General features: G+C 43.1%; 1 protein-coding gene across 1 annotated transcript; it reads left to right on the forward strand.

The window, feature by feature from the left end:
* Positions 1-235: 235 nt before the first annotated feature.
* piwil2 (piwi-like RNA-mediated gene silencing 2) lies at positions 236-40,021 on the forward strand (the record flags this gene model as incomplete). The annotated part of the gene is made up of 21 exons (XM_084438910.1): positions 236-583; positions 947-1,048; positions 2,324-2,523; positions 2,692-2,802; positions 2,922-3,039; positions 10,160-10,284; positions 10,630-10,710; positions 10,807-10,920; positions 13,669-13,857; positions 14,002-14,086; positions 15,006-15,098; positions 15,239-15,379; positions 24,445-24,558; positions 25,096-25,284; positions 25,848-25,949; positions 26,066-26,182; positions 38,042-38,130; positions 38,374-38,479; positions 38,657-38,910; positions 39,239-39,346; positions 39,865-40,021. 21 exons carry the CDS (start codon positions 236-238, stop codon positions 40,019-40,021), a joined length of 2,943 nt encoding a protein of 980 aa, XP_084295036.1.
* Between the last annotated feature and the right edge of the window lie 32,068 nt (positions 40,022-72,089).

Raw genomic sequence — 72,089 nt, forward strand, 5'->3', positions numbered from 1 at the left:
TGAGCAGTTTGGAGTGGAATAGTATTGTTACATGGAGAATATCCTACACCATTTAATTCTCAATCATGGAGCGGGACCATGGTTAACTTGATTAGTTACTGTGTTTACCCTGCTTTGTCAAAATGGCTGCTGTGAAAAGGGCCTAATGGCCTATCTAGCTTGCCTTTAAAAACTACTAATTTAACAACGCCATTCATTTGCATTCCACAGACATTGCATATAAGAATTTTCTGTTATGGATCCAAACAAGCCTCGATTCCCAGGCCTTACCGGTATGACCGGCTTGCCTGGGCTGCTGGCACGGGGGCGTGCACTGCTGCCAGACGAACCAGCAGTAGGACGAGGTCGAGGCCTGCTGTTTGAGTCAGAGAGACCTGGAGTAGGACGAGCCAGAGGCCTGCTGTTCCAGTCAGAGAGACCTGGAGTAGGACGAGCCAGGGGTCTCACCGCCCCTGGTGATGTGCCAAAAATGCAGTACGGGAGGGGAGCTTCTTTGCTTGCTAGTGAGCACCCCCCTGGCTTAGCCACACCGCTGCCTGAGGAAATGCCAGGTCTGCAGGCTGAAGAGCAGGAACGCAAACAGGTGAGTGGGAGCATCATCCATTCGTTTACTAATTTCTCAATGCTCTTGATGGGGTGGCTGTGGCCTAGGAGGCGGTAGAGCGGGTCATCCAATGAACGCAGCAGGGTTTGGTGATTCGAATCCCGGCTCCTCCTGTCCACATGTCGAGGTGTCCTTGGGCAAGACACTGAACCCCAAATTGCTCCCAGTGAACAAACTAGCACCTTGCATGGCAGCTTGCCGCCACTGGTCTATAAATGCGTGTGTGAATGGGTGAATGAGAGGCCATTGTAAAGCACTTTTTATCCGTTAAGGTAGAAAGACGCTATATAGGTGCAGTCCATTTACCATTCACACTACATTGTATTTGTATGGAATTGACAGGTGGAAATGCCAACCCAAGGCCAAGGATCAACTCTGGTGTCCATGTTCAGAGGCCTGGGCATAGAGCCCCTGAAGACGTCATGGGGCAGGGGAACACCACAAGTAGGCAAGTATTTGAAAGTTGTGAAGTGGTCACTTTGATTTTCACTCAGAGTGAAAGTTCAAAGAAATACTGGTGAATGATCTGGATTTGGCTAATACTGCACACTGGATAAACAAAGAAAATGTAGTGTTGTACATTTTTGATGCACCAAATTGGCCCGGGAGTCGTAATGCAATTGATTTGCCAGTACAACTTAGATACTTATATTTATACTTGTTAGAATATACATATCTACATTCTGTAAATTTATTTTAAATATACATATTGCAATATATTCTATAGATAGATATATACCTAGCATATACTTATATATATATATATATATATATATATACTTTCCAATTCCTTTTGTGTGTGTGTGTGTGTATATATATATATATATATATAGCTATACATTAACTTATCTTTTTACCTTTCTACATTTCTTAGTGTGTGTACTATCTACAAGCTAACAGAAACACATTTCACTGCTCGTTGTACATGTGACAAACAAACTTGACTCCTGAGTATCCCATCAAAATTTAAAGACGGAATCAAATAGTTATTGACTATAATTCAAGGAAGTGGTGGCTTTGCTTGGAGCACTATGCTCCAAGACCGTAAGATGTAACCTGCACTGAATCCCAGTGGTCTTGTTCCTGTGGGGTGTCTGTACAGGACGAGGTGCAGGTGACCTTGGAGCAGAGTTCAAACCACAGACGGCCCCTGAGACTGTTGTCCCAGGCCCGGTGGGCAATGTGCCACCTGAAGAGATGATGAGAGGCAGCAGGTAGGAACTCACTGAGACCTAGGAGATGGGACGCTCAGATTCTGCTTCAGGTCAAAGCAGGCCAGCTGCTCTGGTTCACGGAGGCCTGTCAGTAATGCAGATCAGTGCATGGCTCATGAAGAGAACTCCCATGTATCCCTTGCATAATTTGTTGCCCATGAGGAGCTTCGTTATAATCTCATGATCTCAGGCCAGAGGGGCATCAAATCATACTTTCATTATTTCTATTTCATTTCTATTTCATTTTCATGAAATGTCTTAGGCCTTGCAGTATCTCTAAAACATTAATAGTATTACCTTCTGGGAAACATAAGCAAATTAATTGATTGCTACTCCACATATTCATAGATTATAATTATCTGCATGTTGTCATCCAGTAAGAGATGCATTGGTAAAAATTGAACCAAACCAAACTATTCCTACAGCTAGTTAAAGGATTTGAAGACTTGACGCACTGTATAATGTGTCTGCATGTAGCTTCCTTGGCCGTGGTGTACCATCTCAGATGGTGGGCATTGGAAGAGCAGCAGTGCCACCGATGGGTGCAGGGAGAGGACCCACTGTGCCGTCTGCTCTACCCCCCGGCCCCATCCTGCCTCCCATCTCTCCTGCCACATCTGTAGCCCCTCCATCCACTCTTAAAGAAGCCTCACAGCTTCCTGGTAGCCCACCAACCAAGGGAGAATTAAAGATGGAGGCAACTCGGTAAGTAACATTTCACAATGTATTTCACTACAGAGAAAAGCATTCTTATAAATATGACCTATATTGCGATCAGTATTGCAAAAGAAGGCTTACAAATACAATAAAACACTCCTCAGTTGTTCGCTAACATGATGGAATGTGAACTGTTTTTGTATTCTATCGTTGAAGCGAGCCTCTGCTGAAGGCTGGCACAAAAGGAACTCCATTACCTGTAGGGTCCAACTATATCACTATTGGATGCAGGAATGAGGCAGTCTATCAATACCATGTCACTTTCACGTAAGTATTACTAAATTGATTTTTTTATAAAATTTGTACACAACTGTCAACCACGTTTCACTGTAATATTTCATTATAATATGTGTCTAGAAATGCCGTTACCTATCACTTAATTTCAGTCCTAACGTGGAGTCAATGGGGATGCGTTTTGGCATGATGAAAGACCATCGCTCAACCACTGGGGAGGTCGTAGCTTTTGATGGCTCCATCCTCTACCTTCCTGTGCGGTTGGATGAGGTGGGTACCATTTACTCTTTGATATGTTTTGACTGACTAGACGAGATGCAAATGTCAAAAGCCTGACGTGTTTTCTGCTTTTGTGGGTTAAAGTGCTTCTAATTGTCATGAGAGGAGAATTGTGTAAACCCATTTGCATCGTTAACTGGGCAGTAGCTACATTAGTCTCGCGATACATTCGGGATCTCCGCCTTCCAAACGTTTGGGGTTTTCCATGTTGAATAGAATGTAGAGGTCGACCGATTAATAATTTTTGCCAATTAAGCGGCACCTATAGGACCTTTGTAAAAATATTGTTATTGGCTGAACTGGGCTCCGATAGTGGCCGATGGCTGTGCAGCCTCCGCCCATTGTAAATAGACCATATTCAAACGATGTAGACCTAATCCACCAAATCACACTTAATAATGTTCCATTACATTTTTTATATACTTTTTCTATATAAAAAAGAAGCTAGATTAAATTAATTAACAAGGATCTGGACTGCAGCCAGCCAGCAACTGGCAAAAAGAAGGCTACTTCATTTTAACTTTATTGAAGAAAAAAATAAAAGGGGGATTTAAAAAAAATTCCTGGATAGAGCTTATTCTTGGGTGTGAGGAAAACATTCTTAGAGATTCTTCTCAGCGAAACAATCATTCATAGAGGAAATGAATAATGAAGGAAATTTGACAGATATGTAGGCGGGTATCCCCCTCTTTCTCTATCCCTCTCACTCTATCCCTCTCTCTCGCTCTCACTATCCCTCTATCTCTCAGATATGAGTTTTCATTACTCTTTGCTTTTTATTCTACTTTGAGTTTCATGATCCAGATGTAATTATTTAGGTATTTAATTTATTTGACAGTGGTAATTTTTTTATTTTACCTCCACGACAGCGCAGGGTGAGAGGTTATGTTTTCGGTGGCATGCGTGCGTGTTTGTGTGCACGTTGGTAAGCAGAATTATGCAAAAACCACTGGACTGAATTTTCACAACACTTGGTGGAGGGGTGTAGCATGGTCCAACTTAGAACCCATAAAATTTTGGAGCGGATCTTAAGCACAGGTCGGGCCACTCAAACACAGCCAACCATTCACCTCCATTCATTTTTTGAACCAGGATTACACAGGAAGCTTTTCTCGCTCTTTCTCACGCCAGACGATGGATCCCATGCTGCCTTTTTTCGGAATCAATTAGCCAAACCACTGCCAGCCGTCTTCCCTCGGGCGAGAGTAGTGATGAGTCGGTCATGAACGATACGGCATAGCCGGCTCTCATTTTCAGGAAAGTGTAAGGACTGAGGGCTGCTCAGTTGGTTACTCTAGACCAGGGGTCTCAAACTCAAATTGGCTTGGGGCCACTGCTGGTATTGTTAACTCATAGGAGGGACATTTCAATGTCAACTTCAACTACTACTAACTATAAGAAAGTGCAATATTTCGGAATGTCATTTTTCATTTCCATAACTAGACTCACAACTCAGTTTCTAAATGTGGCAAGACTATTCCATAACTAACATTTTCATTATACTAATTCAAACCGGTTTCCATTCATTTTAATATATTTTAACAGTTAGTGCTGCAAATCTTTTTTCCTTACTTTTATTTTATCTTTAATAGCCTAAATTTGTACTCAATTCTGTTTCAGCTGCAAGATGCATCACTACTGTAAGCCTACCCTGGACCTGTAGCTACTGGCATTTATTAAAGTTCAAGACAGACACTTGAATACATTTGTAGGCTACTACTCTATTTCTTGCTAGACACTTATGTTGAAAGACATTAGCCCTTTAAGCTGTGTGGCTCGTTTTTTCCTCTCTCCCTATGACACTGTTCTCCATGTTTAGTAATGAATAGCTCTTGACATTCCTTTAGAACGGCGACTTTGTTATTGCATATCAGGCAGGTAGCATTTCCATTGAACTCCACAAAAAATACTGCAATGTCCATATTTCTTGAAACATGTCTGTGTTCCTAACGTTAGTTAACCATGAAAACAGCCTCGGTGGCTAGCTGCATTCCGTTCATAGTTCATAGTCGCGTGCGGATTGATTGCACCTGTGACTATGCAGCATTCACCTCGTGCGCGCACAATAACAGAATTTCGCCCCACGTTTGAGAGACTTGAATTTTGCATTGTAGGCCTGCCTGCCGGCGCCGTTTACAAGAAATTATTTTACGGGCCGGATTACATTACATTTCTGACATCATGTTGCGGGCCGGATGGAGTGGTGTGGCAGACCGCAAATGGCCCGCAGTTTGAGACCCCTGCTCTAGACGGTGGCAGAGGATTTCCAAAAGCAAAAGCGCCCATTCGGTAATATTTCGGATTTAAACCCAATGCTAATAGCTGGGGAACCTCATAACATCAATGAGTCAATCTGTAAACTCTGGAGCTCGTCATGCTGTTGGCTTTTGGCGTTTTTCTTCTTTTGTTGCTCTGCGTTGTGTATTTTTTTGTAAGCCTTGATGAGAGTTGCAGCACCATCTAATTATGAACCACGATGTTAATAGCCTTCTTGTTGTGATAGTCATTGATGAAATCACCCAACACGGGATTGAAGGCGGTGACAGATGATAGATTTATTGTACAAAGATACAATCACATGGAACACTGGGATGTTTCCCTCGTCTCTCTCTCTCCCTGCTTCTCTGCTGGCTGCGGCTGTGGCGCGAAGTCAAGGCCTTAGACTTCCCTCCCCGCATGGTGTTATCAGCGGGCCTGCCTGCTGGGAGTAGCGAATCTGTCCGTCCGAGTTGCCTACCGTTTCCAAATCAAAGTCTCAAGGTTTGGTTGAGATGTTAAATAGTGCTCTCTCGGCCCACCCCCCACGCCTAAGCCTGCCCGTTTAGGTGAAGCTAGATTGGTGGAGGAGTGACCATACAGATGTGTCGCCTGTCACCCTAACATGATATCTTAATCACCATTGGTTGTCAGTCTAGGTTGTCTGTTTATAGTGTCCCATAGAGATGTGTCATTAATACCCCAGAGGAGAAGCCCCCCCTGTGGCCTAAGTGTGACCTCTTGACACCCACTACCCTGAACGGCCACAGCAGCATCAGCTGTCTCCTTCTATCCCTTCCACTGCACATTCCAGACTGTTTACATGAGCACAAAAACACACAAACAAGCATTACATTGACTTTAAGACTCTGTGGACTTTTACCTATATTCTTCAATGCCGTAACGTGAACACCGTTGCTCTGTGCTGCGAGGCTGTGACCCACTCTGCTGCGTGCGGACAGAGTGAAGGAGAGGATCAGTAGCCTGGCTCCCGCCCCTGAATCTGAATGGCAATTCAATCTGAGTGTCAGACTAGTGGAGCAGAGCACACACTTTCAGCTTATAATTGTAGCATCCCAAGATTATTTTACAAAGTAGAGATTTTTTTTAATTTAATGAATAAAATAATTAAATAAAATATATGTTTTGAAATGTTGTGGTGACCAGGAAAATGTGAACTTTGTTTTGAAATGTCAGAGTTTGTTGAATGCACCTTTTACGTTTGATCTTGAGTTCTACAAGTATCTGTGTGTGCCCGCCACCAGTTCCCCTTTCGGAAAGGGTATTTGGTACCAGTGGGAATATAGTTACATGCCACCGAGCATCTCTCAAACCAGACATCGTTGATAAGCTTGTGTTTTTGGCAAGGAACCTAGTCTGAACAAAATGGTACAAAAATGGTCACTTTAATTTAGTTAGTGTTGTTTTCAAATGTCATCTTGGTGACATCATGCACAGAGACGTGCACTTATTGGGCCTTTTTCAATACCCAAGTACGCCCAAGTTCGGACTTGCGTCCTTGCTAGTCCGGACTTGGGAAGTTCGCATCAGAGTATGAACTTCCAAGGATGGGATGACGCAAGTTGTCATTCAGCAATTGGAACAGCAGTGTCCTTGTTGACGTCACCTTCTCAGCTTGTTTTGTGGATTTTGAAAAGCGTTTTAAACTGTTTTTAAGTAAATATCTTTAAGTTTTCATTGCTTTTCATGTGGATAATTACCACAATTGAAACCAATTATGTAGCCATTTTATCCAAATAACGTCTGTTTTTACTAGTTTAGATGGATAGATTATTTAGATAGGCATTTACCTAACAACCGTTACGGGGCAAACCTCAGGCAACAATGACATCGCAGGGAATCCTCCGTAGTAGGCTAGACCTCCCATTATAGCCTATAATAATTCACCACTAATAATAAAACAAAATCTAAGAAACAAAACCTTTTCCTTGTCACTTTAAAAATATGAGCTTGTTAAAATATGAATAAAAATAATAGCCTGTGTCAGAGGTGTTTTGTCTGTCTGCGTGTGTTTGTCGTTGTTAGGTCGTTACAAGTCTCAAGTCCATACGAGTCTGCTCGATAAAATGGGCGGAGCAAGAACACATCCTGGCATTTGATGCAGACTTGGGACTTGCGTACTTTGGAATTGGAACAGTACTTGGGCTCCGACTGATGACGTTTCACAAGGACGCAAGTACGGACAAGTACGCATATTGGAAAAGGGCCATTGTTTTGACATGTTGTGGTGACCAGGAAAATTTGAACTTTGTTTTCTCAGCGTTTGTTGAATGCACTTTTTACATTTGATCTTGAGCTCTATAGAGCTAGGCTACAGTATGTGGCATTATTTATTTTCATTTAAAGGTATAATATGTTATATGTGGATAAAAATAAACATTTTTTCAAAAATAATACATCCATAGGGCTTTGCGAAGGATGCAGAGTAAAAGTATTGCTTTTCCATAAAAAATGATATTTTGTCTGAAATTATTACCTTATGAAATTTTGACGGCACGACAATGACACTGTTGATATCCTACCGGCCAATAGTATTAGTGTTGGTACTGCGCGCTGGGTTGCCAGGTACTATTCTAGCTTCACCACTGTGAGATTAGCAGTAGCCAGCAAACGTTATACTTCCATGAATTAGCAGCGTTATAGATGTTGGTTAGCATCAAGTGTGTGCACGGCTATAAAACGGCAGATTTTCCGTCCACTTCTGCTCACTCTTTTCAGCTAAACGTTTGTTAAATGGTCGAGTTTTGTCGTCCTGCTTCTCCGCCTGAGCCCCGGCAAACCGTGCGATACGAATCTCAAAAGCTCAGTGACCGAAGGAGCAAAAGTCGGATAAATATCGGGCCAGCCTTTGCTCGTTGGACGGAGTTTATGGAGTTTCATGGGATAAAGTCACATGGTGACATGGCTACTTCTCTACTAGACCGGTAAGCTAGCTAACTAGCTATCGTTATCTTTCTTGGAATCTGCATAGCCAGACCTAACATTATCTCCACACTACAGCATCTAACGTAACTTATTACATGGCACTCTGAAATACTTGATTGTGATTACTGATTAGTGTAACGTAATGTTCCTCTCTGAGTGAATATCTTATCACAGTATGACTGAAACGGTGCATTCTCTGGCATTTTGGCAACCAATACGTTGTGTTGTTGCAGTTCTTATCTTTAGACACTAGATGGGGGGAAATAATCCACATACTACATATTATACCTTTAACAGCTACTGAAAAGTCTGTGCAGTGCAATAGCTTAATAAATAACCATTAATTTTACTTGGTTTTGATTTCTCCCTTTTTTCATGAAAGTTTAAAATTAGCATGTGAATGCAGTATGAACAAGAATAATGCAGACATGTTACAGGGACTAGAATAATCATACTGGTGTGATTGTATGCATCAAAGGGTTAATTCAAGGCTTAGGCAAAATATTGAGATATATATTGTGTATGTGACATAACCTAAAAATATCAAGATATTTTTGGGCCATATTGCCCAGCCTTAGGGTGTAGCATGGGCCAACTTACAACCCTTTAAATTTGTGAGCGGATCCGAATCACGGGTTGGGTCCACGGGCCGCCAAAACACAGACGAACTGGCGAACTGGCCATTCGTCTCCATTCATGTTTTGGACGATGATTATGCAAAAACTACCAAACCGATTTTCATTAAACTCGGTGGAGGGGTGCATCATGGGCCATCTTAAAACCCCTTAAATTTTTGAGCAGATCCGAGTCACGGGCCAACGGGATAAATTAATGAAAACAAAAATTTGAACGAAGCCAGCTCCCTGTTTGGGGGTGATAGAGACAGGGTTTGGACTGGGGTGTGCTGGGGGAGAGCCCGGAGTGCACCGCACTGCCTCCCACCGGCTGTGAACTGAGGCAGGTGCCACAGAGCTGGCCAAATACAGCCACCCATTCACCTCCAGTCAATTTTACATCCGCCCCAGCGAATCACAGGGTGGTCCACAAGCTGCCCAAACACGGCCCGGACGGCCATTCACCTCCATTCATTTTTTGGACTGTTGTGTGTCTTGAGTAAGGCATGTGATTTTACCCCAACACAGCTCATAATTGTAAGTCGCTTTAGATGAATCAATCAATCAATCAAAGCTTTATTTGTATAGCGCATTTCATACCCAGAGGCAACACAATGCGCTTTACAGAGAACAAGGGAGGTGGGCAGATGTCCCACCCCTACATATTCCAGAGGGAAGCAAAAAAACAGTATCACCCGGGGGCCAGATAAGTGAGCTGTAAAAAAAATTCTTCCCTGACCCTTCTCAACAAGGCGATCGAGCAAGTTCCTGGAGTATGTTTGTCTACCGGCTAAGAACATTTATAAAGCAATAAATAACATTAAATTACATTTTCAGAGTAAGAGAGGCTAATAACATCATAGGAGAGACATGGCAAACACTGGTGTATGTCTGTGTGTGCGTGAATGTGCCTGGGTCCAGATAGAGGCAGGTGTCAGGGGTAGGGTAGGGGTAGGAAAAGGATACGGACCCGGGTTAGGGTGAGGGGAAGGGGATCTGAGCCCAGGACTGGTGTATGTCTGTGTGTGTGTGAGTGTGCCTGGGTCCAGGTAGAGGCAGGGGTCAGGGGTAGGGTGGGGGTAGGAAAAGGATACAGACCCGGGTTAGGGTGAGGGGGAGGGGATCCGAGCCCAGGACTGGTGTATGTCTGTGTGTGTGAGCGTGAGTGTAGTGAATCGTCTGCTAAATGACTAAAATGTAAATTCAGTAATATTTCCATTCAACTAGATTCATAATTTGAACATCGGCAGAAGCCCTGCACTCATGGTGAAATTTTGCATTTGTTCCCTTCACAGGTGGTACACCTGAAGAGTGAGAGGCGGACCGACAACCAGGAGATTGACATCAAGGTCCAGATGACCAAGATCCTGCCACCTAACTCAGACCTCTGCATCCCCTTCTATAATGTAGTGCTGAGGAGGTACAGATAAATGTACAAATACTGCTGCATGATTCACTTATTGGTCAATGCCTGACCACACCCACAGTTAAAGAACTTCAGCTGACCTTTTGTTTGAGAAATAAGAGAACTCCTCAGTTCTTTTCTCTGCAGGAGAGCAGGCTTGAGAGCAACAATGTCTTGAATTGGCTAATCTCTGCTCTCCACAAGGAATCATGCATTATGTCTGCTTAGTAGATTCAAGCAAAGACTAACAATCCTTATCCTCAAATGTATAATCTTTAAAAAAAGAAAAAGAAAAAAAGGTGAAGTCTGTTGCAAATATTCGAACGCCGGTACATTTTTCCCCTTCCCATGTGTGTCAAGGGTAATGAAGATCTTGGGACTGAAGCTAGTGGGCCACAATCATTATGATCCGAAAAGCGCAGTCATTCTAGGAAAACATCGGTAAGTGCTTGATTTGATTTGACCACTGTAGTATTCCTCAGACTTGGCAGCTCACTAAAGCTTCTGGTCTTCGTCTCTGCTCTCTATACCTTGCAGGCTGCAGGTGTGGCCAGGATACTACACATGCATCAAGCGCACAGACGGAGGCCTGTACCTGTCTGTGGATGTGTCCCACAAAGTGCTGCGAAACGACTCTGTCCTTGATGTCATGTGAGTGCAGTGCTGCACCCATACTGGCCTTGCCAGATACAGGAATATTGACTCTGACGTACCTCTCTTACAAGATTCTGCACTGTAAATCATAAGTATGACAGAACTTATCTCTGGAATGATATTTATTGAAGCAAAGCCTTTTTTGGCTACAGTATATCATCTATGCACAAATGACACATCACCACAGTTCAAATGTAAGATGTTCATGCAAATTTAAACGAACTATATCTGTACCCCATCACACAGATTGTAGTGTCATTCACCGTTATTTTCATCAATAATTAAACATGCAGGCAACGTGCTCATGCAGATATGGAAACACACACATAAATATATATGTGTGTTTACATATCTGTATGAGCAGATTCTGTGAGTGATGATACCTGCATGTTTAATTATGGATGAACATCATCAGTGAATGACACTTTACAATCTATGTGATCTGGTACAGGCATAGTTCTTGTTATATATATATATATATATATATATCAATCAATCAATCAAAGCTTTATTTGTATAGCGCATTTCATACCCAGAGGTAACACAATGCGCTTTACAGAGTGCGCTTTACACAATGCGCTTTACAATGCGCTTTACTATATATATATTAGGGCTGTCAAATTATTATTTTTTTAATTAATTGCATGATCTGTAATTAATTAAACGTGATTAATCACACAATTTTTTTGCTGGCAAAAGCCTCCAAGTGAAGATATTTCAATTCAAAGAAATTACATTATTGTGGCTTTGAGATTGTGATTACTGACTGACGTCCAGTGATCCCAGGTCAGAGCAACATATTCGGCCCGCGCCAGTAATTCCATTCTTGTCGTCTTTTCCATGTCATATAGCCTAGCTGGTGGATTTTTGTAACTACAGTGCCTCTTGAAGGTGGCTTGTAAGTTGGATCAGAGAAAGTAATTTGACACGCCTCCATTAAGCCCTTGCCCCCTACCATTGAAATTGGTCTGTAGTCCACAGCAATCCACTTTGCGATGGAGTTTTGTCAATTTTTCAGAGGTAGACTTGCTCATTGGAGCCTGCTCTCAGTGAATAGGGACTTTAAGCAACGACCGCTACAACGGGCCGCTACGGTGACCGGAAATGGATCAGTGCTCGATAGATAAACCTGCCTGCCGTAGCAGCTGATTCTACGACGGCAAAACCCCGTTTCGTGTAGTGGCTACAACGTCTCGGAGACGCTTCGCCGTAGGGACCGGTCGGCTGTTTGCTTAACGATTTTGACCTCTACGGCGATAGCGTCATAGCAGATCTATTTCCGGCCACCGTAGCAGTCCTGAAAACCGTCGTTGCTTAAAGTCCCTAATGTGGGTGGGCAAAGCCCGCTGTTGACAAGTGTTAACATGTTTAGCATTGAAATGATGTTAGGCCAACTTGCACACGGCCACGCTCTTATTAACTCTCCCATCTGGAGTTTATTTTTTTTAAAGTAAATTTTCCGTTTAAAAGGCAAAGCAAAGTCTGATTATCCGCCTCCTCGAGTTTGTTTGAAGGCAGTGATGCTTTTGCCTGACATGACGTAGCCTACGGGGTCATTCAGGTCCAATTTAAGTTTGTCGCTTCAATCAAATCCCCAAAATTATATATATATATATATATATATATATATATATATATATATAGGACTGTCAATTGAATGTGTTAATTAGATAAATATACACACCACAACCACTTTGAAACCACAATTAGGGAATTGTAGCCAGAGTGAGGGCATTAGAGGTGACTTGGAGGGAGTTAAAGGGGCACAGTCATGCTTGTTTCAGTTGATATTATTTGGATCGAAAGCTTAAAGAGGTGATCCAGTCAAAATCGGATTTTCTGGGGTTTTGCATGGTATTTGTACCTGGAGGCATTGTGTGAACAGTCTGGAAGTGTTGAATTTGTTTTACAACGCCAAAGAACTGTAATTCTGCGAAACATTCTGAAAGCTGTGTAAGCCTAATCATCACTGCAGTGGCATCTGCTCCACATAATGTTGATCATCCCAGCACCTCGATCCGACCCAACTGCAGGAAGCATTGCGCATTTTGGGATTAAACTGCTCCAGTAGCGATATTCTATTATAACCAGAGGGCATTACAATAACATTCCAAACAAGATCTATTGACTGCATGACCTGGCGTCTCCGGACTCCGGAGTAGGCTACCCCTTGTCCGCGGTGCGCTCATGGAGTCTTGGTGCACGGCCCTCTATCTCTCCAAACTCATCGATTATACTGAATCGCTGCGCTACGCGTGCAGTCTCGCACATAATTCGGGGTAGGATAAGTAGGCTACATCCTCTCCCCCTTTCTGTAAAGTGCACATTGTGTTGCCTTCGTATATGAAACAAGCTATAATGATTTAATTGATCTGACTAATAATCAGTTATTGCAGTGGTATTCCGCTCGATTGCTTTATATCACCACACCTGACAGATGTTCCCACAACTTTATCAGATGTCATTTTGTCCTGCACCAGCATGGTGGATGTGCTTGGCATACATTTTATTGTATTTCATATTCTGTTCTATGTCACCTTAAGATAACTGGCATGTGTCACATTCAACCACTTTATTCCACCTTTAAATTCTGTGTAGGCCTTTTTAAAATCATCGTCAGTGTAGCTGTTTTTCTACACGGAGGACTTGAAAGGGAAAACACTTCAAGTGACGACAGAAATGAGTATGACTGTGCCCCTTTAAGGAATGACCCCTGCTGCACTAATGACACCTGTGGCTCTGTAGGAATGACATCTACCAGCAGAGTAGAGAGAACTTCCAGGACGAGTGCACCAAGGAGCTGATAGGCAGCATCGTCATCACCCGCTACAACAACCGCACATACCGCATTGATGACATCGAGTGGACTAAGTCACCCAAAGATACTTTCACCATGGCTGACGGGTCCCAGACCACATTTGTGGAATACTACAGGTAAACTAGGCCTGTTTCTTAGCAAGGACAAGCAGGGAAACTAATGGTTGAGTGCTTGTCATGTTTTTAAACCAATAGGCTTTTGTTTTTAATGTAGAGCCTATTAGTGTGATTATGTTAAACCTGTTTTGCCTCTGTGAACAGCAAAAACTATGGGATCACTATAAAGGAGATGGACCAACCCATGCTTGTCCATCGGCCAAAAGAAAGATCCAAGCCGGGAGGGAAGGTAATGTCATTATTCAAGATATTTTAAGCGTAAAACAGGCTGGGTTTGAGGATCTTCCAGATTCTGTATAGAAATTGTGTAGTCTTGACACAGAATAGTGGCATGTGTCAGTATTGAAATGGTCTCTGCATGTGATGCAATGGGCTGCGTTTCCCGAATCGCGTACTTCCATACTATATAGTATGCCAAAAACGGATGTTATGTTATGTTATTTTTATTTATAATGCGCCCCCCAACCAACTGTTACATCAGCCTGGGGCGCAGCCCGGGTACAAAAAGAAACAAACAAAAACAGAGGACTGCAGAGACACAAAATAATCTAGAAACTACATTTAAGACACGACAAGGACATGAATTAGAGATCATCTGCGGCAAAGACGAGTTTTAAGCTGTGCTCTAAAAGAGTCTAGGGTGGTGGCGGACTTGATGTTCAGAGGAAGCTTGTTCCATAGCCCAGGTGCCATCACTGAAAATGCACGGTTTCCCTTTGTATGGATGGATCTAGTATGTCCCAATACATAGTATAGCACATACAGTATGGCAAAAATACATCCGGTAATATTTTGCAGTATGCAAGCCAGCAGATTCAGACCCACAGTCCTGTGTGCAGTGGAAATTATGTCACATGTGCGAGTAGCGACAGCTGTGGTCGAATGTTGCTTTATGGACTGCGGCAGATGTAATCAAATTTGTCCCAAATTTCGGTATGTTCCAATTGTATGCATACTATGTGCAAAGTACGTACTTTCTAGGGGCAGCCGTAGTACGTACTGGTAGTAAAAAGTAGAGGTATGCTGTTGGAACTCAGCCCTGGTGTCTAAGCTCAAAAGCCATTTTGTTTTTTTTAGATTGGCTTTTATGTTCATTTGAGTAGATTTTTTTTAAATGAAAAAGAGGCCCTTTTTTTCTCCCCTCACAGCAAGTGATAACGGGCGAGATCCTTCTCCTGCCTGAGCTCTCCTTCATGACTGGAATCCCTGACAAAATGAGAAAGGACTTCCGCGCCATGAAGGTAAAGTAGCTGTGTCAGCAGCAGAGGACACTGCCCTGGTGGTTAGTCCTTGACATCCACAGTCCCTGAGGCACAGCTATTTGTGGTACAGTACAATAACTGCATAGTCATTTAGAGGATGGTTTTGATTTGTGCTGTAGGACCTGACGATGCACATCAATGTGAGTGCGGAGCAGCACACCAACTCTCTGAAGCAGCTTCTGAAGAACATCAACAGCAGCCCTGAGGCCATGACAGAGCTGGGTCACTGGGGGCTGGACATGAGCGCCAACATCCTGGTGGTGAGACCCCACTCTGCCACACACACACACACGATTTCATGAGAATGTCACCCTATACTCATCCTACACTCTCACCTCACTATCTATCTATCTATCTATCTATCTATTTATCTATCTGTTTAGCTAGACATGGCATGGGTAACGTTAACTAGATTGTACAAAGACAGTGGAGGGGATTTTAGAAGGTAACGTTAGGCCATTGCAGTTGGGCTTGTGTACGTTTTGTATGGGTCTGTAACAACACACAGCAAACTTACTTTCACTTTCAAATAGTTGCTCTACATTCCTCTATTTTGTACCACAATAAATTAGGGCTTATAGTAGCCTACCAAAATCAATCAAAAACTCGAAATGGCTTAAAGGATAAACATGGTGGTTCAATGTAACACTTTCCAGATATCTTTAGGCAACAAAGTGGAGGAGTAATGTTATTTGGAGATTGAGTGCATAGTCTGATTTTCCCCTTGCCAGTGCAGTGTTGTCATTTATATAGCATGCTGTCATTCGGGAATTGAGATTGTACTGCTGACTGTCCATGTTAAAACATGATTACATTGTCTTTATTGTCCACAAGGTAAATAATTTTGCCTCAGTCAGACAAAAAAAACCTGTCACAGTACATCACAATAAAAATCACAAAAAAGGCAAGTGGTAGGGTCTCTAAAAATAATTTTGAAATGATTGTTTGTTCAGGAGCCTTAGCACAGAAGGGATGAAGTTGGCCTTGCCCGTTTGTTTTAAATACAGGGGCGGCATACCTCCTACCAGAGGGCAGGATCTGTAAGCTGGTGCTGAGGTTGCGATCTTACTTGCTTTCTTCACCGCCCTCTGGTCGTAGAGCTGCTGGAGGGTTGAGCACTGCACTCAGCAGAGCTCGGATCCCAGGGTGATCACTCTCCGCAGTTTGGCCTTGTTGGTCTCTGAGAGACCCTCATACCAAACATCACAAGAGGGGTCAACAATTAGGCCTATTATCTAACATGGATTGGCTATAAAAGGAAAAAAGGCAATATGCATTCTCTCAATGTATTACATTTTTCCTTAACAAGGGAGAGGAGGGGGGGGTGGCAGGGGACCAAAGAGCAGCCACAGCAGGCAGGTTTAGTGGAAAAGCCTACGTATGGGCTTAATTGGAGGCAGGCGATGGTCGGGCTACAACAGGGCAGTCAGACGGATAAGGTTTGGCAGGAGTAAGGATCTCAGACTAACGAGGGTCACAGCGGGATCAGTCAGACAGGACAAAGCAGGGATGTGAGACTCAGGTGAATTTTCCAGTGGGTTCAGGTTGGTGTTGAGACAAGCGGGTGTCAAGCAGTTGAATGAGGTAGTCCAGGCAGGTCAGACTAGGATGAAGGAAAAACAAATGGTAAGGCAGGGTAAAAAATATAGACAGGCTTATTTGAGAGAGCTAGAGATGTGTGCCCACTAGGTTGGTCAACGATCTGGCATTGACTTGAGCAGACCGACTTCTTATTCTGTCAGAGATGGGTTGACCATGTTGATTGACTTATGCTGCACGCTATGGGATGTGCCAGGTGTCTCTGAATCAGAATCTAAGGGAGCGGGCTGGCGAGGGCAGGGCTGGCGAGGCTGACTGAAGCGTGACACAGCCAGCTATAGCATCAGCCTTCATGGGTTTGTCGTACTGTGCGTTCAGGTTGTCTGGTACAGGCATCTGGATCATCTCGGCTCGGTACAGCTCAGGCATTTAAAATACCTTGTCGAAGAGCATGGTCATTTCTACAGTAAGTGTTGGAAATGTATGCTGCAAAAGGAGAAAAATATACTGTATATTAGTAAAAGCTTAGCTCTTTTGCATGAAATACATGTAACGGTATTACAACAGTACCAGACTGCCAGGTAGATCTAACCTCACTAGCACCAACATGACCCCACACACAGGTCAAACAGACCCTTTTCCAAGCAGCCTTGTTGAGGTGTCATAGCAGGGTAAACACAGGTTCAATTAATAACAAGACTCATCTATACCGATTTTCAAAAATTGTAATTAATTGACAGCAGTCACATTGCATTTTCTTGCTTTTTTATTTAAAATTATGCAATCCCAGGATAGTACAGATGAAAGTAACTGAATATGACTGTGTATAGGACTGTTAACACTGTTGATTGTATGACTGTGTATAGGACTGTTAGTGCCTCATTTTACTCACTTGAACTGTTTTACAAACTTTAACTAAAAACTAGGGCTGTGAGCAGCAGTGAGCGGGCCCTCGCACCCCACGCGTGTCGGTGTGGCGCCGTTAAAGGGTGTGCAATTTCGGTGTGCAGTACTGAGAAACTTCCTGTCACCAGTAGGTGGCGCTCTAAGCGTGACTCAATACCGACGCATAGATGTGTTCAGGATAGGGATGTGCACGGTTAACCGAGTACTCGAGTACCCGAGTAGGCGATCTGCTAGTCGGAAAATAAACACTACTCGGTTAATCTAAAGGCTTTACAATATGGCATGTTTGGCCGTGAAAGCGCGCATTTCTGAGCGCCTGTGCCCTTTTTCAATTGCAGGCTGCCTGGAGAAAAGCGCTGTATACAGAGTCTTTTTCGAGCGCTCCGGCTTTTTGAAAACATTGCCGTCTCAACTTTTCAGAAAGGCGCTGCCAAAGTCACTGCGGCTCTTTCAGGCAACCAATGATCAGATATTAGATAGGGCATGACTCGTCAGCTGTCTGGGGATCCCGGGGGACCCCCCTGCCTGGCTAAACGGAATATCTGAAAGTGCACCAATTGTAAAAAAAATAAAATAAATGCAGCCAGCTGTCAGGGGCAGTGATGACTGATTACTAGTTGACTACTGTCTACCCAGCTAACTGGTTACGTTTTAAAAGCTATATTTATTTACATGGACACAGTTCTTTGGTGCAAAGTTACGTGGTCACAAAAACTAGCTAGCCCATGGGCTTGCTAATGCTAGCTGACCATGGTTGCATAGTGTTAAACCATTTTATGGATCGAGCCTCGGACTTTCAAACCTTACAGCGTAGGTAGCCTATGAGAGAACCAGTGAGTATAGCCTATATGCCACTTATTTGTTTTGTTTTGACAATTAAACGCTGGTACCGGGTCTCTGATTTTGCCCGGGTCTCTGGTTTTGTTTATCTGCATACTGTGCATAGTAGTCAGTGGTGTGAGCGGACTTTGTACTCTGGCTCCAGGCAGCACTCCCATCATTTTGCGGTAGGCTAATCAGTGTTAATTTTGACAGCAAATTATGATGTTGTTTTAGTCATAGTCTTTTGACTAAAATGCCATTTAGTTTTAGTCATATTTTAGTCATCTGACTTTAAGTTTTAGTCTAGTTTTAGTTGACTAAATATCCTTACGATTTTAGTCGACAAAATCTACCATTTAGACAACTCAAATTTAACAGGCTAAGTTCAATCAATCAATCAAGTTGGATTTATATAGCGCCCTTCAGGAAACCCAAAGCGCTTTACAGAGTCCAGTATTCATTCAGACGCAGTCATAACGGTGGTGGTAAGATACATCTGTAGCCACAGCTGCCCTGGGGCAGACAGTTTCATAATGAAGCGTTCCTCTCCCCCAGTCTGATGCTAACTGTGTTTGTGCCTGATATAGCAAGCTATAACATTATCATGTCAGCACTAGTTGGCTAGTCAGACTAGCTAACATCAGGCACAGGCTAGCTAACGTCACACCGGAGGAGAGGGGCTATGGCGGCGCCAGGTAGCTAACTGTTCGTGTCTTATCCATCTAGCTACAGTATAACATTAGACAGCAGCAGTAGTTGCTTAGCTAGCTTACCCAGACTAGCTAACGCTAGATACCCCCGCCAGCCGCCACAACCATAGCCCCACTTGTTGCTACACAGTGTAACGTTAGCTAACCTGTGCCTAACATTAGCTAGCCACTAACGTTAGCGTTGCAATAATCAGACACTTACGTTCTCCCCCGCCACAAACCTACGTGAAACACTGGTTTATTTTAGCTTGTATTGTATTTGAAGTATTTCAGAAACACACCAGCTTGGGTTAAGCTAATACAGTAACGTTAGCCGGGGGTGGGGGGGTGCTTACCTTCTCGTGAATTTCGGGATGACTGTTCTCCAAATGTCGGTTTAAGTTTGTTGTATTTTTGCCAGTCATTTTCACCCCACACGGTTTACAAATGGTTTTGTTTTCCTTTGCATCAAATATGAAGTTTATCCAGATGTCTGCTCTCCTCTTTCTCCCGGTGTGTGCGAACGTTGACAAAGACATTTCTGAACTGTGGTCATTTACTGAACAGTTCAGGCGCAGCAGTCGTATGCTGTTAGTTGACTTCCCGCCGGCCGGTGTAGCAACGGTACTATTCAAATGTAGGCTAAATACACACAGGCTACCTGTAGGTTGCATCCAACTCGTTCTATTAATACATCCATGATCCAACTGCGCACATCCCAAACCTCGACATTCTGATTTGAACTTTTCCCATACGTCCCTCCATAACCATTTTAGTCTAGTTTTTATTTGTTGACGAAAATGTGAATAGATATAGTCATAGTTTTTGTCATCATACATTCATTTTTATTTATTTATCGTCTCGTGACGATAACCCAAAAAATGTCGTTGACGAATAGTTTTCGTCATAGTTCTCGTCAACGAAATTAACACTGAGGCTAATCATGTTGGTAATGAGCCCTGAGGTGGTGCTGAAAAAGACAGCGAGTACCATCATGTGCGTATAGCCTACTCCTATAGTTTTGCAGCCTGCTATAAATAAATATTGAATGAATAGGCCTATTGTTCAATAAATCTATTTAGTTTTGCATGGACATTTCACTGATGAAGGCTTGACGCTGAAACATCCATTATTGTACAATAAATTGGAAATAGGCAGTGAGTGCCACGGTTCTTCTGCTTTTTAGATTACGCTAAAAATTCATTCACTTGTTATCCGGCATCGGCAGTAAAGGCTTGGTTTAATACTTAATTTTGATTAGTAAATTAGAGGTCTGGTTGCATATTGTAGGCTTTAGAGTGGAAAAAGGTTGATGAAAATAATTTACATTTTCGGGTTTTCAGAGTAGCCTAACGATAGGCTTAATAGGCTATGAGCTGGGCAGTGCATCCACATTAAAAGGCTGCGTTTTTCGATTCCGATAGCTTCATGAAAACTTGGTTGTGGGTTATTCAATCTGATGCATCCAACCACACATCAGCTTTTAAAGATGTTTATTTGCAAGGACATGGAAGAGACATGCACCGCCACGGTAATGACGGCGGGAAAAAAAAAAGTTTTCCCCTCTGAGGGGTCCGGGGTTAAATGCGCTCTGTCTGGACGGTATCTTTTTTTGAGTAATCGGTTACTCGAGTAGGATCAGGTTAGGTTACTCGGTTTTAAAATTAGTCGAAATTCCCATCCCTAGTTCAGGATGGTACCTTGATGAAGCGTGAGAAATGTTGTGTAAATCGGACAATGTATGTAGGAGTTATGAGGACTTCCTGTTTCACCAGTAGGTGGCGCTGTAGGTATGACGCAATACTGACTTACAGATGTGTTCAAGATGCAACCTTCGTCAAGCACAAGCAATTTGGAGTAAATCGGATAACGTATGTAGGAGTTATGAGTACTTCCTTTTTTACCAGTAGGTGGTGCTGTAAGTGTGAATCAATACCGACACATAGATGTGTTCAGAATGCAACCTTAATGAAGCGTCAGCAATTTGGAGTAAATCGGATAACGTATGTAGGAGTTTTGAGGATAAGTATGACGCAATACTGACACACAGATGTGTTCGGGACCGAACCTTCATGAAGCGTGAGAAATATCGGACAAATCGGATAATGTATGTTGGAGTTATGAGGACTTCGTGTTTTATGGCGAAATGTGCTTGAGATGGGCAGGAGATGTCGGCACGTCTAACTGTAGCTATAACGGCACTTAGATTACTAACATAAATGCGTTTTAGACGGTAGGCTAGGCATTTTGAGGAGTATGCGCCGAATCTTCCGATCACCTCAGAAAGGAGCAGCATGGAGCGGCACAGAGCACGCAGCCTATAGGCTCTTAGTCTTATTGAAAATAAATAGTCCTAATGTGGGCGCGACAGTGGTTTTGAAAGCGTATTTAGGCAGAAATATTTAAAAAGTTCACGATTTTTAATTTAAGACTTTTATATATATATATATATATACCCTAATTTGTATTATTGTTTTTTGTATCAAATGTTTGGTGTGGCGGCAAGGATCTTGCCATGGCGGTGCACCACGGCAAAACCTTACGATCGGAAACGCTGCATTAGGTATCCAAAGAGTCGCTGTCTTGAAAAGAACATGCCGAGCAGCACAATGAGGATCAAAGACAGTTTTGATTCCGTTTCACTATGCATTGTTGGCCATAAATTACACTGACACGTTTCAAGCCTTTGTCAAAGCATGTCTTTGGGTGTAGGGTGCGGCCTAATATAGATAAAATAAGTGACAGATGTTATCTATCACAAGTAAGACAACTCAATCACTCACACAATCAAGTGGTCACTCCAACAATACTGGCATGCATGCAGACTATGAAAAATGTACACACTCTTTTCACTTAAAAACCTCTTTTGATGAAGACATCTGGAACACATTAGATATGTCTATGTACAGTATAAGTGTTAGAAAGGGGAATACCCCTCTTTACAGTGCAATACTATAGGGATCAGTGCATCAGTAGTACAGTTGTACGTTTGTAACCATAGTGACTGACCTGTCATGGCAGACAGGCCTCAACACCGACTACACTGACCTTCTCCCCCCTGCACCTCCAAGCCCCGAACTTACATCCTGTCATTGTCACAATAACAAGCCCATCTCCTGGAGTGACACAGAGGTGGTCGGAGTCTTTGGAACACTCTGCAGGATCTTGACACACACTTGTCACACTTGGCTGATTCTGTCATTGTCACAATAACAAGCCCATCTCCTGGAGTGACACAGAGGTGGTCGGAGTCTTTGGAACACTCTGCAGGATCTTGACACACACTTGTCACACTTGGCTGATTCTGAAAGGAAAAATTAGAATTACAGGGTCAAGTCACACACACACACACACAACCACAGACAAGTAAGGTAGTCAAACACAGTGAGGTCTAAAATAGGATACTCCACTCGATGCATAACTACAGTACACAGGGTCCCATTCTGGCCCTCCTTTTGTGCTATACAGTATTGGTTTACCTTGAGCATGTGGGAACCTTTTCTGGGGCCCAGGCCACAGACATACTGGACCAGACTCTGGGTGTAGGGGTGGGATATGGCTTGGTTCACATCCATACCCACCTCATTGACCCGGTTGATGAACTTCAGGCATGTGTTTGACCATTTGAATGTGAAGTACATTTCAGTCATGAAATAAGAGTTCCCCTTTAAGCCAGAAAAAATGGATGAAATAAAACAGCAATTTTGCAATTACCTAGTTATTTTTAATGTGCACATGAGCCAGCAGCCAACTTGTAGTTGATATGAGTCGGTATTAGCTATATTATTATGGTATTAGAATGAAATCAATGACAAGATCTCTGGTCATACAGTATCACTTCATGCAAGTAACATTAACGGTAATGTTACATAATTTATTGTTTAATATTGAGGTGAAGGGCCAATAATAAAGAAAACGACAGTTTGGCTAACGTGGAACACAAACAGAAGTTTTGAAATTAGCGTGCAAACTTGCGTTAGCCATTGAGAGAGTTGTGGACCAACTTGAAAGTATATCATTATTAAAACATCAGGCATTCATGATGCAACAATTAATGACCACTATTACATTAATATTTACCTGTAAACGGTTCACCGATGCTGGTGAAGCTTTGTGGTTCACTTTGTGGTGGCAATAGAATTATTCCTGGTCAGCTCCAATACAACAATACGAACATAAGTGAATTATTTGTCACAAATGCAATGCCCATATCCCGCCACTAGAGGCGCGATACCAACTTTCCGCTTGACCAATGTGTGTCGTTACTCTGGTATTGAAGCGCTCTAGTTAAAGGCAGATCAGCTGGTCGCAGATTGGGCTAATTTTAGTCAAATCGGCCGGGTTTTGATTCGGCCACCGATCGATCGGCCCATCTCTGTTATATACAGTAGCCTATGATTATTGAGAGCTAATGTTAGCATGCTAAGATGACTAACACAGCTAATCTAGCTACTGTACCTAACATTAGGCTAGCTAATGTCAACATGCTGGATAAAGACATCACACTTGTGTGACGTCAAGAAAGGGAAAAACGTCACGAAAGGATAATTTTCAACACGAGTGAAATTGGACTGAATATGTTAAGCTTCCAGTTTCTCCAAAACTACAAAATGGATATATTTCATGTTTTTGTGTTTCTTCAATGTCCTCTTGTGCAAATAGCACTTACAAACTCAAAAAAATGACCATGTTATACCTTTAAAAATGTTTAGGCTATTTCCTACAGCCTACAGTAGTCCACAATGATGTTAGCCTGATATCAGACAGAATGTCAGTTTAAGCTGATATTTAAAAAAATATCTTCCCGGTGGTGAATGCCCCTGGACCCCCCTAGGAGGTTTGCATCTTTGTCACCTTTTTCTTTCACCCCTGATGAGTTTGCACCCCTGCACTATACAGTACAATCACCTTCTCAAATCCTACACCACTGACCACTGGGCTGACACAGAAGGCCTCTGAAAAAGCCTCATAGGAGTTAATTGAAAACATGGATGTTTATGATAAAAGACAAGCCAGAACGTTCCTTGTAAGAGGATGTTATTAATTAGCTAAAATAGCGTTGAGAGAATTATAGTAATTGGTTGTACTGCAATGCCAAGTTTTCATGGGACAGGTTAGCCCACTAGGTCTTTGTAAATACCCAAGTTATTGCCTTCTCAAAGCTAAAAGAAGTTGATGCATCCAGTGGTATTTCAACACAACTCATGGATTATTTTTCAGTGTTTCCCCTACCCCCTACCATTGCCTTGGAAATGCATTAGGCTATGCATTTTCAGCAATGCTTTAGCAATTTCCAGACCAATTTACCATTCATGGGATGTCATGCATTACAGGTCTGCAATTTCCCTTTCTGCGCTTCTTTCTTCCAGACCCAGGGGAGAATTCTGCCTCTGGAGACCATCTGTCTGCAGTCAGCATCTTTCGTCACCGGGGCTGATGCCAGCTGGTCCAGGGAGGTTGTCAGGGAATCTTCCATCAGCTGTGTGAGTCTGGGGTCAACTACAGCTCTTTGCACCTCTTGGGTGCCAGCACTGCAATCTGGCTTAAGCAGATTAAAGATGATTGGAACATGGGAAACTAACAAACGTATTAATTAAAGAAGGGGAGAAAACAGGAAAACAACCCTAGGCACCTTATGTTACTCTGAGGGGGTGGCTGTGGCTCAGGAGGTAGAGCAGGTCGTCCAATGACCGCAGGGTTGGCGGTTCAAATCTCGGCTCCTCCTGACGACATGTCGAAGTGTCCTTGGCCAAGACACTGAACCCCAAATTTCTCCCAATGAGCAGGCTAGGACCTTGCATGGCAGCTGCTATAGCTGCCATTGTGTGAATGTGTGTGTGTGTGTGAATGGGTGAATGTCTGATGTAGTCACTCTGTCAATCAGGTAATCCACAGCTATCTTGGGTCTCTTTGAGCAGGCACATCACAATCACAGGGTCTAGTTAGTAGCCTACCCCTCAGGCTCCTCGACCACCAGCAGTATGTTTGTCCTCTTGCTGACTCTCTCTTTTTACTCTCAGATCCCCATGAACTGTTGGGCCATCTTCTACCCGCGCCGTTGTGCAGACCAGGCAGAGGAGCTGGTTGACACCTTCGGTAAGGTGGCAGGGCCCATGGGGTTGAAGCTGGACCGCCCCCTCCGCGTGGAGCTCAGGGACGACCGCACAGAGACCTACATCAAGAGCATCCACTCCCAGCTCACCAGCAAGGCAAGTGTCAGTTTGTGTTGTACGTGTTGCACGGTGGCGCAATACTTGGCACTGTCGCCTCACAGCGAGAAGGTCCTGGGTTCGATTCCTGCCTTGGATTTTGCCGGTACTGGGGATTTTCTCCCGAAGTTTGTCAGGTACTCAGGTGTGGTATCTACCGGGCCTTTCTGTGCAGAGTTTGCCTGTTCTCCCTGTGTTCGCGAGGGTTCCTCCCAAGAACCCAATATGAAAAACATGCAGAAACACAGATGCTCTTCAGTCCTGTCCCTGATCAGGACTTGGACTGAGCGCTTAAATCCCCAGGCGCCATGAATGATGGCTGCCCACTGCTCCTGGCTGCCCCTGGGGGAGGATAGGTCAAATGCAGACGACAAACTCCACCGGTGACCCCCGATTGCATTTGTGTTTGTTGTGTTCTGTGTTGCCGTGTGGACCCCTCGAGGTCCTGTAATTATTAATAAAGACCTGGACAAGTGCTGAATGCTGCGGTTACAGAATTATACAGGTCTGCAGATTTGTTTTAATCTGTAAAAATTGAATGCTTTCTTTCCTCCTGTGTCCAGCCCAGTGTGCAGCTGGTGGTGTGCATCATTACGGGCAACAGAGACGACCTCTACAGTGCCATCAAGAAGCTGTGCTGTGTCCAGAATCCTGTTCCTTCTCAGGTCGGGTTCACATGGGGCCTTGATACAGTATCCATATTTTTGGTGGACAGTCAGGTTTCTCAAGTTTCATGTCTAGATGTAACGCATCCGTCACCTGTTTTGTCTTTCACTTATAGGCCATCAACGTCCGGACCATCTCCCAGCCTCAGAAGCTCAGAAGCATTGCCCAGAAGATCCTGCTGCAGATGAACTGCAAACTTGGGGGAGAGTTGTGGACAGTGAATATCCCTCTGGTGAGTAGGGCTGGGTATCGATTCGAATTTCAAGAATCGATTCCGATTCACAAGGTTCAGAATCGATTATCACGATTAAATTCGATACGATTCAATATTGATTTGGTTAGTGTTACTAAAACCTGTTTTTTGAGCTGTAACCTGAATTAGATGACTGCCCAGTTATGCAACACATCAATACTAGTATTATATTGACATTTGACAGCAAATTAATATGAAATGTTGGTAGTTAATGGCTGAAAGCCTGAAACTGTTGAAAATGGCAAGGACCAATCCCCCTCCCAGAATATTGATAGTATTGTTTTCAAAAACATGCTGTGGGCAGAATAAGATTCAAAATGAAATTAGTGTTTAGTTAGTTACTTAATTAATACAAATATTTGATTAATGAAAAAGATTATCAGAACAAGCTGTAATTGTACTGGAACTCTAACATGGTGCATTATTAAAAATGTGACATTAAGAATTCACCCCAAAGCTGTTAAATACAAATGTACTGATGTTTACAAATGTACTGAAATAATGTCGGCATAAAAACCCAAATGTGGTGGCTACCGACACATTCGAATGCCACTATTCCATCACTGATCTTAATTAGGCGGGATTTTCCTGTCTATCGTTCTGCGTCCTTAAACTTGATTCGCATTGGCTACTGTGCATGGTCGCTGAAGCACCCAATTCACACTGATAATGGGGGATGAGCTGCATTGTTATTGTAATGAATGTCTGAGCTTCCTGACATTGGCTACCCTAACTAGCATGATGCACAGTTCAGTAGTTAGCTAGGCTAGCAAGTTAACTAAATGTTGGTCAATGCCAGCTGCGCTAATTAGCTGGCTGGCTAGCTAATATAACGTGCCTGCCAACTTAACTCTAAAAGATTGACAGTGTTGTGTTAACATACTAACTTATCAGAGTTAACTAACTGCATCAATTTGTGCAGAGGTGTTCATGATATCACTAACCATTCCTGTAGGGCTACTCCGGATTGATTCTACTCAGCTGTCTTCGACATGCGATTGCACGGAGAGGAGTGGAGGAGGGGTTTGTTTACAGACGGGGCCAGCGTGTGTGTGCGAGGGACAGAGGGGCTGAGCACATCAACGCGCTGCGCGTAGTTATACAATGAAATACGAGAAACATTTTACTGTACACTACATGTGACGAATAAAGACTGATTTTACCTATTTTACCTATATAGTAAAAAAAAAAAAGTTTAAGGTGGAGACTAAACAAATGTGCGGTCAACTAGGCGCATAACCTCTCGAGGGCTTACGCAAGAGACACAGGGAAATACATAAATAAATAAAAAATCGATCTCTGGACGTACGAATCGATCTCTAGGGAATAAAATGAGAATCGATTCAAAATCAGAAAATTGATTTTTTTAACCCAGGCCTACTGGTGAGTATTCCTCTCTGCTAGATATTTCACATTATAGGGATGTGGACTAACCTGAAAATGTGAGCTGTGTGAATCATGCAGATCTGTAAAACAAAACGTGTGTGTGTGTGTGTGGGGGGGGGTATGAGCTGCCAAAGTGAAATGGAGAGGATTTGATTACAGACGTGGGAAGTTAGAAATGTCACATGCTGCAGCATTTCACCTTCGCAGTATTTGGCAGGGAAATCCCGTTGGAAATCTCATGGGATTTCAGACGGGTGTTATTTCGTTTTAGTGATGCACCACCGCCAGGTGGCGTCTTTGAGTAGATTTAGCAGGCTCGGCTCAGTGTTTTTCTCCTATAGTCTACGAATGAAGCATCATTAAATTTCACATTCTTTAATTTAAATGCTCTGTTGTAAAGCACTTTGAGCTGAATTTATCTGTATGAAAGGTGCTATACAAATAACGTTTAATTGTTATTATTACCTTGTTCTCAAACACGATTTCTCCATCTGGAAATAATTTAATTATTATATATATATCTAGGCCTACAGTAGCCTATCTATCTCGGTAACTGACGTCGGGTCAAGACGTGGTGTCTGTTAAGTCAAATGCGCAAAATAACAGTATTGTAAATATATTTGTTAGTAAAGATGTGGTGAACGTGGGGGTTTTGCGTTTTGTTTCTGGAACGCATTCAACTGGTAGGCTACTTGTAAACCCCGGAAGTAAATTTGAAGACGGGGCACCAGCTAATGTAGCCAAGTCTGAGCGCAGTAGGCTATATGGCTTCTGCACGATACAAAGAAAAAATAAGCTTGATCGACTTGTGGATCCATACAAAATTGACATAGTCGCCATGAGTAAAGATCACTCATTGCCAATCATATCGGGACATTAACTATCTTGTGCATAGATAGCGGCAGGTTTGACAGTGAGTGCGTTCACATGCACAATATACACTATATTTTGTTATTTGAATGATCTTGAATATATATATATTCAAGATCATTCAAATAAGAAAATATCGTGTATGTTTTTATTTATTTATACCGGCCGCCAGCCGCTCAATGAACGATTATAGGGAATGCGCAGTAGGTTTGACAGTGAGTGCGTTCACATGCACAATATACATTATATTTTAATAAAAGGAATTCAATAGGGCCTAATAAGCCTTAAGTTGTAGCCTAGGCTACAGTACAATCACAAGACGCATAGGCCTAGCCTACCGTAAAAAGTGTTGCGTTCTCATAGGCCTATATTAACTTAGATAATTATTAATAATGCTCAGGTCATAATGTCCGTTGAAAATAAAAAACAAACTCTAAGCAGAATTTGAATTGTATTAAAATAGGCTAAAATTAGGCTAAATTTCCACATTTTCTGATTCCTTCTAGGCCTATATAAAAAAAACATTTTTTTAATGTGTAGCCTAGGCTATAGGCTTCTGCAATGAACAAAACAGCCACAGTGTAGCCTGCTTAGCGAGCGAGAGGGCAGTCAACCATAAAGTGTAGGCTATAGCCTAACCATAATGTAGGCTAATATATCTAGACTACATGCATTGTGGTATTTCTTTATATAGCCCAGCCTGCAATTGTTTCTCAATAAACTGTTATGTGATCCTCTGAGTCCGTATGTAGGCTAATAGACCGGCAGCTCTAAATGCCTTCCCAATCAATGAGACGTGGTTGTAAAAATGATGTTTTATTGATGAAAAGGGTAAAACTGAAAAACATGGAGAGGCATTGCATTGATCGATGCAGTCCGTTCAAATAGCCATCAAAAGATAAAGTAGGCCCATTTAAAATGACCAATTACATCTTCAAATCCCTTCTAATCTTGGCCTTTGATAGGGTTTTTTCCCACCCTACTGCCAATTATATCCGGACATTAACTATCTTGTGCATACAGAGCACAAACAATGAAACAATGAAACGAATAGATTTCCTCCCTGTCTATCTGGCATTCGCTACCAGCAAACACTGAAAATACAGGTCCTCAATTTATTTAGATTAGACTAGCCTATCCAACTGGACCACTCCAATGAATGTTGAACATAGCCTACTTTTATTCTTTAGGTTTTAGAGAATAGGCCTACAATGTCCACACATGCATGCGCCATCTGACAAGCTCGCCATTCGCCAGCAAACCTGGACTAGACTATTGTAACCCCCCCCCCCCCCCAAATTCTTTTATATTCAAATAAACTGGATGAACCGGTTTCCTAGCCCTGGATCGTGGGGAGGGGGGTAGCCTGCGTTAGCGGGTGCTTTGTCATGACCGGCCATTCCACAGGTGTTGGATTGAATTCGCTAGTTTGATCGATAGATGGATGGATTTAACGTCCAAAGTAGATTGTGCAAGTATTGTATAGCCCCATGTGTAAGAGATGAATGGTTGTAACCATGAACTCAGCCAGAGGTAGGCCCTACTGTAGATTATCAGCATTATCACCAGTCTCAATTGATGCTTTCCTCTAGGCTACGTGTTGCCATTCATTTAAACCACCATCTCACCTAGACTACTTCTGTTGCTGCATTTTTACATTTATGCTTTCATGATTTTAGAGCGCAATAAACATTTTCCAGGATTCCAATAAGTCCATCCATTCATCCAACTTTGTGCTGAGCGCAGCGCAGGCTGGTAGCCTACTGTCAAGGCTCACGACTGATGCACTCCCTTAACACGTCTCGCAACTCCCCAGACCATCAAGAGAATTTCTATATGAAAGACCTTTAAGTGGGGTATTCCAGGAGGTAGCCTAATGTAGCAAGTTGTCGGTCTTCATGACGCACTGTTATGCTTGTTTGCTGTGTAGATCCAGTCATAGAAGCGGGCATCTCGTCCGGCGATTTGAAACAGCTGGTCAATTCACCCCAACAAGAATAGCCAAGAGAAGGACAAAAATGAAACCACAAACGTTACTACTGGTCTTGAAACAACTGTGTTAGCCTAGTTCCATATGAGAACACTCCTCGGTCCAATTCTGTATAGTAGATCAGCCTGTGTCCACGTAGTTGCTAGCTAACTGGTGTTTACATTCCATGAATATCTGAAGCAATTATTCCCTATGTAGTTCACTATGGGTAACACTACATAGGGAATAGGGAGTGAGTGAACCATTTCAAACACATCTCTAGTCAGCCCCGTTAGCTAGCTTACTCGTCCTGATGCCATGTTCCATATGAGAACACTCTGCTAGCTAGCTAGTTAGCCTACTGTATTAAACCTCTACTTGTCCCGATACCTTGTTCCATATGAGTTAACAGATACAGACCCGACGACAGTTACAGAGATAGATACTATAGATCAGGGGTGGCCAACCCGCGGCTCGCGAGCCGCATGCGGCTCTTTGCCCGTCAATGTGCGGCTCCTCCATTCATTGATTAAAAAAAAGTTCGCTTGCGGCTCTTCCATCCTTTAATTAAAAAGAAAGAATGAATAAATTCATTCATTCCATACAAGAATAGCCAAGAGAAGGACAAAAATGAAACCACAAACGTTACTACTGGTCTTGAAACAACTGTGTTAGCCTAGTTCCATATGAGAACACTCCTCGGTCCAATTCTGTATAGTAGATCAGCCTGTGTCCACGTAGTTGCTAGCTAACTGGTGTTTACATTCCATGAATATCTGAAGCAATTATTCCCTATGTAGTTCACTATGGGTAACACTACATAGGGAATAGGGAGTGAGTGAACCATTTCAAACACATCTCTAGTCAGCCCCGTTAGCTAGCTTACTCGTCCTGATGCCATGTTCCATATGAGAACACTCTGCTAGCTAGCTAGTTAGCCTACTGTATTAAACCTCTACTTGTCCCGATACCTTGTTCCATATGAGTTAACAGATACAGACCCGACGACAGTTACAGAGATAGATACTATAGATCAGGGGTGGCCAACCCGCGGCTCGCGAGCCGCATGCGGCTCTTTGCCCGTCAATGTGCGGCTCCTCCATTCATTGATTAAAAAAAAGTTCGCTTGCGGCTCTTCCATCCTTTAATTAAAAAGAAAGAATGAATAAATTCATTCATTCCATAAGAACGTTTCTCTCCCTCTCTAGTTTCGCTGTGCATTTCTTCCTGCCCATTTTAGTTTATTGCAGATTTGTCATAAAATCATATGATTCGTTTCGCTAGGTCGCGAGGATGTCGCGTGAGAACCACTTCAAACCAATCATATAGGTAGCAAATCACCTTGGTAACAAAATAATTGTAAACAAAATAATTTGCTTTGCGTGGGTCATTCTCTTTTACGACAAAAGCTAACGTAGCCTAGGCTACTGTACACAACCAAAGAATGGCTGGAAAGAAATGCGCAGCGAAAAGAAAATATGAAGACGAACACAGGACATTTTTTACCCGAGTGGGAGAGTCATTTTTTCTTCATAGAACGTAATGGTAAACCATTCTGTCTGATATGCCAGACACCATTGGGACATTTCAAAGCCTCAAATCTCCAGCCCAGTCCAGTCCAGCCCAACCCAGTCCAGTCCAGCCCAGCCTAACCCAGCCTAACCCAGTCCAGCCCAGCCTTACCCAGCCCAATCCAGCCCAGTCCAAAATATATTATGTCAGAAAATATCTTGTATGTATTAATTTTAAATAAATAAATAAAAAAAAACATTTAAAAATTAAATTTTAATTAAATGTATATTTAATGGACAATAACGTTTTTCTTCTTATTTTAGACTGGGGTGGCTTGGGATTTTAAGTACTTATGAAGGGTGCGGTGACTGAAAAAAAGGTTGAGAAACGCTGGTATATATGGTGTGGCTCTGGGTGGTACCACAGTAATTTTTGTGGCTCTTAGTCTCTGACTGGTTGGCCACCCCTGCTTCTGCCTAAGCACTCCACAATACCACAATACAACGGTGTCATGTTTTACCGAAGGAGAAGTGAAGAAGACGGTAGCTATCAGTGGCTAAAGCAGTTAGCTAATGTTAAGATCATTCCTGTAGCTGCTTTGCTGCTAATGCGAGTTTGTCTCCGTTCCTGCCCAAGAAACAGAAGTTGAACTAATAGCATCAAAATCAAAATAGCTACAGGAATCATCGTTGTAAAGTTAGCTATCTGCTTTTTAGCCACCGACAGTTACCGTTAATATTATGGAAGCTGCTGTCGTGAGCTAACTTGCTATCACGGTCTTATCGTGCAGCTTCACAGCCTGCTATTAGCAGACAGCACTAAAGTTGACAAATCATATAATATCATTCATTATACAACGGTTAGTTCTGGTTCTTGATTCTGATTGGCTGGAAGCCGTGTTAAAATACTTTGTAACACACACCTGGGACCGCATATCATTCCATTTTCAGTATTAATGCGCCTCCCATTTGATCCAATGCATTGTAGTTGTTGTTGTTGCTTGGCAACCATTTGTAAGGGGAACTATTTTACTCAGCGGAATTGAGGGAATGATTGCCTAGTTTTGAATAAATGTTAATATTTTACATTGCTGTGTGTTTATTTTACACTAATAGCTGTAGTAACCGTTGTATAAAAGCAATAAACCACTCGGCCGTGTGTTATAGTGATTTTATAACAGCTATGGGGGTTTTAGGCACAACGCGAAGCGGAGTGCCTAAAACCCCCATAGCTGTTATAAAATCACTATAACACACGGCTTCTCGTGGTTTATTGCTTAAACTAAACATGGAACCTGAATACTACCTGATATTTCAACCTGCTGCCATCAGCGATCGGCGCGTCTGCTTGTTTGCGTCATGAATATCTTACGCAGTGACATTCCATGTAGTTTCCCAAAACTGTTAAATCATTCCCCATGTAGTTCACTATGAGTCGCACTCAATACATCCATGGTAGCACTACATAGGGAATAGGGAGTGAGTGAACCATTTCAAACACATCTCTGGTCAGCTCCGTTAGCCATCTTACTCATCCTGATGCCATGTTCCATATGAGAACACTCAGTTAGCCTACTGTATTAAACTTCTACTTGTCCTGACAGTTAACAGATATAGACCCGGCGACAGTTACAGAGATAGAAACTATAAATAGATAGGCTTTGTTCGTAATAATTAAATTACAACCAGACAAAGAACAAGGAGTTTGAGAACGGTAGGCTCATCTAATGTGCGAGATGAGCTACAGCAATGGGTCAATGAGTAGTATTACTGCGCCCCTATTGGCGTGCGAGCGGTGGTGCGGAATGCCGTAAAGCGCCTGTTAGAATACCGCGGTTCAAGTAACATTCTTATGTTCTCACATCTGTACATCTAGGCAGAAGTATGATTTTTTTCCTTTCCAAGTAGCCTATCCACAAGGATGTTTTTTGCGTTCAGCTTGAGCTCATCATGCCCAATTTCACACATCTTCGTAGTCTAAACATTACCCCAGTCGTGCACCGGAGATGTGTTAAAAGACGTAGGGACCCTGTGACCAGCAGGAAGAGACAAAGGCTCAATCGACAGATCATGTTATAGTCACTGTCCAAGAGACACTTGAGGCATCAGAAAAAGGCAGCTTTATTCATATAGCACATTTCATATAACCCGACGGGCCAGATGGTTTGCTTCGCTTTGCTTCGGATGAACCATCTGTCTATCACTGTCCATCACACACCAACTTCAACCGCTCCTTGCTGTTGCCACACCTAAACCCGTCCAGCATAGCTGTCATAGAATGCTGATTGGCTAGATCGTTTTCTGAATGGATCTCTATGGAGAGTATCCACACTGATTTGCGAGAGAAACAGAATGTGAGCTTGAGAGAGAGAAACTCAAATGTGCTTCACATGAAAATATTTTTTAAGGACAGGTTCAGAATTTTGCATTATAAGGTTATAAGGTTAGTCATATACAATGGCCAATATCAACGTTTTGTCAAACGGTGCACTCTCGATATAGCCCGTTGCCGCTTACACACTCAATGGATCCATAGGTGCATAGACAAAATCCCTTAAACACCATAAATTATTGTTTTCGAAGACAGGAAACTCACCGAATGGTCATTGGTGTCCGTTGATGTTCTGACTAGGGATGAGACGGTATGGATTTTTGCATTACGGTACGGTATCTAGTTACACGGTACGGTTTACGGTATTTCGCGGTATACGGCATTTCACCTCCCCAACACGCATTAAAAAAAAAAGTATTTTACTTTGAAGGAACTAACCCTACAGTGCAACACATGATGTAAAATACACACTATTGTAATTAGGCTCAGTTTATTAATAGCAAGCTTATATTAAAGGACAATGCTCGTTTTTGACAACCTGGACCTTATTTACGACATATTATAAGACTTTTGACTCACCGAGATCACTTTGGTGTAGTTCGGAGGCATGTAGAAGAAATTTAAAATCCAGCGCGAGCCAGTATATCCATGTAATGTCGGTGGTCGGGGCACTTTGAATGCAGTTTCTAAATCTATTTTCTGCCGCGAAACGGTTGTTTTCATCAATCTGTCTTGATGAATCGCTAGTTGTGCTTACATAGAGCATATGCCTGTTGTGGTATTTCACATGCCTCTGTTATATGATCTTTAGAAACGTCTTTAGACACGAAATAGCTTCCTCACTTGCTCCAGCACGCATGCGCACAGCGTGCTGGAGCAACGATTGCGCGCTGTGCGCATTAGTGCTGAAGCAAGTGAGGAAGCTATTTCGTTTCGAAAGGCGTTTCTAAAGATCATGGCATGTGAAAACCACCACAGGCCTATGCTCTATGTAAGCACAATTAGCGATTCATCAAGACAGATTGATGAAAACAACCGTTTCGCGGCAGAAAATAGATTTTTAGAGACTGCATTCTAAGTGCCCCGATCACCGCCATTACATGGATATACTGGCTCGCGCTGGATTTTAAATTTTTTCTACATGCCTCCGAACTACACCAAAGTGATCTCGGTGAGTCAAACGTCTTATAATATGTCGTAAATAAGGTCCAGGTTGTCAAAAACGAGCATTGTCCTTTAAATTACAAAATTAACTGTTGCAAGCAACTTGAAATGTGAAGTTTCAGCAGCGCATTATTGTGTAATACCGTAAACGTAATACCGTAAACACAGGGAATGTCACGGTTCTAATACCGTGGAAATTTTATACCACGGTTCACGGTTTTACGGTATACCGTCTCATTCCTAGTTCTGACAAAGAAATTGGCACGAAGTATGCTTCCGATCTGGTTTTATTGATCATACTTTATCCATTGATTTGTATTGACAACAAAGCCAGACATATTTAGATTCATCTGCATCCCATATTTATTTTGATCAACAAACACTTGTACCTAACACTTATCAATGAAATACCAGCTGCAAAGCAATCTTAGGCTTCTCGACTTGTTGTGTAGACCTGTGACCCGGAAGCGCCGGTTCTTCTACGGTAGCCTCCAAAGACAGTCAAGACCTCCTAAAGTTCAAGAGGAAGTTTACAAATGTATGTACTGTACTGTGAGTTAAAATAGTTCTATGTTAAATGATACAGTAAATAAAACCCGGTCGGATGCATACTTTGTGGCGATTTTTTTTATCAGAACATCAACTGACACAAGTGACCACTCGGTGAGATTCTTGTCTTTGAAAACAAACCTGGGCTGAGCTTCCCAGAGGCATCGTAGCGCTACGGTGAATGCCGTAGCTTACCTACGGCGTTCACCGTAGCATTATGATGAACGTAGCACTACGATGCCTCTGGGAAACGCAGCCCTGTACTTTAAAGACATGGGATACAATAAAACAGGATTTAAAATAGAATGCATAAAAAGACATTGAAACAAAAGAATAAAATCAAAACACATTTGATGATTTAAATTAAAGAATGAAATCAAAATGTATTTTACCAAGTGGAAGGTTTACACAATTTGCTTTGCACAATTAAACATGCAAGGTTTGCAGTTCAGTGGAAAGCAGTGGTGAAGATAAAGATTTTTAGTCTGGATTTAAAGTAGTCTGTGTTGGTGAAAGTCTCAAATCTTCTGGAAGTTTATTACATCTTTTGGATGCATAGTAGCTAAATGCTGCTTCTCCATGGTTTTGACTCTGGGGACCGTTAACAGAACGGTCTCAGATGACCTGAGCTTTAGAATTTTCATATTGTAAAAGCATTTTGGCAATGTATTTTGGCCCTAAACCATCTAGGATTAATAGATGAGCAGTAGTATTTAGAAATCAATTCTCTGACACTCCTGGAGCCAATGCAGGGATTTGAGAATTGGTGTTGAAAAATTGCAGTATTACAATATGCAGATATTTCCTAGGGAATACTGAGTTTTTGTTCTGTCCAGTGTTTTGTTGTTCTGTCCAGTCAGCAATATTGCATGTCCCTGCCACTCAGAAGTTGAGAAAGGTAGGGATTCAAATCCACCTGGGCATTAATATAACTACGATGGGCTGTAACTGCTGGCATTTACTGGATTAAGAAAGGATTAAGAAAGCATTCGTGCACGTCTAAGTTTGGTGGTGCTGGTCAGAGCAAGCCAAGTTCAAAAAATATGGGGAGTAAAACCTTCCTGGGAAGGAACTGCACACGCCACCAAAGACTCAGGTGATGGACCCATTTACTTAAAGGAGTAGTAATGGGAAAATGCATGTTTAGCCCTGTTTTGAGGTTACTTATGATCATATACAATGGTTCAGATCAAAACGTTGACAAAACTAGCATTTTTGAGAAAGTCTGATAATTGCTCTTCCACCGTTTTGGTCATACAATGGATGTTGGTGGGCAGCTTCAAAAACATCTTTCAAAAATCTTTCAAAAACATGTTAAACTCTCGATTTCAAAGACAAGAAGCTTACTGAGGGGGTAATTGGTGTCGGTGTTCTGACATCAAATTCGCCGTTAAGTATGAATCCTGTAGGGTTTTATTGATAATTTTATGAAATCCATTGTCTTGTATTGATGCGACCGTTGTAGATGTGTAGATCAATCCGCAGAGGGGATTCAGGAAGTGGAACTACTTATGATAGCTATTGTTATTGTTTATGTTGCTAGGCTACCTAGTTTGCGGAAGTTTACACATGTATGTGCTGCAACTAAATACTTCTATGCTAAATATTTAAAAAAAGCCTTTCCAGATGAACTAGAATCTTACTTTATGGTGAATTATATGTCAGAACGCCAACTAACACCTCGGTGAGTTTCTTGTCTTTGAAATTGAGAGTTTAACATATTTTTTGAATGATTTTTCACGGTGCCCACCCACATCCATTGTATGACCAAAACGGTGGTAGAGCAATTATCAGACTTTCTCAAAAGTGCTAGTTTTGTCAACGTTTTGATCTGAACCATTGTATATGATCATAAGTAACCTTAAAACAGGGATAAAAATGCATTTTCCCTTTACTACTCCTTTAATGTATTTATTTAAGCACAACATATTTCGCTTTACGCGTCATTAGATGACGTGTGACTGGAGTTTTGAGTTGAGGGGCTCTGATTGGATAGCATGTCCTAGAGATACTTGACTGATGTGTTTCAAAATATTGACTTTGCCCCATTCTAACAGAAACATCTGATGGTGATTGGAGTTGACGTCCATCACGACACCAGCAAGAAGAATCGATCCGTCATGGGCTTCGTGGCCAGCCTGAACAGGTACAGACAGTCTTGCGCACACTGGAATACACACACCTCACAGCACACCTGACCAATGAGATTGTAAATTGCCTGATTGGGAACCTTATAATGTCTAATTGCGTACTGTACCTAGGAACTGGAATGAGGAACTGATTAGTGGTGATAAGATATTGTAAGGACAAGGGAGAATTCCAATGTACCTGTACTGGTTATATATAGCGAATGAATGTTCTATTCTGTTCACAACCCTCCTCCCCATAGCCTGCTGACCAGGTGGTACTCCAGGGTGACGTTCCAGATGCCCAACGAGGAGATCATCAATGGGTTCCGGGTGTGTCTGCTGGCTGCACTACAGAAATACTATGAGGTAACCTTCAGAAATGCTCAGCGGAAAGGGGGAAACTATGATATGGGTAAAGTAGTAGTATTAAGGAAACATTCCAAATGAATCACAAAAGGTATCATTCATATTTTAGGAGCTGTCTAGTGCCAGTGGATTATGTTATTGGCATAGTAGCACACCATACGCTAATGTCTTTCTCAGGTGAACCACAGCTTCCCAGAGAAGATTGTGGTGTACCGGGACGGCGTGTCGGACGGCCAGCTGAAGACTGTGGAGCTGTACGAGATCCCGCAGCTGCTCAAGTGCTTTGAGACGTTCCCCAACTATGAGCCCAAGCTGGCCTTCATCGTGGTGCAGAAGCGCATCAACACCACCCTCTACTCCTGCTCAGGAGACCGCTTCGGCACCCCTCCACCAGGCACCGTCCTGGACCACACCGTCACCAACAGGGAATGGTACGTTAAAGCTTTTAGTGTGCAGAAACATCGCAAACGGCAGGGAAAAGCTGCAATATTACCTCCGGGGCAGTAAAGAGCTGGTAATAGCCAGTCAGTTAACTAATCATCGATGAAGAAGACTTCAGTAACCATATTTGATTTGCCTCAAGAAAAAATTGTGCACGTGAAGGGGGAAAAAAATCTTTTCGAACACCAAGAATGTCTGAAATGTTTCAGAATATATGGGCAAACTGATTTGATTGAGAAGAATAGAGCAGGTTTAAGGGGTCACTGGTCCTAGATCCTCTTGTTTTCATGTCTCACTGATCTATGTTTTATTCTCCAGGGTGGATTTCTACTTGATGGCTCATCACATCCGACAGGGCTGTGGCCTCCCCACACACTACATCTCGATCTACAACACGGCAAACCTCACACCAGACCACTTGCAGAGGTAAGGCAAAGGTCTGACATTAGGCTACCAAAATGTGCCATTATGCCATACGGTGGTGGGTTAGTGGATGCTTCAGGTACACTGGTGGGTTAGTAGATGCCTCAGATTTGTACATAGATGGGTGAGTGGATAGTAGCCCCGTGAGACCATTCTGATCTCGCCAGCTCACATTGTTTTACTCCACTCATCAGCCTGGCAAAGCTCAATAGAGATCCGTTTGGGCCCGATCAGAAAACGATCTAGCCAATTAGTGTTTGAGGCAGCTGCAGGCGTGGTGTATGTGTGACGATGGCGAAAATCGTTATATATGGTTCATTGATCTGATTGGGTGAAGTTAGCCCGTGATATGGTTCATCCAATCACTTGCCAAATATTTTTGAAATTGCCTGCCCTTTTCCAAACAGTTTTCAAGGAAGCCTTCCCATCTGGTGTGTCAGGTTAAGTTGACACATCAGTTGGTATGAAAGTTCATCACTGTTGTTCCACTAACATCATCTGACCCCGGTCTCTCGCCTCAGGCTGACTTTCAAGATGTGCCACATGTACTGGAACTGGCCTGGGACCATCCGTGTGCCGGCGCCATGCAAGTACGCCCACAAACTGGCGTTCCTGTCCGGCCAGTACCTTCACGCAGAGCCTGGCATCCAGCTGGCAGACAAGCTCTACTTCCTCTGAGAGCCTCCTACAGCCAGCCCCTTAGCAGGAGTAGTCCGGGGCAGCATGACATGTTTGGTCCCCCGTTGGTAATCATTTCTGTTCATAGTCTGTTCATCATTTCCAAATCATTTTACAACATTTATAAAGGTTAGTAAACTATTTATAAATGAGTAGTCATGTCCATAAAACACGCTTCAAATTATTTTCTAATTATACCTGCAAAATTGTCGCCTTTCGGCCACAATCACCTTTTTTTTGTGTCAGCTAGGTCATTCACATGAATCGTTGAATCGTGTTGAACCGGAGAGTTGGAGAGTTTTCAAAAAGGGTCCGCTGAGTGAGTGAGGAGAGAATGACTGCGTATGATCTGTTTTTTGCTATGAGATTGTACTTCCCGCCTGTTCAGGCTAACATCAACCTTATTGGATAGTGTAGTTTTAGTAATTCCGTGGCATTTCTATGGGCCAATCAGAACTTTGATCTCATCTGCTATGTTAGATCAGCGTGAGCGTCGAGACTACCCTCGAGCCTTGAACCTGACGAATAGAAACCTTGCCTAAAATTGAGGTAAGCTCTTTGGACAAGAAACAACTAAACTATTTATTGGTTTGCTTGGTTCAGTTACCTGTATTGTGGCTTGACATAATTTGATAAGGTGATAATTTTAGGAACCAAACATGTAGCCATCTTTTCTGACCGTCTTTTGTTATGGAAATTACTGTTCTAGTAAAAATGATTTACCAAGATTCGCTCAAAAGGTTAAGTCTGATTTATTGTGAAACACAATACTTGCGCAAGGACTTCCTGCAAAACACAGCAAGGGTGGTTCAGTCAGAGAAGTGAAGTCAGTCACTTCTGGCTGTGGCTTATGTACAGTCCAAACAAAGGTACAGTGTTTCCAGGATGTGATTGGCTACTGCATTGTACATGAATGGCAGGCGTGGCCAAGAGTAAAGACATGTGACATGAGAAAACAAAGAAAACAAAAGGTCTGAATCAGGGCAGGAAGGACAAGGTGTGGCCTTTCTGACTTGGACAAAAGAGCGAGGCAGAGCTATGCAGAGTGTGTTTACAATTACAAAAGGGGGGAGAGTTGGTGTTTTACATTAGACTGAAACTGGGGTTTTGCAGGGGACTTGGGGGGAGGTGATAAATTACAAAGACAAAGGCTTAAGGTGTTTGGATGTAAATTCCTGGACAATCCCTCATTTGTGCCTGAACAGGCACACAAAAATAAAATCCAAACACAGTGTAAACAGTCAGCTATGCTATACATGTGGAAAGGAAATAATCTCTCCACTAGGTGGAGAAAAAAAAAAAAATCTCTTTTTTTTTTTTTTTTTTATTATTTTCTCTCAACGTGCAAAATCACACACCAAAACCCCTTGCTTCAGAAATTTGACAGGAAACAAGATAAAAAAGATGACATGATTATATACTATTTATAGTCTAAGAGTGGACAACCATTCACCAAAAAACTTGATTTTACAAGGCAAAAAAGATAAAATGCTTACCAGTGTAAGAGGGGCAAAAAACCTCTTGGTCAATTTAGAGGAAAAACCCAAACTTATTTATCAACTCATGTTCCAACCATTGCAACTCTTGTAAACAAATATGATATTTTCCAGATTATTCCAAAGTTCATTCACTCTTGTGAATAATTGCATGTGATGTCCTATGGAACATAGATTCCATGTGTGCGTCGCTGAATGTTTAATGTAGGTTCCAGTGTGTGCGATCAGAGGTGCAGTCCGATTGCTCATCAGAGGAGAATGTCATCTGGGGAATGCAAGGCGTCTTCTCTTCTAGATCGCAACTTCAATGTCGCGTTGCTTGAAATCAGTTATGTTCAATGTTAGTGTGTGCAGGTGTGTGTGCGTGTGTGGTGCATCTTGTGAGGAGGTGACCAGCAAGGTCATTTTTCCTCCGATTCCTCGTCAGAGGAGAGGACAGTGTGATGGCCCATGGTTTTGGCCTCTGAGCCCTCTGGTTCAGCTGCATTCTGATCTCCTGGTGTTTGCGATCCCTTGGTGGACCGTCCTCTGCTGCTTGGACCCGTCGGCAATGGCTTGCATGGGTCCACGAAGTCCTCTCCGATCGCTGTCTGCGTGATGAGTAGGAACTGGTACGGCCCGAGCCACCTCGGCGAGTTCCAGCTCCTTCGTCTGTGGTCGTGGACCAGGACCCAATCCCCAGGAGAGATGTGATGCAGGAACCCCTCCTTAGCCTCAGGAAATGGCGGTCCTCACTCTGTTGGAGACATCTGTTAACATCCTCCGCCACCCCTGTTTTTGAAACATGATCTGGCCCGTGGGCTAGTTTGAAAGCATAATGAAAACATGAACGAGGTAGTACAGGTTTGTCATTAGGCCCTAGATACAGGTTAGTTTGGTGGTGGAAATGTGCACTTAGTCCTTCATTTCTTTTTCTCCGCAGGTGGAGCAGATGCTTGTAGGTCAGAAATGTCTGCCGGTGACAGTGGAGGAATCTTGTCAGGGTCTGTGGATGGTAGAGAGAGCATAGAAAGCACAGGGGAGGAAGCAGAGACAGCCGCAGCTTTTGCAGCGAGCTCTCGGAGGGTGAGGAGAGAGTCCCTGTCTTGGTTCAGCAGGGTGAAGGTGCGGTGGGACACCACACAGCCAGGGCGCCAGCAGCACGTACAGGCTCTTGAACTGAACCCGGTCCATCCCTGTACTGCTCCACTTAGGACCGGCCCGGGTCGTGCTGCTGGAGGGCTCACCTCGGTGCTCCCGCCTCCAGCACAGGCTGATGAAGTGCTCCGTCTGTGGATCCACAGATGAGAGAGACAAACAGAGACAAAACAGAAGAGCAAAAGAGAGTCCTCTGGTCTGGTCTCCCTGTTCCCTTCTTTGGTCAGGAACGGTTATTCAACAGTCTGTAGGAGATACTCAGAAACATGGTTAAGCGCAAGCTCCTGCTTTGGGGAAAAAATGTTGTTATTCTGTCAGGAAAATTTAAACAGGGTGACTGTTCAAGTGTCATTTAGAGCCAGTCTGCAGTAGCCTACAGTGACATCAGGGGCAGCGTTAGAATGACTTCAATACGCCCAGTCCCCAGTCATGATCAAGGCAATTGGGTTTGGCTCTAGCATTTCTCTCACGATTTTATGAAAATAAAATAGCCTCAACAAAACAACACCCCCTAAGGGTGAAAGCAAAAAATTTCCTGAAGTCAGGATAAAAATAGAGATGGGTCAAAGAAAATGACACTAAAATGAACTGGCTTCATTTACAATTATCTAATCAAAAAACTCCATCAAAGCTTCATTTGTATAGCTAAAAATTTGTATATCTAAAACCTCCCTCTTCTGCATTTGAGGACAGAGTATTTGGGCACTGCTCCTGTTTCATACTTATCTGTCGCTCACAGTGAGTTGGTGACATGGCGTTGGTCTGCATCTCACGAACCCCAGATCGCCCATCTGTAGGGAAACAGGCCAGTAACCTCCGGTGTACGTGCCCGTCTCCTGGTTCGGCATTCACCCATCACTCCCGGAACGACAGTTGTCTGTAAAAAAACACTCAGAAAAAAACACTCAGGCCCGATGAATGTGCCTCAAACTATAAACATGAGATATTTAACATAACCATTTAAAAAATATAATTGGGTAATGAGATGCTGCATTCAGATTTAGACACTAGCAACCCTTATCTATTCCCCCCACTATTATGCACAACGCTTATGTCTTAAGCTACATATCAGAAAGAGAGACAAAACAGCCAACAGTTAAACAGACCAACAGCAGGTTCCGATGTCCCCAGGAAGGCATGATCCAGGCTCCTCAAAGACCTGCCGCCCAGGGTCCATAGCACCTGAAAATTAAGACTCAAAACACAGACTGGGTTCAATAGCAGAGGAGAAGGCCTAGAGCCAACTTCTCAAAACACATTATCATTATATGAATGAAAATTCATACAGTAGAATGCATAAAACGAACAGCTTATGGCCATTCATTGACTATTGAAACCAACTCCTGAATCAAACACCTATTCAAAACCCTGTCAAAAAAAAAAAAAACTCTATCTTGGCTAGTTTAAATCTACCTTGTGGGTTGTTCAAGGGAACTTCCAGCAGGTGGCGCCGAACCCAAGGTTGCAGGATTCTTTCTTTCATTTCGCTTGCGGTAACTGTGACAGTCTCTGATCCAGTGACCAGTTTTCTTGCAATGAAAACACGCGTCAGTTTTGTCTCCGTTTTCGTTTCCCTCCCTCGGTTTCATTCTGTAGTTTATTCTGTTTCTATACCCTTGATTCTTGTTCGTGTGACGACCCTGTGGTCGTTGTTGGTTGGGAGCAGACGGAAAAACAGAGTTGGGAGGCGGGGCAGCAGCTGCGGGTGAACCAGTCATAGTTTGGGAAAGAGGTGTGAGCTCTGAGTGTCGAGTCGGCGTGATAGAGTTCAAAACGGAATGACTAGGAGGGGGGAGGGACTCTGAATATTCATCTCTCTGATTAACTTCGTCAGCTACGCTTCTTTCTGACTTGAAAAAACACTCGTGTGCGAGTATTTCCCACTTCCTGAATGCATTCCAATCTATCGCATTTCCAGGCTTCCTTCCTAACCTAGTTATTTCAAACGCCTGTAACTGAGCCCTAACAATTGCTAACTCACTAATATTGAGTGTACCGGACAGGGGGAAATCAGAATGCTTCGCCCAGATCAAATACTGTACACAAGCATCATCCCAAAGCCTTTGCGCAACAATCTTAGCTGGCCCAGACAGCGAACTAGTATTGGTATTCATAATTAACACAATACCCTACAGCCTATAATTCAAAACTAACGGTGAAAAGAAAAGTATAGTTAAACACAGGCGGGAAATAAACAAAGGAATATAATTTCGAAAGAAAACAAAGACACATTAAACCGCTAATTAACTCACCCAGCAACTGGTCCTTTGTTGTCCCTCTGGCTCGGGCGGGATCACCAGGAGAGCGGAGTAGTAGTTGTTGTTTCCTTTGTCTCCCAGACAACCAGCTAGCCTACTGGAAATCTAGCAGTTAAGATTTAACAGTGTACAAAAAATGCTTTAAAATACTTTACCTGGATCCATGGCGCGCGTAACAAACATACAATCAAGAGCCGAGGCTCAAAAATGCAATCAAAAAATCCCACTGAGCCGGCGAAAAATAGCGCTTAGACAAACATAAAGACAACACAACCCCGTTCGGGGACAAAAAACAGACACTCCGGAGATTAGCTGGTAATCGCACTCACTGCGAACTTCAACCCATTTGGAAATCGCACTCACTGCGAACTTCAACCCTGTGGAAATCGCACTCACTGCGAACTTCAACCCTGTGGAAATCGCACTCACTGCGAACTTCAACCCTGTGGAAATCGCACTATCTGCGAACTTCAACAGGTTCCCTTCTGTGCTAATTCTGGAACATCGAACTAAAGCAACCCAAAACGTTATCTTAGAAGTGCACTCTCACTTCTTAACTACAGCCGAGCCGACAAACAATCTAAACTGTAGTCTACATCAACTGTAAGGGAGCGAGTCCCAAAACCAAAATTACACCTCTTCTGAAGAGAACCCCCGGTAGCCTAAACAAGGACGAAGTCAGAGAACAATGCAATATCACCAATCCTAAATTGCCACTGTTAAAAAACAACGCCTTATCGCCACCACCTTCCCCGGGGAGTTTGCTTTCAACAATACGCCAGACCCACAACACAATCTGAAACGAAACCAAGGCAAATACCAAGCATAAAAGGATTCGTTTTTCAACGTACCGTGAGTTTAGCCGAGTGAAACCAAACGAGGCGGACTTCTCCGAACCAATGCAATAGGCGCAAAGAGAGAAGATTTTCCAGAGCTCGCTACTGCTCCGCACGTCTGGCTTCCTTCGTTGTTCACTCCAGGCGAACCTCACAGTAGCCGATCCCATCCCCGTCGCCAAATTGTTATGGAAATTACTGTTCTAGTAAAAATGATTTACCAAGATTCGCTCAAAAGGTTAAGTCTGATTTATTGTGAAACACAATACTTGCGCAAGGACTTCCTGCAAAACACAGCAAGGGTGGTTCAGTCAGAGAAGTGAAGTCAGTCACTTCTGGCTGTGGCTTATGTACAGTCCAAACAAAGGTACAGTGTTTCCAGGATGTGATTGGCTACTGCATTGTACATGAATGGCAGGCGTGGCCAAGAGTAAAGACATGTGACATGAGAAAACAAAGAAAACAAAAGGTCTGAATCAGGGCAGGAAGGACAAGGTGTGGCCTTTCTGACTTGGACAAAAGAGCGAGGCAGAGCTATGCAGAGTGTGTTTACAATTACAAAAGGGGGGAGAGTTGGTGTTTTACATTAGACTGAAACTGGGGTTTTGCAGGGGACTTGGGGGGAGGTGATAAATTACAAAGACAAAGGCTTAAGGTGTTTGGATGTAAATTCCTGGACACTTTCCATAATGTTCCCACTAGCCTAGTGCTAGCTAGCTAACGTTAGCCGTGTTGCTCGAAGTATATGCTGACTAACATTAGCTGAGTGACTCGCAGGCTAAGTTCGGCATCCAAAACTGATATTTTTCATCATGGATTATTCAGAAACGTTACATGTCTTTTGGCTAGTTGTATAGCTAGATGTGAACTTTGTCGTATTTGTGTTGACTATCTTGTATTTATCTAGTCAAAAGTGGGTTTGTTAGTGCTAGCTAGCTAGTTAAACCAGTCACGGAACGTGATTTACGCTGGCTCTACGCAAACAGTGGCGTATTTATGCAAAAACGCAGTAAAACGTATTTGTAATCCTTAAACCCTCTTGACAAGCTAGCTAAATACGAGATAGTCAACACAACTATGGTTGAGATTGGTGGTCCTCTTTTTGAGAAGCAAGAGGGAGATTAGATTAAAGTGTTGAAATAGTACCATTACCAAAGTAAATTACCAAATATTATTTTATTAAATGTTTGTTAACTCTTTTTAGGAAAAAATCCATTATTACTGAAATTCTGATTAAATTGCTTCAACAGGGATATATCTAGGCTAAATAATATGGGATGGATATACTATGTGCCTAGCATGAGCCGTGTATCTACTTGCACTGAAATTCAATTTCAGTGCGAGTAGTTTCAAAACGCTCCAAAAAGCTTCATTTTTCTTCTATCTCTGTCGTCTATCTCTCCCCCCCCCCCCCCCCCCCATGCACATGGCATGCCCCCAACCCTGCTCTCGTTTCCCTGTCTGAATCACTCACATGCTATTAGTCCGTGTAAGTCATAAGGGAGACCACACACACAGACATACAGTATACACTCGCGTGCAGCCGTGCGCGCACACACACACACATACTTGGCAAAATAAAAATCTAATTCAAATCTGAATCCCACATTTACAGTATACCGTGGGGCTCCTCAACTGTCCGTACGGAACACTCACTCATTCGCAACACTGCGAGACCCGTCATGTAGCCTCTCTGAATCACTAAGCGAGTATGGCACGCTGAGGGCTCAGGTTGATCCTAATGACTCGTCTAAGATGACATCAACCTCCCCATTCTGACCAGAACCGTTGAGGAAAATGGCGAAACTAACAGTGTATCTAGAGGAAAGATCACACTGCTCATCATGATTCTGCTCACAGGGGAAGTGGACCTGTAGAGAGGCTAACCTCAACTTTGTTCCAGATCTTATCACCTTTTTCTCCACTCTTAATTTGCATTCGTCTGAATGATTCGTAAGATAATTTATAAGGTATGTGATAATGGTCTGCTCACATTTAATAAATCATTTATAAATGACTCAGTCGTGTGCACACCAGAAGGGGCATCTTATCCATGGTGAACTCAATTTACGGCGCTCTGGTATCCTGGCTCCCTCAGCTTACCAGCCAAACTATTGTTACAGTATCTATGCTGACAGAACCTGGGATGGGACATGACCATTTCCTACACCCTCTGAGCAGTGCACAAAGTGGACCAGTAGTCTCTCTCTGCTCTCTGACTTTGACGTTCCACACTGTTTCAAACCAAAGGAGTTTGGTGAGATAGTCCACATTCAAATGCACCATTTCTCTGATGCTACTGTAGCGAACAGGACTATTACTTCAGAATGGTAAAGAAGGAAGGAAAGGTCCATGTAGCATTCTTAATAGGAAAGGCTAGTGTAGCTCCACTAAAGCAACAGACCATCCCGAGGCTAGAACTGGCTGCAGCAGCCTTGTCAGTCAAAATGGACAAAATGATACAACAAGAACTGCAACTATCAACAGACAAGTCCATCTTTTGGTCTTGACAGCACGTCCGTCTTAAAGTATTTTTAAAGACCACACTCACCATATGTAGCGAATAGGACAGCTAGGATTAGGGAGGCCACACTAGTTTCCAAGTGGAGGTATGTGGACACAAGAGAAACCCTGCTGATTACTCCTCTAGAGAGGTGAGTGCTAAGAGATTTCTGAAGAACCAGAGATGGACCTGCGGACGGGAGTTACTCTGGTCATCAGAGGAGAAGTGGCCAAATGAACCTGTGGACAAAGGGCAGATCTGTGTAGATCCAGAGGTCAGACGATCTGTGACAGTGAACACTATCATGCAGGAGTGTGAGGAAAGGCCCACAGACAAGTTACTGAATCACTTCAGATTGGTTAAAGAGAAGCAGTTGCCTGGATTTTGAAGATAAAAGTTGCTTTAAAAAGAAAATGGTCAAAAAAGATGTTAGAAAGGCTCAAGGGGCAGCCAGAATGGACAGAAGGTCCAAAGTAAACCTGTAAGAATCAGTAGTAGAGGATTTGAAAACAGCAGAAAAGGCAATCATCTGCTATGTGCAAAAGCAAACATTCCAGGAGGAAATCAAGATGCTACAGGAAGAAGCATCAAGTGTGAAAAATGGAAGTAGCATATACAGACTGGATTCAGTGCTGGATGATGGAGTTCTCAGAAGAATAACTGCTGGAAAAAAGAAAACACCCAGGCAGCCATTATGGCCAAGGACCACCCAGGCAGCCATTATGGCCAAGGACCACCACGTGTCCACTCTGATCCTGCGCCACATCCATGTTCAAACTGGTCATGGAGGAAAGAACTACATGCTATCACAGGTACGGAAAAAATACAGGATTATTAATGGTAACTAATGAAAAAAATAAAATCTCCCACTGTAACCTGCAGAAAGAACAGGAATAAGCTTGGTGAGCAAAAGTTAAAGACTTGTAGCTGACATGCCACCATTCACAAATGGTCTTGATTACTTAGGTTTCCCTCTTGGAAGGGAAAAAGGGAAGGAGCATGGTGAAGAGATATGTCATCTTTACCTGTATGACCAGTCAGTCCATATCGAAGTAGCCTGCTCCTTGGATACAGACTTGTGCATCAATGCTATCAGGCTGTTTCTGTGTCAAAGAGGTCAGGTACAGCACATGGATCAGATAATGGTACTAACCTTGTAGGAGCAAAACGAGAGTTAAGACAAGCACCAGTATAGACCAAAGAACGGTCCACCAAGCTCTGATGAAGGAGGGAGTTCAATGGAGCTTTAATCTCCCCAATGGGCTGTGGGAATGCCTCATCAGGATGGTAAGGCATGTATTATGCTCAGTTTTAAAGCAGCAGACACTGGACGATGAGAGCCTAAACACTTTTGTGTGAAGTTAAGGCAATTTTAAACAGTCGTCCCATTACCACAGTGTCAAGTGACCCCCAGTATTTAGAGGCCCTCACTTCCAACTATCTTGCTGTTAAAAACTAACTCAACTCAGCCTCCTGGAGTCTTTTCAAAGTCTGATCAGTACCACAGAAGACGCTGCTGGAGACAGTATCTAGCCGAGCTGTTCTGGAAAAGGTGGCTTCTGGAATACCTGTTGTAATGCGGTCATTTTGCCAATCGATGGCGCTGTTGCTTTGTGCCACCTCTGTTTATCAGCGGGAAGTAGATGTGCCGTATGTTGTTGACGCTGTATGTTGAAACACGCTGAATAAAGCTCACGTTGTCAAATTGCAATAGGTTATGGGCCCAGGTCGACGCTAAAAAGCTGTTTGACACTGAGTTTTGTGTGAGATAAACAGTGTTGTGGGGTTTCACAATGGATGATGAGCTGTTTTTTGACAAGCTGAGCGGACGAGAGAACTGGGCAACATGGAAGTTTCAGATGGAGCACTTGGCTAAAGGACTATGAGGGATGCTAATGGAGACGGATACGCTAGCCGCATATGCTAACGCACACGCACAGGCTGAGTTTGCTTCTTTCTTTCTTTTATTGAATAACGTGCGCATACAGACATTTAGCCATACAACAAAGAACACACAAAATATTGAGACATCAGTTCCAATCAATCAGGGAAACATTGACGATATAAAGTGCAATACAAGTGACTAACACGAAAAAAAAAATAATCAAATTCTAACTAGGGCTGCGAGCAGCATTTAGCGGCCCACGCACCCACGTGCAGGGTTGCCAGATTGGTGTGATGTTTTCCAGCCCAATGAGTGCTCAAAATCCGCCCAATGTGATAAAAAACGCACAAATATTATACTATATAACATATAGCAGTGCATGCTAAGAAAAATGCCTTTCAGTTGAAATACCGAAAATAATAACTCGTGGTAAACTGCAACACACGCCTACACATGTCACACACAGCCTACGACAGAGAAAGATGCGTAATCCCATCAAATAGTCAAAGAAATGATAATGCAGGCAACAAATTATAATAACACATGAGAAGCATGGCTATATCATGAATAGAGGACAAGATGACAATCTAGATAACAAGCTTTAGTGGTGACAAGAAACCGCTAGAGAATGTGACAAGTGGACTAGGCTACACAACTTCCAATGGTAGGCCTATATAACCACCTGTATAACCACCCATGAATACCCTGCCTGCTCGCCTACAATAACCGAGTCAGGAGTGTGACGCTCAGGCAAGCAGGCAGAGACACAAGTAATGCATCACTCAATGATGCGACATCCAGAAACACCTGCTGTATAGTATTAAGTAAAAATGTCTTACCTTCACACCGAACAGGCCAGGAGTCCATTCCAACTTCTAACGTAACTCGTAAATGTAAAACTATGTAGGCCTACATGTGGTGAACTTGCTAATGAGCAAGTATTAATAGATGGTTGAGTCAAAGCTCCCCAACAACTGTCGGGGAGGGTGGAACGTTGCAGCCGTCAAACCGCTCCGTTAGACCGAGCGCACGTCCATGAGAGCAGAAAGCAGCGGTAATCACATGCGATTTCTGGCATTATCTTTAGCGTCACTTGGGAAAATTCTCTCTCCACATGAGCATTTGATATGGGCAGAGTGAGCAATATGATTGCGCCAAGTGCCACATCCTGAAAGCACAGATTTCCTCCGGCATCTTTAAAGGCCTCTACCTCCAGCCAAAAGGCATCGATGCGGTGATCATGACAGAAACCTGCTGATCCCACATCCCCAAATTGGCATCTTTAGGTTTCTTCGGGGGTAGCTAGCTAGATTTGACTCCGACCTCGACCTTCTCCTTGACCGTGTGAATCAAATGCATTGAACAGGGAGAGCTCCCTCACCCCTATTGGACAGGTGCACATCTCCCACCCTATTACTAACATCATTGGATAAAATTGAAACGTCTGTCCCGCCAGTTTTAAGATATATATATATATTTTTAAACGCCCGCCCAATGCTATTTTTTCCAGCCCACCCGCCCAATGCTATTTTTTCCGGCCAAACGTGATCAAAAGAAGCCCAATTGGGCGTGAACCCGCCCAATCTGGCAACACTGCCCACGTGTCGGGGTGCGGCGCCTTTAAAGGCTGTGCTATTTCGGTTTCCAGTACTGAGAGAAACTTACTGTCACCAGTAGGTGGCGCTCTAAGCGTGACTCAATATCGATGCATAGATGTGTTCAGGACGGTACCTTGATGGAGCGTGAGAAATGTTGAGTAAATCGGATAATGTATGTAGGAGTTATGATGACTTCCTGCTTGACCTGTAGGTAGCGCTGTAGGTATGACGCAATACTGACTTACAGATGTGTTCAAGATGCGACCTTCATCAAGCATGAGCAATTTGGAGTAAATCGGATAACGTATGTAGGAGTTATGAGTACTTCCTGTTTCACCAGTAGGTGGCGCTGTAAGTGTGACTCAATGCTCACGCACAGATGTGTTCAGGATGCGACCTTCATGAATCGTCAGCAATTTGGTGCAAATCGGATAATGTATGTAGGAGTTATGAGGACGTACTGCTTCACCAATAGGTGGCGCTATAAGTATGACGCAATACTGACACATAGATGTGTTCAGGACAGAACCGTCATGAAGCGTGAGATATATCGGACAATTTGGATAATGTATGGAGGAGTTATGAGGACTTCGTGTTTTATGGCGAAATGTAAAACTTTGGCGGGGCGCTACGGCAAGGGTGTTTGGTGAAAACTCAATTTTTCTGATAACTTTTGACCACAAAGGTCTTGTGATGAAGCTGACCGAATATGAAGTTGGTCGGATGAAATCTGTAGGAGGAGTTTGTTAAAGTACGAGGCATGGAAATGGTAAAAACAAGGGAAAATGGCACATTAAGAGCAAAATGGCGGACTTCCTGTTGCATGTTGGGTATAGCTCCAAGAGACATTTTAGTGTGGCTCGATGAAATACATATGCCCTCCGAATTTCGTTCGCCTACATCAAACTGAAAGGTGGGGCTCGCCATTTTAAATTTTCCAGGGGGCGCTCTTGAGCCGTTTTGCCACGCCCATTTCCGTCACCCATGAATTATTTAAATTTTCACCTGCAAAGTTTCATCCGTTTTCATCGATGTTTAGGCCGCCAAAAAGGCATTTGTTTTGGAAGAAGGAGAAGGTAGGAGAATAATAATAATCCTTCGAATTTCAATAGGGCCTCGCACCGCCAGTGCTCGGGCCCTAATAACTAAATTACAAATCAGTCTTGGTCAGGGGCTACTGAAAATGACTCGCATAAGGATAATAATGTATGTTCACCTTTCTTGTTCTTAAAGAGAGTCAATGTATTCATGTATGAATTGAGCTCAATCCAAAAAAAACTAAAAAGAAGGGAGTGGACCTAGAGAACTTAGATTTGTGTATGTGGAATATACCCATTAATATTATAAGATTCACCACATAACTCAAAGATGCATCTTCACATTCAAATCTAGCAATAATGTCTTTGGGCATAATCGTTATAGAATGACCAGTCTTGTTATAAATAAACCTCTCCCCAAAACACAGAAGAAACTGGGCAATGAAGAAACAAATGCATAACGGTTTCTGGCTCAGTATTACAAAAGGTACATTTAACATCTATATCAACAAATGTGGAAATTGATATATTACAAGGATAGATGTGCAAAATTTTAAAATGAATTTCTCTACATTTATTCGAAACACAGAATTGAAAGGGGCACATCCATGTTTTACGCCAATTAATATCATCCAATTGTGAATTCCAAAAAGGCTTCCCTCTAGGTGAGATCTTACTATTGCTTTGAAGCTCACATCTTATATGTTTGTTTGTGCATCTTTTGTCTGTTAATGCTATCCCACCAACTTTAAGACCAGGCATTTGAACATCAACTTTCTGATACCTCAAGTAAGACCTCATTATCTCAATTACTCCTGTAGGGATAGCTTTCATAACAAAAATAAATTCCCTGTATATGACTGGAAACGATTTGGTTTTCATAAAATTTTCATAACTATAAAGATTACCTTTATCATCAAACAAATCTGCAATAAAAACGATACCCCTTTCAATCCAACCCTCTTTATAAATACTCTTCCTACAAACAGTAATATCACAGTTCCAAATTATATCCTTATGAGCAGGGCTGGACTGGCCATATGGCGTACCGGGCAAATGCCCGGTGGGCCGGACCTACTTGTGGGCCGACCTAAAAAAAAAAAAAAAAGTTTTTCTTTGGTGGCTAACGAATGGCCCATAGAGCAGGGACAGCGGCCCATTGGTCCATTTTCTATACTGACACTGGGCTGGCCCAATCATATGTAGGCCCCACCCCTCCCTCTGTTAGTTTCAGGTGTCATTTGCGTGGGCCGTTAGAGAGCCAAAAGTCAGTGGATGGAGAAAGATGGATAAGGACAAGTATAGTAAACCAAAGCGCAAGGGGGGCGCAGAGAAATCACGAGCTAAAAAGATTAAAAGTCTTGAGGCGGATGCTGCAACATGTGCAAAAATTACTGATATGTTTGCGCCAGGGGCTTCAACGTCTACAGCCTCAGCCGACGAGCAGCAACACCATGTTGAACACGAACTTGAAGGAGAGGTGGCTGGTGGCCATGGTGGCCGAGAGCAGGACAGGGAAGCCGAGGAGGGACAGAGACATGACAGGGCCGAGGAGGGACAGAGACATGACAGGGCCGAGGAGGGACAGAGACATGACAGGGCCCTGGAGGGACAGAGACATGACAGGGCCGAGGAGGGACAGAGACATGACAGGGCCGAGGAGGGACAGAGACATGACAGGGCCGAGGAGGGACAGAGACATGACAGGGCCGAGGAGGGACAGAGACATGACAGGGCCGAGGAGGGACAGAGACATGACAGGGCCGAGGAGGGACAGAGACATGACAGGGCCGAGGAGGGACAGAGACATGACAGGGCCGAGGAAGGACAGAGACATGACAGGGCCGAGGAGGGACAGAGACATGACAGGGCCGAGGAGGGACAGAGACATGAAAGGGCCCTGGAGGGACAGAGACATGACAGGGCCGAGGAAGGACAGAGTGAGCAGGAGGAGTGTGTAGTTGAAACGGTAAGGAAATATAGCTGAAAGCTAAAAAAGCTATAGCTAAATATGAATATGGGTGACGGCTATCTGCTGGCTAGCGCCAGCTAGCATTAGCTAGGTACAGCTAGCTAGCATTATCTAGCTACCCACCTCCCTGCCAAGCTAATCGGGTCGTAGCTAGCTTCGTTTGAGCTAGCTAGCGTTAACACTTTGTCCAGGCCAGCCAGATAACGTCAGTACTAGTAGTGCTAACGTTAGCACGTTAGCTTGGCAATTAGCACTAGCGCTATTACGAACGTTATCTATTCTGGCCTAGCCTAGCAGTGTTGCTGCTGCTGGGCTACTTAACGTTATATCTTCGAAGAAAAAGAGGAGCAGGCTAACGTTAGCTGTGTGTGGCCATGGTCCAAAATTAACCCTAGCCATTTACTAGCCAATGGCTGGCTTCTAAAAATCTATTGGTAATGGATAATTTACCAGCCAGTTGACTGGTAAGCCTAGCTCCTTTTAGGACTGTTACTAAGGGGCTAGGTTAAAAAAGTCATTCTCAACACTGAAATATATCAAAAGCAGACTGAGGAGCAGCCCCGTCTGCCAGCAAATTGGAAGCCTTCATGTTGATGGCCACTGAAAAAGACGTCCTTGTTGCTTTGGACACAGACACTGTCATTGACAAAGTGTCAGAGAAGAGTGAGCTACTGAGGAAACTCATAGTAAGTTAATATGAAATTGTTGTTATTATTATAAAATTATTCATAATAATGTAGCAGCTTTTTAGACTGAAGATAGTGTGATCATGTGACTCATTATTACCCCCCTCCCCTGTCTCTCATAGGATGCCCGGCCCTAACTTGTGTGGTTCATTGTCCATTGTTGATGAGGGTATTCAGAGGGCCGTGCAGCCTTTTCCACTAAGTAAGTATACAATACATGCAACTATGTTTTTATCTTTTCTAGAATCTGTCATTTAATCATTTATAATTTAAAAATGATCATTGGTCATGTCTCATCTCTCTCTCACTCCCCCCCCTCTCTCTCTCTGTCAGGATATTATTGTTGAGGGTATCCAGAGGGTCATGCAGCCTTTTCCAGTAAAGATAAAGGTATTATGATCATATAATTACCAGTACTGTGATCAACTCAATCAATTATAATGTCTCAGTCTCACCTTTCTCTCTGTCTCCCCTTTTCTCCCTCTCTCTCTATCAAAGGTTGCCCTCATTTATTTGAAAAGAAGCACTTTGCTTTTAACTGGAGTGGACTTCACAGGCATCTTTTTTATGTAAGTAGTGAGTTTACAATCTATGCAACTGCTTACATTTTCTAGAAGATATTGTTACTATCTGAATCTATAGTTTATCTCACTTATCGTGCCTCATCTCTCTTCCTCCCTCTTTCTCACTCAGGATGCCATTGTTGATGAGGGTATTCAGAGGTCCATGTAGCCTTTTTCCAGTAAGTAAGTATACAATCCATGCAACTCTGATCATCTGAATCTGTCATTTAATCATGTATGACTTATCATTGATCATGTCTCATCTCTCCCTCTCTCTCTCTCTCCCCCTCTCTCTCTCTCCCCCCCTCTCTCTCTATCTCTCTCTCTCTCTCTCTCTCTCTCTCTCTCTCTCTCTCAGGAGATGCCATTATTGTTGAGGGTATCCAGAGGGCCATGCAGCCTTTATTACTAAGTAAGTATCAAATACATGCAACTATCTCTCTACATTGTTCTCAATTGAAGATACTGGACCAGTACTGTGATCATTTAACTCCATCAATTATCATTCTCACCTTTCTCTCTTTGTCTCTCCCTCTCACTCTTTTAAAGGTTGCCTTGTTTGAGGAGGAGATCTTTTCAGCCCAGTGGAGTTCACAGGCAACATTTTGAGTTACTTGTATACTTTGTACATATATTTCTATACTTACATTTGAATAATAATAATCATAATTTAATAAATAATTTGAAATTATATTTTGACTTCTATCAGAGCTTTTTCTTTGACAATTTCTTGTACTTCTACTGTAACTTACTTGAGTATGGAGATTGTGTACTCCACGGCCACGTCTGACCACCAGGGAGTCAAGAGTGAGTGAGTACACTCGTCCATTTGCACTGGCAAACTTGTCCACGGAACTTACTCATCTTTGTAGTGGTTTGGGGAAATAGTACGGTGGAATTGCATATTTAAAGGGGCCGCAAGGATTTCCTACTGGTGGGTGGTGTCCGGCCGATTGTGGTGGGCCGGTCTGGGCCAAAAATGCCAGGGCCGATTTTTTGTCCCAGTCCAGCCCTGCTTATGAGGTGAGAAGTTGTGGACATAACACAATTTCCAAGACAGTAAAGCCTGCTCATAGAACTTTGAAAGTTTGATAGGTAACTTAGAAGGAGCGTAGCTACACCCCAGTAGAAAATTCAAGCCACCTACATTCTTAAATACATTGTGAGGTATAAAAGACCATAATGACTCTGGACGCTCCAAACTATTTTTAAGCCATTTGATCTTAAAAGTATGATTTAACTGAACAAAATCCAAGATTTCTGTGACAAAGCAGGATAAACTAAACGTGATGCACCTTCCGCCTTTGACAATAACACTCTTCCATAAATGGAAAGATCTCGTTGGAGCCACATGTTAAGAATTGACTTGGTTCTCTTGATTTTGGGAAGAAGATTCAACTGCTGCCTAAGAACAACATCCTTTGAGATATGAATACCGAGATATTTCACACTTTGTTTAACAGGAATATTAAGGATACATTTCTCTTCAGTCTCATATAAACACAAGATCTCACTCTTATTGATGTTGAGCTTAAGGCCTGAAGCTTCAGAAAATTCCTCAGTTACAATTAATGCACTCTGTACTTGCTCTTTGTTTTTAAGAAATAATACAGTGTCATCAGCCAGCTGTGTAATCCGTATCTCTCTGTTGAAAATGGTTAAACCCTGAATATCTGGACTATGAGAAATATTAAGGCACAAAAGCTCAGAAGCAATCAAAAACAGGAAATGGGACATCCTTGGCGTACACCTCTCGAAATGGAAAACCTTTTAGAAATGGCGGGGTACAAAATTACTGAGCTATTTATGTCTTTATATAACATAGCAATAATATTAATACAATTATTCCCAAAACCAAAAATGCGCAGTGCTTGCAGAATAAAGGAATGCTCAATAGAATCAAAGGCCTTATAAAAGTCAAGAAAAAGGCATAAAGCATTTGAGTCTATATAACTTGAATAGTCAATTAAGTCCAACACTAGTCTGATATTAGAGGTAATATGACGTTTGGCTAAATTGTGTTTCAATCGTTTAGCATACACCAGAGCAAGAATTTTATAGTCTATGTTTAAGAGAGAAATGGGCCTCAAATTATCAATTAATAAATTATCCTTGTCTGGCTTGGGGATCAAAGTTATCAGACACTGTTTCATAGTGGTTGCCATCTCCTGTCTATTTATGCATTCTTTACAACATAAAGAATGCATAATGGAGCAACGCTTGCATGCTGTGCGCATGCGTGCTGGAGCAAGTGGGGAAGCTATTTCATTTCTAAAGACGTTTCTAAAGATCATATTACAGAGGCATGTGAAAAACCACAACAGGCCTGCGCTCTATGTAAGCACAACTAGCGATTCATAAAGACAGATTGATGAAAACAACCGTGTTCTTGGATAGGTTTTGCTCAAGAGTAGTGAAGCGCTGCAACAGTTCAACCACCGCCTTCAGAATGTCAGCATTTGAAATGTCCTCAGATTTATCAATCTCCTTAGTGCGCTGTTTCTTTGGGCCTGGAGTCTTAGTTGGAGTAACAGGTAACGGGGAGCGCAAACCATCAAAGCCATCAACTTCTTGGCTAAGAAGAGAGACATTTCTTGGCAACGTTACTATTAGTCTCTCTTCGCCATGTCGATCCTATCCTAACGTATCCTACACTGTAACGTTAGGTTACCTGCTAAGTAGTTAGCCAACCTTTCTCCGCTCGCAAGCTTAGTTGAATTCTTAAGAAAAAAACGTATTAGTTGCTATCCGTTTGGCTCACAGAGTATTACATTCTTTTAAATTACGAGCACGGTGGTCATAATGTCTGGTTTAGCCGTCTTTTTTCAACGTGGTACAATTTATAGCTTCGGAGCTCACTACACACCAACCGCACAGGTCGCCATCTTGAACCGACCCCAGGCTGAGTTTGCTTAACAGAGAGAGAAGGCATTCTCTAGGTTAGTGCTGAACGTAAGTACACCCCAGTTGTACCTGATAACAAGCTGCCAGACTCCCAAAGAGGCGTGGACCACGCTGAAAGGCCATTTTGAGAGAGATACCTTGCCAAATAAACTGTTCCTGAAGAAAAAATATTTCAGATGTGAAATGAAGGAAGGAGATCGTTTAACTGAGCATTTAAAACAAATGAAGGAGCTGACTGACCAGCTATCAGCAATATGAGCTGTAATTAAAGAGGAAGACCAAATTGTATCACTTTTGGGTAGATTGCCACCAAGTTATGCTACAGTTGTCACTGCGCTAGAAACAAAGATTGACAATCTGACACTGCAGTTTGTTCAGCAAGCGTTAATAAATGAAGAGCAAAAGCGAGTGAATGCTAATGATAACTCCAGTGGTACTATGTCAGGTGGTGCATCAGCCATGTCATCACAATTCCGGGGAAATGTGCAGGATAACTCCAGGTCAGTGGGAGCAGAAAGAACAAGCACGTGGAGATGTTACAAATGTGGGAAAGAAGGTCATATTAAGCGCGACTGTCCAAGCTGGAAACATAAAACTCAAAAGAAAATCCACAAGGCCAAAATAATGATGTGTGATGATGCAGTAGATTCGTCTGAAAGTGGCTTTGTCGCCAAAGAGGCAAACCCGACTGACAAACCACAACAGGTCGAATGGTTGATTGATTCGGGAGCATCAAAGCACATGACATGATAAAGAAATCCTTCAAGAATACAGCAATTCTCAGAAGCACAGTCTGTAAAACTCGGTGATGGCAGGGTGGTTGACGCTCTAGGAATCGGAAATGTCAAAATGAAAATGAACTTCAAAATAAGTGATGCAAAAAATGTCACAATGTATGACCTGCTGGATGTTCCAAAGCTATCTGGGAATCTATTCTCAGTGGGAGCTGCTACCAAAAGAGGAAATACAGTGCAGTTCAGTTCAGAAATAAAGTGCACCAGCGCCTGGGTCACACCACCAAGCTGAAGGAACTAAAAGATCTGGTGAACGGAGTGGACTTCTCTGCAGAGAAAGATGTTCCTTTCTGTGAAGGATGTGTGGAAGGCAAGCTGACTAAAAAGCCATACAAGTCGATTGGAGGAATCCGTTCCAAACAGAAGATGCAGCTGATTCATAGTGACGTCTGTTGTCCCATGCAGACTGAGTCTATAGGTGGAGCAAAATATTTTGTGACTTTCATCGATGACTTTTCCAGATGCTGCAAGGTATACTTTCTGAAACAGAAGAATGAGGTGCTAAACAAATTCAAGGAATTTGAGAAAACATTCTCAAATGAGTGGGCAGAGCATCACGAGGCTGAGAACACAATGGCGGTGAGTACACATCAAAGGAGTTTCAAGAATATTTGAAGGCTCAAGGCATACACCATGAAATGACTGTACCTCACTCACCACAACAAAATGGTGTTGCAGAAAGAAAAAATAGGACATTAGTTGAAGCAGCTAGAAGCATGCTGTCACATGCTAAGTTGCCGAAGATGTACTGGGCAAAGGCTGTAGCCACCGCAGCTTACATACAGAACAGGCTGCCCACCTCTAGCAAGAGACACCCTACAAGAGATGGTGTGGGAAAAAGCCTGACATGAGTCACATGAGGGTGTTTGGCTGTGTTGTTTATGCACATATCCCAGATGAAGAGAGAAGGAAACTGGACAAAAAGGCTGTGAAGCTATTGCCTGTATGATGAAGAGAAAAGGAGGATTCTAATCCGTCGTGATGTCATCTTCAATGAATCAAACTTCGACTGGAAACAGGAAGCGGAAGTACCCTGTTCAGAGAGCGAGATAACCATGAACACAGATGAAAGAGAAACACGAGATGATGAGATCACTGTCGATAGCACAGTCAGAACAAGCGACAGAATCAGAAGGACTCCAAGGAGATATGGATATGATGAGTTTGCTGATACAGTGACTGTTGATCACCATGCCAATATGTGTCGTGTGACAGAGCCAATCACACTGAAAGAAGCAATGATGAGTCCTAATGCAAAGGAATGGCAGGAGGCGGCTGATTTGGAATATGAGTCGCTGCTGGAAAATGAGACGTGGGACTTAGTGGATTTACCAAGAGGAAGAAAGGCAGTAGGATCAAGATGGGTGTTCAAAGTCAAGCATCATAGTGATGGACGAGTGGAGAGATACAAGTGCAGACTCGTCGCCAAGGGCTACTCACAGATGTATGGTGCTGACTATGATGAAACGTTTGCTCCAGTGGTACGATTCAGCTCTATTCGTACATTACTGTCCTTTGCTATCCAAAACAATCTACATGTGCACCAGATGGACGTCGTAACTGCATTCCTTAATGGACACCTGGAAGAAGAGATCTACATGGAGCAACCAGAGGGATACATCAAACCAGGGCAGGAACACCTGGTGTGCAAACTGAAGAAATCAATCTATGGACTGAAGCAGTCTCCTCGCTGCTGGAGCAAGGCTTTCACAGAGTTCATGACGGAAATATGATTCAAACAGAGCACATCAGACCCCTGTGTGTTTGTGAGATCAAGACAAGAGCTTGAGATACTCACTGTTTACGTGGATGATCTCATTCTGATAACGGAATCGACTGAGAGCATGAACGAGCTGAAAATGGCTCTCAAGGAGCGCTACAAGATGAAAGACATGGGTGAGCTGTCCCATATCCTGGGCATCTCTGTGGTCCAAGACAAAGAAAAGAACTGTGTCTTTCTTCATCAGAAGCATTACATTGAAGCCATGCTTCAGAAATATGGAATGGATAATGCAAATCCTGTAGCAACTCCTGCTGATGCCAACGTCAAATTGAGGAAAAGTGATGGTGTCAGTAAGCCAGTGCACCAACCAACCTATCAGTCAATGGTAGGAAGTCTGCTGTATGCTGCAATAGCCACACGACCAGACATAGCTCAAGCAGTGAGTGCTGTGTCAAAGTTCAACGTAAATCCCGATGCTACACATCTGACGGCTGTAAAGAGGATATTTCGATACTTGAAAGGGACAGTGAACCTTGCTCTCAAGTATGAGCAGTCAGACTCTGGAGCTTTGATCGGATTCTCAGATGCTGACTGGGCTGGTGATCAGGATGACTGCCGCTCGACAACAGGCAACATATTTCTACTGAGTGGAGGAGCGGTGAGCTGGCTCAGCAAGAAACAGGTAACAGTTGCACTTTCAACAGCAGAAGCTGAGTATGTCACACTCAGTCAAGCCGCTCAAGAAGGTATCTGGCTGAGACGATTAGTGAGTGATCTCGGATTGGAGGCTACGTCCTCAGTGATCCTGGAAGACAACCAAGGAGCCATCGCAATCGCGAAGAATCCTGTGAACCACTCCAGGACTAAACACATAGACATTCGCCACCACTACATCTGTGACTGTGTGCAGAATGGACAAATAGAACTACAATATTGTCCAACAAATGACATGAAAGCGGACATCTTGACCAAGCCACTGACTAAACAGAAGTTTGAATATCTTAGTGGAGAGATTGGACTTTTCCCTGTTTAGGATTAGACTTGTAGAGTGGTTGTTTATGCTTGACAGGTGAACGCCGAACGCTGCCTGGTCAAAGCAAGTCTGAAAACGTGAAAAAGAGTTCCGGTAAAATCAATGTAAAAATGTATGTGAAAAAGAGTTCCAGAAGGTGACTGTAAGTGAAAAACGTGTTCAAAGACATGAGAAGAGCTTAATTGAAAATGACAAGTACTAAACAAGTCAAAACGAGAAAGTAGTGTTGTTTAAAAATTTATTTTCTTGACATTTTGTAAAGGAGAGCACGGCTCTGTAATATTATTTAAAGGATTTTAATGTCATTGTAAAATTAAGTGGGAGTGTTGTAATGCGGTAATTTTGCCAATGGATGGCGCTGTTGCTTTGTGCCACCTCTGTTTATCAGCGGGAAGTAGATGTGCCGTATGTTGTTGACGCTGTATGTTGAAACACGCTGAATAAAGCTCACGTTAAATTGCAATAATACCTTCTGCAAAAGAGACAGAAATGATCAAGAGTAAGAAGAAACTTCATCCCAGACGACAGTAGGCCTCATTCACCAACGAAGTAAAGAAGTTCTTAAGAAGCATTTCTTCTTAAACTGTAGGCTACTTCGCGTTTCAAAGAAAATTCTGGCATTCACCAATGGTTTCTCATCTTGGATTTGTTCTCAGCTAAGAAAAGAATATACAAACACTGAATAGCAGTCGCAAGTAGGCCATTTGAGTGCGGAAATGTAGACTGCAAAATTGGTGATTGCGGTCACCTCAATTCAAGTTGGACGATATATAATTGAAATACAATTATATTAGCATAATTCCCAATAACGTGTCCTAATCATAACCATAATTCCATTGTAAACATGTGCGTCAGAATATCTGATTATGTCATTGTTTAAATAATTTCGCTCAGAATTGCTTTTTATTTGTTATTTGTGTTGATCAGTCTTGAAGATGTCGAGAAAATATTTTGATTGTGTGGTAATAGGTTAATTTATGATTTTGGTGTAAATTAATGAGTGTTGTGTTTTGTTTTAATTTGTTTTGTCTGGTGAAGACCGTGTGTCTCTAGTCCACTCAGGGGCTGAGTTGTGGGGCCCGTGGCGTGGACAGTGGCATTGTGGTGAGACTCCGCCCCCTCAGATCACATCGGGTCGGGGGCAGGGCATTGACCTCCAAGTAATCTCCATGTACCCAACAGCAAAGACCGTTTGTCTCTAGCCCACTCAGGGGCTGAGTTGTGGGGCCCGTGGCGTGGTGGGGAATCTCCGCCCCCTCGGATCACAGCGGGTCAAGGGCAGTGCAGTGACCTCCGGGCAATCTCTGTGCACCCACCGGCACAGACCTTGTGTCTCTAGCTCATCAGAGGCTGAGTTGAGGGGCCTGTGGCGTGGTTAGTGGCGTGATGGCAAGACTCCGCCCCCTCATGACATAGCAGGTCGGGGACAGTGTAGCCCTCTCTGGGCCACCCACCTGCCTTCATCAGTGAAGACTGTGTATCTACCACACTCAGGGGAGTGGTGTGGTCTGTGGTGTGATGCTACCACTGTAGTCATAAAAGTGTGCCTGTACCTTTAAGAGAACCAGCTTGTGTCCCAAAATTCAAATCCCAACTGACACTCTGAACATCTCTCATTCACTTCAATGGGAATGCATGCTGACTTCAGACAGCTCTCTCTCAAAAAGTATAAATGTTACAGCTTAGATATTGACACCGTAGGAATCATGGGAACATGCTGAGAATATGCCTGTGTAGCATAAAAACTGTAGCCATGGTGACAAGTTAGAAAATGGGTATGAATTCAGAATTACCAGCACAAAAGCTAGAGTGCAGCGCCATACGTTTCAATGGGGAGCGCAGTTGCCGAACAAATCGTCATACAGCGAAGACTATAAGTCACACAGCTTCGAGACTTAGATTGTACGATTCAGCACAGTTGTGTGAACATTTCGATATATAAATCCGCTGGCGGATTATTAGCGTCAGGGACAACGGTCCACTAGTAATCCGAAATGCTCCCGCTATTGCTCCACCACCATTCCACCGGTAGTTTATTATCTATATCCTAGGCCCATTGGCCCTAGGCTTATGGATTTCTGTTGCTAAATGAACTTACTCTGAAATTTTTTTTCTTTTCATAATCCTCCAATTACTTAACATTTACCTTGTAAATACATGCAAAGTATAGCCTAATATATAATGGGTAATTACTGAGACACCATTTTCAAAACAGGAGTATTTCAAATGTTCAATTACTGCACATTAATTCAATAACTGAAATAGCACCACCAGGTAACCACATTTTTATATAACTTCTATAACATCCATTGACAAACATAAATGACAAATCACAATGTTCATATTTATTAAAATGCTTTGAATTATATGAATTATATCTGGATCCACTCAGGAATCTGGGAGTGGGACCGAGAACAGGAGGAGCAGAAAACAAAACAGAGTTGCATACACAGAGAAACATAACAGTAATCACAAGTCTAGTATATCAATGGGACTTGTAACTGGTCACTTAATTGGTCATCCAGTTTAAAAATATTACACATAGAAAGGTAAAGAGGCTTTGTCAGTGGTGTATCGTGGCATAGCCTACTGTATACAGCGGCTCTTAACCAATCAGATTGCGAGGTCGGAACTACCCGTTGTATTCGCCTTATTCACCTCAGCTGCCATATTGGTCAATCTGACGTAATGAGGGGTGCGGATGCGGAAGTGCCCGTTGCCTTCAATGTTAAAAGTTCGCTGTAAAAACACCACTTCAAGAACCAAAATAGTCAAAATAAACAACGGCAGTGAAAAACAGAGTCTGGTAATGATGAGTTTGTAACCCCGATAGTGTATTCAGCCTGTTATTTTGACTATTTCGGTTCTTGAAGTGGTGTTTTTACAGCGAACTTTTAACATTGAAGGCAACGGGCACTTCCGCATCCGCACCCCAGACTGACCAATATGGCTGCCAGGTGAATAAGGCGAATTAAGGCCATATACCACACCTTCTCATGAGTTATTGATTCAGTGAGGCCTGCTGGGAGTTATGATGATTAAAATGAAATGCTGAAATCATTGAATATGTATAGATTCAGACTCATGCCACACTTGTTTGACAGAATAATCGTTTTCCCTATTTTTCCTCTCCATCCTCAGTTCATTTCTTTCCCTTCTCCAGCTTTCTGTTCTCAGTTCTCGTTCTAGTTTGCAGACAGGGAAGTGGTGCTTGGCAATCCCCTCTGCATTAGTTCCTCCTTTAGCTTGGAGAGGAAGAGACAGGAATGGATTAAAAAGTGACATGCGTACACACACACACACACCATGGTGTTGTTCTCACCTGCTGTACAAGTCCTCTGATGTCAGACTCTGTCAGCTCTGTCTCTGAAGTGAACTTGACCCTCAGTACAATCACAACATCTGTGGAGACAGAATACAACTGTAAAACAAACACACATGTATGCACATAGGCTAAACATACACAGACACACAGACAGACACATCCACAAACCCACATGCATGCTCACTCGCACCCACAAATGCTTACAAAACCAGGTCCTGTGGATACCCCTCTGTCACCTGCAGACCACCCTGGGTATGGTAGGAATCCCCATGATTGCTATAGAGGTCCAGTGCAGCTACTAACCCTGTCTTCCTCTCTCATCCCTAGTGCCTCTCCCTCTGAAACAGGTCCTATGGGCGCCACCGTCTCCTGCAGGCTACCCTGTGTCCGATAGAAATTCCCCTGACCGCTGTAAAAGCCCAGTGCTACTAACCCTGTTTTCCTCTCTCCTCTCTAGTGTCTCTCCCTCTTGTACTGTACCCAGGTCCTGGGTACACTATAACAACAAATACTATAATGTACCACTATAACACCAAATACTATACCACTATAACAACAAATACTATACTGTACCACTATAACTACAAATACTATACCACTATAACAACAAACACTATATCTCTATCACAACAAATACTATACCACTATAAAAACAAAGACTATACTATACCACTGTAACAACAATTACTATACCACTATAACAACACATACTATACTGTACCACTATAACAAGAAATACTATACCAATATACCAACAAATACTGTAACACTATAATAAATACTTTAATACTAAAACAGCAAATAGGCCTACTATGACACTATAACAACAAATACGATGACACTATTGCAACAGTTCTCAAACTCTATGGTCATGACTTTGTCAATCTCTCTGTATTTACATGTATACCTGTATCTCTATATTTATCTCTGTGTTTATGTATCTCTTAACTATGTGTCTTCATGTCTCTGTTCATATCTAATTTTGTGTGGAACTCACCTGCTGTTGAGAGATTGTCTGGTTCTGACCCAGTAGTTTGGTGGTCGGTAGTTTGGTGGCCAGTAGTTTGTTGGTCGGTAGTTTGGTGGTCAGTAGTTTGGTGGCCAGTAGTTTGGTGGCCAGTAGTTTGTTGGTCGGTAGTTTGGTGGTCAGTAGTTTGGTGGTCGGTAGTTTGTTGGTCGGTAGTTTGTTGGTCAGTAGTTTGGTGGCCAGTAGTTTGGTGGCCAGTAGTTTGTTGGTCGGTAGTTTGGTGGTCAGTAGTTTGGTAGCCAGTGGTTTGGTGGTCGTTAGTTTGGTGCCCAGTGGTCGTGTATACAGTTGTGCTGTCTGGGTAGGATGCTTGAGGGGTGGAAAAAGTGGTGAAAATATCAGAGAAGTCATTTATTTTCCTTTATGCCTACCATTTATATTTTAACAATTCATACTATTCATGAATTCATATTTTCATACTTCTCACATAACCTTATCAACACATATGCGCGCGCACACATACATACAGACACACACACAACGCACCAGTGTGGCAGAAGAAGCGGCGCTGGGCCGTACATGTCTCGTCGTTCCACCTTCCTCCCTGGCCCTGCCACACCTCAACACAGTGCTCATTAGTTTTATAGTAGTTATTTGGCTCCCCCGAGGCCCAGTGCCTGAAGGAGGAGCTGCTGTTATCGGACCACCTCCAACCATCTCTGAAAAGGCCGATCCAGACCTCGTCACCCCCAGCGACAGCCCGGACCTGCTGGTTCTCCGATTGGTTCCTCACGCTGACCAGGTCGGTGTGGTTCTGTCTGCAGAACGTCTGGGCTTCCGTCCAGGTCAGCTTCTCACGGATCAGAACCAAACCACTGGAGGAATTTGCCCCTGCTGAAGAGAGACAGAGATACTAGTACCATGAACACATGTACGTGTAGCCTACTGTATGTTGTTACAGTAGCTGTAGACCATACTGCAGTCTACTCTATCGGAATATCATTGCTTCCAATGTTTTACACCACAGCAAGTAAACAACAAGTAATGGTATTTTTGTTTACATTAACAATTGAATAAACAGACGTCTCTAGGGAAATTGAGATTGTAGCGCCTGTAGAAAAGGCTCTGATATTCTGGGTGCCTGCCACTTTAATACTCTCATTGTCAGGGTATAGGAAATTACGTAGGCTATGCACCTTGCTAGTTTGCCAGTGCGCGGAATGGGAGTGAGTGCTCAAGTTCAGTCTGCAGTGCACCACCCTTTAGTTCAGATTTGCCTACCTGTGACTGTTGATTAGATCTTAATTATTCATGTGATCCAGTCTGAGATGTTCACTCAGTGATGGAGTCAATGACTTAAAAACTAAGCTGAAGATTGAGTGAACTGTATCTGCCCTGCTGGACCATAATACAGTTGGTGAAAAAACTATACGTCGTCTTCATATTCATTCCTGTATCCTGACTGATGCACCACCCTGTTTGCTGCTTAAATTAAGACGAACTAGCTGCAACTAAATTACCTCCCCAACAGCGCCGAAAGCACTCAAGGTTGAGGCCATCACATTTTTCACTGACTGAACGTCAGCCATTTATTTGAGTTTCAGCAGCAGGGAGAAAGAGAGGGAACTGGCCCTCAAAGAACACTATGTATCGGCTGCCCACAGCAACATTTCCTCACCCCAAAGTTCCAGGATGAATTATGTCCCCACTGTCCACTACATGGCGATCATTTTAGGAGATAAACATAATTTCATAGCAGAATATGAGTATTACGGTAGAAATTACTCCATTTGGACCATTTTTGCTCCTGAAAAATAAGATTTCTGTATAGTTTGGTCATACACTTGGTGCTTACCATCATAGCAGACGAAGAATCGTACAATGTCACACCGTTTATCGTTCCAGCCTCCATTGCTTGTCATCAGAGCACAGAGCTGGGGCCTCATTTATCAAAGAGCGTGTAAATTCTGGTGTAAAAGAGGGCGTACGACGAAAACGCGGAAAATGCACAATGTAGCGTACGACGAGAATATTTACACGCTTTTCGGATCTATCAAAAATGTCGTATGCCCTTTTCTGCACGGGAAATCCGAGACCGGCGGGGAAGAGAGCGTACGCGCACGCGCCCCGTGTTCCGCCCCCTCCACGCCCTAATCCAACCATATATGGTCAAAAGCATGAGTGGCCAAACGTGGTTTCCCGGAAGGAACCGGCTTAAAAAGGTAGCGTGGAGCACCCAGGCGGGACAATGAAACATGGAACGAAGAGCAAAGAAGAGGAACTTTTCGGAGACGGAGGTGCATGTGCTTGTTGGTGAGGTCCACGTGAGGAAGGCAATCCTCTTCGGAAGGTATAAATCGCCTACGTTTGTCTGTTTGCTCCTACAGCTTAGTAGCCTACTTTAGCTACGTGTTGTGCATCTAGGATTGGGCATACACGGACATACTGTAACATGTGGCTGCGAGTGAAGCAAACATTCTGTGGTAGGCTATGATTAAATTAGGACCAAAAACAGGGAACAATAACGCAGATGACCACTTCATAATGTTAGAACACATTAAACATTTTCCCCTCTGGGAAATTAAGACTCATCTAAATCACCCGGTAAATCACAGCATTTATTTGACTGCCAACAGAAAAACATATCAAATGAATATGGCTGCACAATGAAATGTTTAATGCATAATCAAGTTCACAGACAAACTCAAAGAAAATGATTGAAATTGTTTCTCCAGACTCTGACGTGGGGTGGGACTCAGAGGAGGGGGAGTCTGCAGTGGTCCTGGACCTGACGGTCGTGCCCCCGCGAGTTGCAGCCTCCACCTACAGCGCCACGACCTCCAGTGCCTCCACCTTCTTATCAGCTTTGAATATATATCTTGGCAAACATAACACGGGATGATGTACAAGGAGGGGACAGATACCTAGTGAAAGTACTATTGGTTGCTAGTAAAAAGACAATAACGAGGGCTTGGTATTAGGTGGAACCCCCAACCAAGGAGCAGTGGTGGGTGTTGTGGAGGAGATGTATGTTAGGGAGAGGGTCACGCATGCATTGAGGATGCATGAAGGAAAGTTTGAGGGGAGATGGGAAAAATGGATGGATTATAGAAGGAAGTGTGATGATAGGCTACCACTAATATTAAAATTGTCATATTTGAGTAAGAAAAAAAAGCTGCATGGATGGAAGTACCCATAAGCTGTTATTGTAAGTTTTTATGTTTTATTGTATTGTCGTTGTATGGATGGAAAATGCTAATAAAGATTAAAGTAAATAAGACAAAGAATATGTATCTTGGCTATGCACACACCAATAAGCCAGCCGTCACGCGCAGCGCCTGCCTCCAGTCTAGCCCTACCCTGCTGTGCGCCAGGATGAATGAGTCATGCGTGGAGCCAGGCCACCGTGCCACTACACTTGTGATGAGCATGTCACATATGATTTGGGTATTTATAGTGTGCACATTTTAGCGATTCACATAGACGTATTCATTCACTGATGGTGCCCTTATGTGGGTGCAGTCGCCATCGCCGTCACCTCTTTGGAGTTCTATCTCGGGCCAGTAGGCCGAGTAGCGCCGGATTCATTTAGGCTCGCATTACGCACAGGAGGACTGTCATTTATATGCTTACCAAAGAGCAAACAGGTCCACATGATCACATATTAATGACAATCTAATTGGTCAATTATTGCCGTTTGATGGAGTGCCTGCATTAGGTGTGTGACATATAGCGCGGAAAGGTTTGGGACAGCGCATAGGTTCCGTTTGGGGAACAAATCCATATCGGACCATGAATGAGCCGGTTAGAGGACACGTCTAATCTAGCATTGCGATATATATTGGTGCTGAATTGGGCTATTAGCCTACATGATTGTGCGTTCATGAACTGTCGCTCTTATTCTCTCCGTCAAACATAGTAATTCACCGACGCACCACCTGCGTCGCCAGTTCCCCCTGTGTTCAAGAAGGGCGTAGAACACCGTGTAAATCGGTACGCCAACTGGAGAGGTGTCCTACAAAAGCGCGGAGAAAGGCGACTAAATTTTCGCCCTTACGGTTTGATAAATCGCAATGTGGGGGGGGCAAATGGCGTACGCCTGAACTCGCGAAAAAGACCGTGTAAAAGAAGGCGTACCTCAATGATAAATGAGGCCCCTGGCCACTCCCAGAGTTGTCAGGCTCCGAACTCTCCCAGTTCCTGAACCCAGCCTCTCCCTCTCCGTAGTACTGACTACCTGCCAGAGACCACCTCCAGCTGTTGATATCATCATACAGACCTATCCACCCATATGGGTTGCTCGATGCAGACAGAAGCAGCTGGTTCATGTCCTCTATGTTGTCTACGGTGGCCAGGTCAGTGTACGTTGCTCTGCAGTAGCTCTGAGCCTCAGTCCAGGTCTTTTGGTCGGTGACAAAGTGGTACTGGCGAGAAGTCGCAGGGGTTGGTGTGGTGTAGAACCCTGTAGAACCAAGGAATACATACTCTTTGTTGTAAAGTGCAGTATTTGTGTGTGTGTGAGAGAGAGAGAGAAAAATAAAGAGGAGGCAGAGAAAGGGGGGAGACAGTCTGAGTAAGAGATTACTAAAAGGGGAGAAAAAATAGAGAACTATCAAGCACTGACCTAAGAGGAGCAGAAGGAAAAACATCCATGTCTTCATGTCCAAATATCAGACCCAATCCGTTGAGAGAAAATTACTACTCCTTGTCCCTCTGTCTTGTAACCTATTGTACAGTGGACTAATCAACAGAACATCACCTCGTTCCTCTACAGTGTCTTTCCTCTATGATAGTGAGCCAAGAATGATTATCCCCTGTGGTATGACATGTCTCTTGTTTTCTAGTTGATTTACTTCCTCATCCTTGGACTTATCTAATCTATATCTTCAAGGCATGCAAATACAGTAGGGTGTTCATTGCTGTGTGTGGTGTGTGTGTGTGGGTGTTGACTGGATGTGTATGTGGGTGGGTGGCTGGATGGGTATCTTGGAGTTTTGTGTTCATATGTGTGGTATTTAATCCATTTGGGAGATCCAAACCTGTTCTTGTTTTTTAGTTGGTTTATTTCCCCATTCTTAGCCTACTGTTCTCTTCTCATCCTCTGTACTCTGTGGTGAGGAAAGCTGTTATGATATGGTCTGGTTTAATGTAGATTAGTATTTAATGAAAATGTATTTCAGTGGAGTGCAGAGCTAGCCAAAGCCGAGACGTGTGTTTTCAGCAGGAGCCTCAGGTATGTCCGTGCTCACCTTAGACCCCTAGCTAGGGAGAGTGCCAACACTGAGGGTAAGCAAGGCCTACTTCCATGTCTCATGCATACACGTAGGAAATCTTAGGTTATAGGTCGATCC

Source organism: Borostomias antarcticus (genome assembly GCF_949987555.1).
Source record: "Borostomias antarcticus genome assembly, chromosome: 5".
NCBI classification, from domain to species: Eukaryota; Metazoa; Chordata; class Actinopteri; order Stomiiformes; family Stomiidae; genus Borostomias; species Borostomias antarcticus.